Source organism: Macrotis lagotis, chromosome 1 (assembly GCF_037893015.1).
Source record: "Macrotis lagotis isolate mMagLag1 chromosome 1, bilby.v1.9.chrom.fasta, whole genome shotgun sequence".
In the NCBI taxonomy this organism is placed as follows: domain Eukaryota; kingdom Metazoa; phylum Chordata; class Mammalia; order Peramelemorphia; family Peramelidae; genus Macrotis; species Macrotis lagotis.
In genome coordinates, this window is record NC_133658.1 from 277,266,313 (window position 1) to 277,337,386 (window position 71,074).

Genomic DNA, 71,074 nt, shown 5'->3' on the forward strand with positions numbered 1-71,074 from the left:
TCATAAGAAACATATCCGGATAAAGTGAATTTCTTTTTTTTTAATTAAAGATTTTTATTTTGAGTTTTACAATTTTTCCCCCAATCTCACTCCCGCCCCCTACAGAAAGCAATTTGTCAGTCTTTACATTGTTTCCATGGTGTACATTGATCCAAATTGAGTGTGATGAGAGAGAAATCATATCTTTCTTTTTTTTTTTTGCAAGGTAAATGGGGTTAAGTGGCTTGCCCAAGGCCACACAGCTAGGTAATTATTAAGTGTCTGAGACCAGATTTGAACCCAGGTAGTCCTGACTCCAGGGCCAGTGCTTTATCCATTACGCCACCTAGCTGCCCCGAGAAATCATATCCTTAAAAAAGAAACATAAAGTATAAGAGATACAAGATCAGACAATAAGATGGCAGTTTTTTTTCCTAAATTAAAGGGAATAGTCCTTAAACTTTGTTCAAACTCCACAGTTCTTTATCTGGATACAGACGGTATCGCAGAGAGCCCCAAATTGTCCCTGATTATTGCACTGATGAAATAAGCTTGTTCAAGGTTAGTCATCACCCCCATGTTGCTGTTAGGGTATACAGTGTTTTTCTGGTTCTGCTCATCTCACTCTGCATCAGTTCATGCAAATCCCTCCAGGCTTCCCTGAATTCCCATCCCTCCTGGTTTCTAATAGAACAATAGTTTTTTTTTTTTGTTTTTGTTTTTGTTTTTTTTTGCAAAGCAATAAGATTAAGTGACTTGCCCAAGGCCACACAGCTAGGTAATTATTAAGTGTCCAGATTTGAAATCAGGTACTCCCTGACTCCAGGGCCAGTGCTCTATCCACTGCGCCACCTAGCAGCCCCCTAGAACAGTAGTTTTCCATGACATACATATACCACAGTTTTGCTAAGCCATTCCCCAATTGAAGGACATTTACTTTATTTCCAATTCTTTGTCAGCACAAACAGGGCTGCTATGAATATTTTTGTACAAATGATGTTTTCACCCTTTTTCATCATCTCTTCATATAGACCCAGTAGTGGTATTGCTGGATCAAAGGGTATGCACATTTTTGTTGCCCTTTGGGCATAGTTCCAAATTGCTCTCCAGAAAGGTTGGATGAATTCACAGCTCCACCATGTAATAGTGTCACAGATTTCCCACAACTCTTCCAACAATGATCATTAATCCTTTCTGGTCATATTGGCCAGTCTGAGAGGTGTGAGGTGGTACCTCACAGAGAAGCTTTAATTTGCATTTCTCTAATAAGTAATGATTTAGAGCAATTTTTCATATGACCATGGATTGCTTTGATCTCATCTGTAAATTGCCTTTGCATATCCTTTGACCATTTGTCAATTGGGGAACTGCTTTTTTTAAAATATGACTCAGTTCTCTGTATATTTTAGAAATGAGTCCTTTATCAGAAACATTAGTTGTAAAGATTGTTTCCTAGTTTACTACATTTCTTTTGATCTTGGCTACAGTGGTTTTATCTGTGCAAAAGCTTTTTTAATTTATTGTAATTGAAATCATCTAGTTTGTTTTAGTGATGTTCTCCATCTCTTCCTTAGTCATAAACTGCTCCCCTTTCCATAGATGTCACAGGTAAACTAGTCCTTGATCTTCTAATTTACTTATAGTATTTTTTTGGTCTAAATCCTGTATCCTGGGGTGGCTAGGTGGTGTAGTGGATAGAGCACTGGCCTTGGAGTCAGGAGTACCTGGGTTCAAATCCGGTCTCAGACACTTAATAATTACCTAGCTGTGTGGCCTTGGGCAAGCCACTTAATCCTGTTTGCCTTGCAAAAAAAACCTAAAAAAATTATAAAAAAATAAAAAATAAATAAATCCTGTATCCATTTGAATCTTATCTTGGAATAGGGTGTGAGGTGTTGGTCTAATCTGAGTTCCTTCCATACTAACTTCCAATTTTCCCAGCAGTTTTCATCAGAGAGAGTTTTTATTCTAATAGTTGGACTCTTTGGGTTTATCAAACAGCAGATTACTAAAATCATTTCCTGCTAATGTACCTAGTCTATTCCACTGGTCCACCACTCTATTTCTTAGCCAATACCAGACAGTTTTGATGACTGATGCTTTATAATATAATTTTAGATCTTAGCGCTAAGCCATCTTCTTTTGCACTTTTTTTTCATTAAATCCCTGGAAATTCTTGACTTTTTATTTCTCCATATGAATTTACTTACAACTTTTTCTAACTCATTAATTTTTTGGAATTTTGATTGGTAGGGCACTAAACAGGTAGTTTAGTTTTGTAGAATTGTCATTTTTATTATATTAGCTCTACCTATCCATGAGCAGTTGATATTTGCCCAGTTATTTAAATCTGATTTAATTTGTGTGAGAAGTGTTTTATAATTGTTTTCAAAAAGTTTCTGAGTCTGCCTTGGCAAATAGACTTCCAGGTATTTTATATTATCTGAGGGTACTTTGAATGGGATTTCTCTTTCTAGCTCTTCCTGCTGTACTTGCTAGTCATATATTGAAAAATTGAGGATTTATGAGGGTTTTATTTTATAACCTGCAACTTTACTAAAATTGCTAATTGTTTCTAGTAGTTTTTTTGGATGATTTCATGGGATTCTCTAGGAATACCATTATGTCATCTGCAAAGAGTAAGAGTTTTGTCTCTTCCTTCCCAATTCTAATTCCTTCAATTTCTTTTTCTTCTCTAATTGCTGAAGCTACTATTTCTAATACAATATTGAGTGGATAAAATGAATTTAAAACAAAGAGATGTTACTCTGTGATGATAATGAAGTGAGGGCCTGGTTGTGAGGAGCAAGAAGCATGTCTTCTTCTCTTTGGCCTAGTGTGTCATGACACACACAAGAGAAGGACCATCAGTGAGAAAAAGTATACCCAAGATGGTAGAAATACAATGCTTTCTGGGGAGAAAAGGCAAAGGAAGGGAAGTAGCTTTTAGTTTTGGCATTGTGTTAAATCTGAGAGAACCGTACTTCTATGATTGTGAAGAGACAGTGTGAGAGGAGGGGAGCCTGGGTGGGATAGTGCCAACCTAGGAGGATATGAGGGAGAAAGGAGTGGTCAGGGAAGGGAGCTTCCCTAGATTTCCTTTCATTTTGAATCCCAGAGATTCTGAATAGTGCATCAATGGTGATTAATGGTTATTTCTTAGCCCTCTTTTCTTACTATAATTTCTTCCTTATTTTTTTATTACAATTTCTTCCCACCACTCCACCCCAGTTACAACTACCCCATATTACAGATGACTCAACTTGCAGATCTTTATCATCCATCTTGACCTCTCTTCTGAGCTCCAGAATTTCTACACCACCTACAGGAAATGAAATCATCTTTGTAAAGTGCTGGGTAGATAGTAGGTATGTAATAAATGCTTGCATGAAGATTATCCTGTTAAACAATTCCATCCATATCCAGAGAAGGAACTGAGGAGTCCAAATACAAATTAAAGCCTACTTCTTTCACTTTTAAAAACTTATTTTATGTTTTTTTTCCTTTTTTCTCATTTTTCCCCCCTTTGGTTCTGGTTTTTTCTTTCACAACATGAACAATATAGAAATATGTCAAACATGATTGTGCATAACCTATATCAGATTACTCACTATTGGGGGAGGGGAGAGGGAAGAGAGAGCAGTAGAAAAATGTGGAACTTCAAACCTTACAAAAAGATGAATGTTGAAAACTGTGTTTGCTTGTAATTGAAAAAATAAAATAACACTGAAAATATTTTTTAAAAGGAAAAAAGAAATGTTTACTTATTTCCTCTTTCCACCTCAAATTCAACATTCTCAAGACAGAATTTATTTTTTTTATGATATAAATATTTTATTTGTTTTCTAATTATATACAATAGTAGTTCTACCTATCTTTTTTTGTAAGGTTTTGAATTTTAGAAATTTTTCCCCTACCCTCCTTTCCCTCCCCCCCCCCAACAAAAGACAATCTGATAATCTCTACATTGTTTCCATGCTATGCATTGGTCAAAATTGAATGTGTTGAGAGAAAAAACATAACCTTGAGGAAGAAATAAAATATTAGAGATAGCAAAATTATATAATACATAAGACAACTTTTTTAAAAAAACTTGTCGTAATCATTAGTCTTTGTTTAAACTCCACAGTTCTTTGGATACAGATACCCTAAAATTGACCTTGATATTGCATTGATGGAATGAGCAAGTCCATTAAAGTTGATCACCTCCCCCATGTTGCTCTGAGGGTGTACAGTGTTCTTGTGGTTCTGCTCATCTCCCTCAACATCAGTTCATGCAATTCTTTCCAGGCTTCTCTGAAATCCCATCCCTCCTGGTTTCTAATAGAACAATAGTGTTCCATAACATACATATATCACAATTTTTTCAGCCATTCTCCAATAGATGGACATCCCCTTGATTTCTAATTCTTTGTCACCACAGAGCTGCCATGAATATTTTTGTACAAGTAATGTTTTCACCGTTTTTCATGATCTCTTCAGGATACAAACCCAGTAGTGGCTAGATCAAAGGGTATGCATATTTTTATTGCCCTTTGGGCATAGTTCCAGATTACTCTCCAGAAAGGTTGGATTAGTTCACAGCTCACCAGCAATGTACTAGTGTCCCAAATTTCCCACATCCCTTCCAATGTTGATCATTTTCCTTTCTTATAATATTGGCCAATCTCAGAGGTGTGAGGTGGTACCTTAGAGATGTTTTAAAGTGAATTTCTCTAATTAGTAATGATTTAGAGCAACTTTTCATATGACGGTAGATAGCTTTGATTTCCTCATCCACAAATTGCCTATGCATATCGTTTGACCATTTGTCAATTGGGGAATGTCTTTTTTTTTTAATTTGACTCGATTCTTTAAATATTTTAGAAATGAGTCCTATTTCAGAAAAAAAATCTAGTTGCAAAAATCGTTTCCCAATTTACTACATTTCTTTTCATCTTGGTTTCAGTGGTTTTGTTTGTACAAAAGCTTTTTAGGGGCAGCTAGATGGTGCAGTGAATAGAGCACTGGCCCTGGAGTCAGGAGGAAATAAATTAAAATCCAGCCTCAGACACTTAATAATTACCTAGCTGTGTGACCTTGGGCAAGTCACTTAACCCCATTGCCTTGCAAAAAAAACTAAAAAAACAGACAAAAAGCTTTTGAATTTAATGTAATCAAATTATCCATTTTTTTATGATTTCTCTATCTCTTCCTTGGTCATAAGCTGCTCCCCTTTCTATATGTCTGACAGGTAAACTATTCCTTATTCTCCTAGTTTGCTTATAATAGTCAAACCAGAATTTATTATCTTTTCCTTTAAATTTAATTTTTTTTAGGTTTTTTTTTTTGCAAGGCAATGGGGTTAAGTGGCTTGCCCAAGGCCACACAGCTAGGTAATTATTAAGTGTTTGAGGCCAGATTTGAACTCAGATACTCCTGACTCCAGGGCTGGTGTTCTATCCATTTTACCACCTAGCTGCCCTTATCTTTTTCTTTAAACCTTCTGCATCTTATTTCACTTTTCTCTGATTGACACCATTCATATGAGCTTGGAATTCTTGTCAGATCCGATTTGGTACCAACTTCTGTCAACCCCACTTCTACAATATCTCTCATATACATACATTGTAAGCTGGTGAATATTAAACATTTGGCTCTCTTGAGACAAAAAAAGATAAAGGTGGAATAACTTTTAGGTTTAATTTCATTTTTAACATTTTCTCAAATTTATATGATCAACAAAACAATAAATCAAGCCCCAATTTGTAGCATTTACCAAGTTCTGAGCTGTAAATGCTCACACTGAAATTTAACAATTGGATCCCCGATCCTGTACAAACTGGCAATAACACACCCCAGTGTCATTCTCTCCTCCCTATTCTGCCAAGTTTTACCTCTTATTACCACTAACCTAGAATACTGAAATAGTTTCCTATCAGATCTTCTGACCTCTCTCCACTACAAAGCATTCTTTATACAAAAGAAAGTGACAGGAAAAAAAAATCTTTCTTACTCAGAGTTCTGGTGATGTTACTTTCCTCTGCTCAAAAATCTTCAGTGAGTCCCTGCTGCCTAACACCTCTGCTTCACAATTAAGGTCCTAATGCCATCTTACCTTTCTAGCCTGAGATATTTCCCCTCAAACCCCATACAACACATACTTCTGTAAATTTTCTATGCACCTTGCAACATAGTTTACTATAGTTGTGTTAGTATTTTCCTCCCATATAAACTCCCTGAGGGCAGGGTATTGTGTCATCTAAACTGTTTTTCGCCAGCTCCCTGGCCTAGTGTACAGTATTTAGTAGATGCTTAACAAATGTTTGTTGTTGTTGTTTTATTCCCTAATCCTAGAGCCTAGAGGCAAGACAGGACAGTCCAGACTCAGATTCTGTTTTATTGGGGTTAGATATGCTGAGTGCTTACAGACAGATGGGTGTATATGGGTTTGGAGACTGGCAGTCAGCCTCTTTAACTATCTAGCCATCAGCAAGTTTTAATCTCACATTGTCTGAGTCTGTTTTTCCCCTCATTCAATGAGAGCTAATGCTCGCCCTATATATCCTGCCCTCTTTTTCAGCTGACAGGAGATGCTGTAATGGGAAGAAACAGAGACAACCCTGAAGGACTCCCTTAAAGTCATTCCTTGAAGAGGTCTAAACTCTTCAAGTTCTTGATTGACTCACAATCTTTTCTTACTGGTATCAGTGACAAAATCTGGAGCCTTTTTATCTGCTTGGCTGTGCACTGAAAAAGACAGGATAAGATTAAGTTTTGTCCCTCGGAGAACTCATATCCTTGATGCTATAGGTGATAATTCTTGCAGGTGTTCAGGCAAGGAGAAAACCTAATGTAGTAGAAGGAGCACTGGAGGCTTGTATTTGAAGTTGGAGTTCTGACAGTCATATGACTGCAGACACATTTGGAGACATGAGGACCCCTTTGTTCCAGCTCTAACACTCAGTTTGTGTCATTCTATACCTCAGATTCATCACATTATCTATTTCACAGGTTGTTTTTTTTTAATCTTAGATATGGAAATGTGGGCCATCAGTATTCACAAACCTTGCAGGACAGAATCTAAATAGGCAGAGAGGAGAGGAAAAGACATTCTAGGTTAGGAGGACACAAATGAGAAACAAAGAAAAAAGGTTAAGTGATTTGCCAAAGGTTATAAATGTGAACCTTAGGCTGGGTTAAGATTTAAACTCAGATCATCTGATCTCAAATCTAAAGCTGTTTACACTTTGACCTCTCATTTCTGCCCTACTCCTATAATAGGGCTGCTCTGAGGACCAGTCTGTCTATAAGTGTTGTGTCTCCTATCAGCCAAATCATGTGATAAACTCTGGGAATATAAAAAGAGGCAAAAGGCAGTACCTGTCCTCAAAGATTTCACAGTCCAGTAGGGAAGACAATGAGCAAATATGTACAAACAAGTTATCTTCAGAAAAAAAATAAATAACTAAAAGAGGGAAATATGAGAATTTAAAAGGAGTTGGAAAAGGTTTTCTGCAGAAAATGGGATTTTAGATAAGACTTGAAGGTATGCAGGGAAGCCAGTAATCAGAGACATGGTGGGTGGGGGGAGCCAGAGAGTATACCTTGAGTCACGAGATGGAGTGTCCCCTTTGTGGAATTATTAGGAGACTTAATATCATGAGATTAAATGTCCTCAGAGAGTAAAGTACAAGAAGAACAGAAGGGGAGGTGGGTAAGTTATGAAGGACTCTGAATGCCAACAGATTTTTGGATTTGTTCTGTGAGGCAATAGTGAGCCACTGGAATTTGCTGAATAGGGAGGTGACATTTTCAGACCTATGCTTAAAGAAAAACACTTGGTGACTGGAAATGAATTAGAGCTTGACCAGTAGGGTATTTTAATAGACCAATCATGGTATGATTAGAATTTGTACTATGAAGCATCAGAGAGGAGAAGGGGACTTGCTGCTGTTGACTCGTGTCTGATTCTTTGTGACCCCTTTTGGAATTTTCTTGGCAAAGATACTGGAATGGTTTGGTTTGCCATTTCTTTCTCCAGTTCATTTTTTTTTTTAGGTTTTTGCAAGGCAGTGCAAGGCAGATCCTCCTGACTCCAGGGCCAGTGCTCTAACCACTGCGCACCTAGCCACCCTCCAGTTCATTTTAAAGATGAGGAAAACAAGCAAATATCATTAAGGGACTTGCCCAGGGTAAGTGTCTGAGGGTTGATGTGAATTTAGGTCCTTCTGACTCTGGGCTCTATCCACTGCCCCACCTAGCAGCAGAAGGGGGCTTATTAGAGAGATACTGCCATGGTGACCTTGGCAAACAGATTAGCTATAGGGTAGAGATGGGGTTGAGAGATAGGAGTCAAAGATGACAAAATGAGATAATGGCTGCAAAGACCTCGGTAAAGTATACTATAGAAATATCCTTTTTTCCCATTATTGACTGGCTGGTTGTCCTGGTCAGGAGGTAGGCCTCAGGCAAGGCTGGAAGTTCAGTCCTAGAATAGAGAGGCGCAAGACATACTCGCTGGCACCTTCTTCCTTGGCTATTGTTGTCTCTCTTAGGGATCCCCCCTCCCTCCGGTCTCCAGGGCACAATGCAGCACCTGGCACCCAAAGGAGCTTCAAAATAGATGCCTTTTAATTCATTCATTCCAAGGCGGCTAGTAAGGCTTCCACTGTCCAAAACGTGTTTAGAGAGAACAAGCCAAGCAAAGGAGGATCCCTGCGGGCGCGGGTTCCCCGGTCCGCACAATGCAGAGGCCACACCTCCAGGACAACCTCCGGGGGTCCCCTCTTCCTGCCCCTCCCCCGCACCCCACTGGTCCTGGCCTCCGAGAAACCCCAACCCCACCCACAGTGACCCCGCCCTGGCCTGGCTAGAGGGCTCCCCGACCTGGGGCCCGAGGATTGGCTCGGCCATCCTGCCCCTCCACCTGTCCCGTAGGCCCCGACCCCAGCAGGCTCCCAGCTGTCCTCCCTCGGGCTGGGGAAGCGCCGGGGAGGGCGGGGGCCAAGGGGAAGCAGGTCCTTGACAGAGTGGCTTCTGGGAAAGCGAGTCTGCCTGCGCGGGGGCTTCTGGGGAGTGAAGTCTCCGAGCGGCTCTCGCGCTGCGCAGGCGCAGCGCGGGACGGAGGGGAACTGCGGAGGGGATGCAGGACTGGTGTTTGCCCCTTGGGGGCGGGGTGAGGCTGGGAAATGGTCGGACGTGCCCCCGCCGCCGGAGGACCGTCCTCCCGAGCCCGGTCTGAAGTGACCAGCTCACACGGACATATGCTCCGGGGATCTTCCAGTCCTACCCTGGCCGGGCCCCAACACAGCCCTGAGCCCCAGGGCAAGCTTTGTGCTTATTGCCCCCTTATCCTGAAACAGTCGCCCTCTCATCCTAGGGTTGCCCCTCTACCCCGATCCTCAACCCTAGCAGTCTTCCCCCATTACCTTCTCCCCCATCTCCTGAGACAGAATTTTGAGTTTATTAATCTCTAATCCTAAAGTTGACCCTGGGGCTGACCCCCCCCCCCCCCCCCCCCCCCGCCGCCCTTGCCCGACCCTTCTCCCCCTTCCCTTTGGATCTGATCTCTTGGGGCCAACCCTGGGATTGATTCCCCGCCCCACCCCCCAGATCCTGGAAATGACTCCCCTCAAAGGGAACTAGTCTTCTTAAAAATATCGGGTCTGGGGGTGGCTAGGTGGCGTAGTGGATAAAGCACCAGCCCTGGAGTCAGGGAGTACCTGGGTTCAAATCCGGTCTCAGACACTTAATAATTACCTAGCTGTGTGGCCTTGGGCAAGCCACTTAACCCCATTTGCCCTGCAAAAAAAAAAAAAAACTAAAAAAAAATATCGAGTCTGTGGGATCCTCCTAATTTTAACTGAGAGAATTTTCTAGTGGTTTCTCCCCGCACTCCAGACCAAGAATGAAGACCCCTGGGGAGGTCTAGGTGGTCCTGAGGGTTCCAGCAGTCTGTGCCTAGTTACGGAGTCTTTGGTAATTCCTTCTTCCTTGCATCTGACTCCTCCTGTTCTCCCCCTCCATTCTTCTTTCTCCCGAGTCCTCCTCCCTAGACAGCCGCTCCCATCCTTGTCTAGCTGGCTAAGCCTCATTCAATTGTCTCCTCCACCTAGAGGAGTTAACTGGGTGGGCTCGAGGGTCATCATGGACAGACCGAATGGCATGTTAGGGAGAGGCTGTGGATGCCTTAGAAGTGAGCCAGCTCTGTGGGTCACCAGAGACCGGAAAGGCAGGAAACCCCTTCTGACGTTGAACCGACTCTATCAGGCCCTGATATAGCGAAGACACCTCTGATCCCCGTAAAGAACAGTTGGAAGCAAGGGACGGCAGAACCGAAGAGGAAAAAGATCTCTCTAGAGGTGGTATGCTGCTGAACCCACCTCTGAGCCCCCCCTGCTCTCTAATCCTAAAATTCCTACACCCACTTTTCTGAGCCCCACTGGGATTCCTCTGCTCCGCCCTGGTCCAACCCCTCCCAGGACCTCCCCCGCCCTCCCCCAAAGGGAAAAGGAGGAGGCCCCACAGAGTTCAGCAGACACCTATCCTGAGCCCAGAGTGTCACACAGGACAGGACCCACACAGAACACTTGCCAGTTTCAGCAGAAGGTAAGTTCGTGAGCTTGGCTCTTTTTGCCCTCCCTGTGACACAGGCCAGGTGCTTGGGGCATCCCTGGGGTTGCTAAGAAGAGGGTGGCTGAGTTTTCTCTCTAGGACATTTCTGCCCCAGGTGGGTGACTGAGGACTTGAGGACACAGGGACTGGGAACTGGGGGAAGTTGCAGGTCAGGAAAGAACCTTATCTTGGGAGCTGGAGACTCCTCTCTGTGTAGACCCCACAGACTGGGGGAGTGGTGAGGGGAGGGAAGAAGGAAAGTGATATTCTTTATTGAGAAATCAGATGCTCAGTTCAACCACTGTCTAGTGCAGGATTTTACCTCATTTCTGGGTTAACCCATTCCCCAGATTCCTAGCTCTCATTTCCAACTTCCCTGTAGAACATTATCCCATGGAGGTAGAGTAAAGCTCAGAGTTTTGGGAAGTTTTGCTCATAAATTGCACATTGTCATACCTTCATCTGTATAATGTCCTATATATCCTATTCTATCACACAAGCTGTTACACTGTTACGTACTCTTGTGTTGTCCAAAATTCACACACATATTATCACATATATATATATATCCACACATACACATGGTCACACGCATACACTTTTATGCTCAGATACTTACGTGATCTGTCTTACAAAGCTGAGTGATTCTATTGGAGATCTAAGGCTCTGGTGGGAAATGGAAACCCTTGGTGAACAGCTTGGGTCCTGGCTAGGAATTAAGTTTATTTCCATGTCTGAGAAGCTCTGGTCTAGCTACCCTTCCCCCCCCTCTGTACTGGGTAAATATTTGTGTCCTTCCCTCAGCAGGGCCAGATCAAACTGCACCTCCCTTCCTCCCTCTCTCCTTCTCAGCAGCTCCATGGAACCCCTTGAATGTGTGGTGAAGAACCCATACACCAGCATTAATATCCCCCGAGCCCACCTTCGCCCAGACCTAGAACTGCAGCTGGAACAAAGCCAGGAGACTCCACACCCTGGGGCCAAAACTAGCCCTGCACCTGCTTGCTCCCTGCCAACAGTGGGTGGTTGGACCCAGGAGGAAGCCAAAGGAGGGTCTCATATTCAGAGTCAGGCATCTTGGCAACAGCCAGGGAATCCTTACGCTGGCCTGCAGCATACATCAGGGTCCAAAGAGCCACCTTATACGACTGTCCCACCTGCAAGGTCTGGAGACGACATCGCCCATCACTGCTGCTGCTGTCCCTGTTGCCGTTGCTGCCACTGCCCTCGTTGTTGCCGCTGCCACCGCTGTTGCTGTGTGGTATCTTAGCTCCTCTGAAAATCTAGCCCAGAGGAACCCAGACTGAAGGAGACTATGCCATGATGCAGCTGAGGTTCTTGTCATTCGGGGTAAGGAGGCACATAACACTCTGGGTGGCTTCCCCCTTGGATGGTGTTAATTCACCTCTGGCCAAAGGAACTGGAGCTAAGAGCAGAGACTGAAGTCATTAAGATTTGGTGCATTTGAAAACTTCCTATCTGCTTCCCCAAGTCATCCATCATGACAAGACAGAGATCTGGACATATTCACAAAATTTCCGAACTCAAATGGGCAAAAAAGAGATCCTAAAATCTAACCTGTACCTGAATAGGATTCTATGATATCCTTGATAAATGGGTATCTAACTGCTGCTCAGTGGCTTGGAGCTCACTCCCTACAGGAGTGAGCCCATTCTGCCTCTGACCAACTCTGATTACTAGAAAGTTTTTCCTTACATCAAATGGAAATATCTTTCAACAAAATTCCATACATCGATTTTAAATCTACCCTTCAGGACCGTGTAAAACAAATCTGATTCCTCTTCTCCATTACACTTCTTCAGATATTTGAAGACAGCTGTCACGTCCCTTCAGGATTATTCTTTTCTTCTCCAAAGTAAACATACCTCATTTCTTCAACTGATCATACTATGTCATAGTTTCCAGGCCAGTCTGCCTTCTCCAACTTGTTAATATTCTGTCTAAAATGTGATATTCAGACTTAAATATACTGTTATAGGATTTGGGGATGAGTCCTAAAGTGGGGGTCTATCATGAGAAACTTGTTGAGGGTAATGTCAGGGAAATCAGAAACCAAGGTTGGGAGATGGAAGATCTCTACTTAAGATGAAGGAAGGTATTCAAATCTCCCTTTAGAAATGTAGCACCTAACCCTGTGCCTACTGAAAGCCTCACAGGCCTAAGGCAAGCCACCAGCACTAGTGATACCTATTACTGTCCACTATCTCTACTCACTAGAATCCTGAGCCAATGATGAGACCTGTGAGGATTCTTATCCTTATACAGCTCAACTCGAGCCCTATCAACCCACTGATACTTCACCTCACCTTTGACTAAGGCAACTACATCAATGACCAGCCCTAGAGGACTCCTCACTTTGTTCCCTTGACAATAAACCTAAATAATTTGTTCAGCTTTGTCTTCACCACTGCTTTGCTGTGATTATATGAAGTTTGGAAGGACTAAGGATCTAGGGTTTGGAAAGGTTCTCTTGGGGCTTGGAGATTTGTAAGAATTGGAACTATGGTCAGAGAGAAGAGAATCTTACTTTGAGAAATATAGCTCACATTTAAAAACTTGCAATGGGCTTTCCTCATAACAACGCTGTAAGATATAGACCAAAAATTATTATTCCCATTTTAAAGATAAAGAGATTGAGACTGAGGCATTGTGACTTTCCCATGTAGTCTGAGTTGAGAATCAAACCTCTCTCTCCTGATTCTAAATCCCATATTCTCCACCACATAGTCACATTCTCCTATCCCTACCCTTCAACCTTGCTTCTCCTTTGTCTAGGGCTAGACCAATCCCAATCTAGAGGGAAATTGAGGGGAATAGCTAAAACTCTGGTAGTAACTCAGATGCCACAACTCTCAGCCACCACTTTTCTTCCTCCAGGTGGCTTGGCAGTAGAAGTTCTTAAGGAAGGACCCTGTTCATCTCCATATCCTCTTCCTTATCCTCAGGTCATTTATTTTTGTCTGCCCTGACCCTGTCTTTAACATAACCTTGTACTATGTCTCTCAGTCTTGGTCCCAGAAGTTAGGAGAGAATTGGAGGTTAGATGAAATTGAACCCCTTACTACTCATCTGATTGAGGAAGTAGTGGGACCAGGGTCCAACCAGGTCGATATCTAAAATCTGGCACACAAATATGGATGAAGAACATGGGAATGGAGCATCAGAATTACAAGGGACAACCCTGGACCTCTGTATAGAGCAGAGGTCCAGGGTCCAAGGTCCAGGAGTCCCAGAACATAAAAGTGAGTAGAACTGGGTGATATCAGTCTTAGAAGGCTTTCTAAGGGAGGTGAGTTTTGTGCTCCAGCTTTGGAAAGAAACCTTCATATTGCTGTCATTAAGGACATGAGGGAAAGATGTTTCCTGGTGATGAGAAAGAACAGGAATTAGCAAGCAAGGGTTCAAGGTGAAGAAGCCAGAATAGAATCCGGCTAGCTAGGCCAGTGACTCATCTTCTAAATCCTAAACCTGGGTGGAGAATGATTTCCTAGTTTCCATCGAAACCTTGGTTTCCTCTGACCCTACAGTCAAGTGATCCCACCTACTCCCCAACATGTCCTTGCCCCACCCACTACCAGCCTCTACTTAGTGTACTCTTCAGTTCCCACCCTCATTCCTTCCATTCCTACAAATATGGACCTAAGACCTACTTTGAAAGGTTGAAAGAAACCTTAGAGATCATCTAATTGAACCCACATTTTAAAGAGAACTAGGAGGCCTTAGAAAAGTGAAATGATTTGTCCAAGGTCACACAGATAGTGTTGGCACTAAAACCCAGATTTGTTTTATTTCAAATTCAGTATTCTCTTCCTAGAGAAGACAATCCTAGGGCATCTAAGCCCCCCCCCCCCCAGTAGGTGAGTTTACCAAACCACCCCTGTTGGGTTTTTACAGACATCACGTAAGCAGCCCTGCATGCCAATCTTCATACTAGTCACTTCTCAAGAAGCTTGGAGAAGCATTGAAAGATGTAGTTTTTCTGAGAAGTCATTCATGTGAAGCATCAACTGAGATAATATGGGATTGAATTTTGAATGGAGCAGATCAAACCTGTGCATATTGAGAACCAGAGGAGGTAAGGGGTCATGAAATCTCAGACTCCTTCATGATGGTAGGACTTGAACTACAGCTTAAAGGGGAGGGAATTTCAGGGGGGGATAATAATAGCTACTATACTCATCTTCTTAAAAATAGTTAACATTGGGGTGGCTAGGTGGCGAAGTGGATAGAGCACCAGCCCTGGAGTCAGGAGTACCTGAGTTCAAATCTGGCCTCAGACACTTAATGATTACCTAGCTGTGTGGTCTTGGGCAAGCCACTTAATCCCATTTGCCTTGAAAAAAAAAATCTAAAAAAAAAATAGTTAACATTTATAAAGATCTAACTATGGGACCAGAGGCAGTTAGATGGCTCAGGAGACAGATCATTGGACCTGAAGTCAGGAAGATCTGAGCAAGTCATCTAATCTACTGGAGAAGGAAATGGCACTTCAGCATTCTTGCCAAGACAATCTATGGTCATTGTTGGTACTCTGGTCCATGGTCATGAAATTGGACATGACTGAACAATGTGCCCCAGCACTATTGAAGGGCATTATAATTATTGTTTCATTTGATCCTGGGAAGTAAATATTATTCCCATTTTACAGATGAGGTAAACAGGTTAAGTGACTTGCCCAGGGTCTCACAGCTAATAAATTGACTAAGATTGGATTTGAACTCAGGTCTTCTTGACTCCTGGTCCAGCATTTTAGGCAATGTTTTAGGAATGCAGAGTTCATGAGGGGAACACCTAGAGATGGAGCTAAATTGGAGTCAGATCAACAGAAGGCCTTGAATGCCAGACTTAGAGTATAGACTTTGTCCTTGAGTAGTAGGAGGCTGCTTACATTTCTTGAGTGGTAGAGGAACACTATGGAAGTAAGATTTGAGAACAATTAGTCTGACCGGACACACAGGATGAACTGGTCTCCCCACATCTAACTGTCATCAGGAAGCAACCATTGCCCAGAGGAGCCTGGTATGTGTGAGGCATTCACTGTGTATGGACCAGGTGACAGGAATCTGAATGTGTCAGGGCCCAGCTCTGCCAATATTGTTGAGAAAGTACTATCCATTTCTCCCCCTACATACACATGCACCATCTTCTCTCACCATGATCCTAGGTGCCCCTTTTTTGCTTGCCTTGCCCCTATGGCCCACTCAGCTGCCATTCTGGGCAGGAACACCCTTCTCACCCTCCACCCCTCAAGCCCAACCTGGGAGAGAAGCAACCCCACCCAGACTGGGCCACAAGAACTAGTCCTACCAGTTTGGGGAGTTTTGGGAGCAGACTAAGGGAAGGGAAATGGTGGTGGTGGGGAGACAAGGAAGGGAAAGCTGTCCTCTCCCTTCACTCTCTGCCAGTTTCAGAGCAAAGTTGGCTCAAGCTCTTCAGTTCCCACTAAAAGAAACTGTTTGAGTTGAAACTCTGACTTAGAATCTGACCCCAACCCTATGACCATCGGCTTTTGGACCAAGAGCACTGCAGATGATCTGAGGAAGGGATGACAAAGATCAGGGACTAGAGCCCACCCAAAGCTGACCTTTGTTCAGAAGTCAAGCAGTAGTTATGGAGATTCTATCTCCAATGTTATTTAATGTGAGCATTAAACATGAGCAGGAGCAAGTGACTTTAACTTTCCTGAGCCTCAGTTTCGTCATCTGTATAATGGGTATAATAATGTCTGTCTTAGTTATCTCATGTAGCTATTGTGAAAAAAGTGCTGTATAACTGTTGGCTATTATTATTTTTATTATTCACTACCTGACCACAAGCTCATATTAAGAAGATTAGACCCCTGTCTAATTCAGTCTTTTGCACAGTCATCCATGACCCCTCCTCATTCTTCACATCTAACTAATGCCTCTTCAGGTATCTTCCCCATTACAACTTTACCATTCACAAGTTCGCCCATCCCTGCTGCATGGAGTGATAAATGGAAGGTTCTGTTGATTGTGTTTTCTCCTTATTCAGGGGAACAAGCAGAGGTGGGCAAGCAGAGGGCCCTAAGACTCCTTATCTCTCACAGGGCCATGTGTCTGGAAGCTGTGGTGGGAGATCTCATTGCAGGGCTTTTGTGACTGAAAGCGGAGCTGGCTCATCCTGAGCTCCTGGGTAGTAATGTGAGCCCCCACTGGGGGAGGGGGAGCTGTGGCACCTTGAGCACCCATCAGACTCCCTGGGATCTGGTCCTGGGGCGGACACAAGCAGAAGCACAAGATCCAGACCAGTGGTCAGGGAGCAGGTAAGAGTCGGGAGTGGAACTGGGGCTGAGGGGCAGGAGGAAAAGACTTGTGAATCAGGGTCTAGGAGAGATGGAAATGGGAGAGATGAAGATGCAGAGACTCAGAGGTTGGGCCTACATACAGGATTCATCTGGTATACAGTAGAACTATAGAGTTGGGTCCTGGGGTAGGGGGTTGGGGAAAGATTGATATAGAATGAGTTATAGACCAATTCCCTGGTCCCTGATCAACTTTGTAAATACCTTGGGCTAGAGAACTGGACTGCAGTAATTCTAGTGAATAAGTCAAAGTAATAGTTGATCTTGCAACCCATGGGTGAGTTGCTGGATAGGTAAATCTCCTCTGCCCCCAGCTCCCTTCCAGACAAACCCCAATTCAGAGAAACGTGTTCAGGGATGGGAGATTCAATGGAGTAGCTGAAGGTGAAGCTACTACAGCCAAGGAGACCCACAGACACTACTCCTGGGCAAAATTCATCGACCTGAGGCTCTAGGGCTGAAGAGTAGAGAGAAGACTAAGGAGAAAAGTACTGAACTGAAGGCTTGAGGCCTTGAGATATTGGATGAAGGAGAGCAATAAAGTCCCAGAACCCTAAGGAGAACCAAATAGTTTAAGAGCCACTATGAATGGTCAAAAGGTCAGCAGGTGAGGAGTGAGTCAGAAGGAGATAAGCCTTTGGTATTGAACTCTAAGATCCAGGAAGCATAAGGAGGAAATAGATTCTTCAATTTGGACCTAGGAGAAGCTTGCTGGATTAAGATGTAACCAGCAATCCTGACACCTGGAGCAAAGCCAATAGGAAAAACCTAAGGGAGTAGGTTCGGGGACAAGGACCCAGAGAATGGAGACAGGCTCAGTTAAGTCTCACTGACCCTCATTGTTCCATAGAACATGGGGGTGAGGGGGAGGGTAAAGAAAAGTGCAGTCATAGTTATCTTCCTTGACTATGCTGTGGCTTAGGCACAGACCTCTGGGAGAAGAGTGGAATAGGACTACTGGGGGTCCCATTGTCTAGTGGTTTTTGTCTAGTGCCTTCATATTAACAAAGGCACATTGCATCTGTTTTGCCATTACAAAATGACTATTTTGCATCTGACTAGCCATGTGTGCTGTCTCCTATTATTAGAATGTGAGTTCTGTGATAACAGGGACTGACTTGCTTCTCTCTTTGTATGCTCAGTAATATTTAATTGATGCCTTTCATTCATTCATCCATCCATTCATTCATTCATTCATTCATTCATAGTAGTCAGAGCATTGGACTTGGGAATCAGGAACATCTGGCTTCATATTCTACCTCAGGCTAGCTAAATGTACAATCATGGACAAATAAAATATTTAACCTCTATCAGTCCTAATTTTCTCATCTATAAAACAGGGATGATATTTGTAGTGCTTCCTGTGTAGGTTCGATGCTAGAATCAAATGTTTGTAAAATGCTTGGCAAATCAAGAAATGCTATATAAAATGACCAATGATGGTGTTTCTTTTATATAAGTATCTCTGACTCCATGTCCCCGAGACCATTTTCTGTAGTTTTTGTGTCCCCTGAGAACAAAATCAGAACAAAAGAGACTACTTGAGTTTTTGAAGGTAAAGATTGTAGGAAAGGTATGTTCCAGACAGGAGGGGTCTGATGAACTTAAGACCTGTACCACATCTTGTTACTAGCTATTTATTGGCCCAGAGATCCGAGGTAATGGCTGAATGAGTGTGGGGTCCCCAGCCTTGGCCTTTCTTTCTCTCTACAGAATGTACCATTTAGAGGGAGCCATTGAAAGTGAGGCCATTCCTGTTAAGGAGAAGCCTTCTGAAGGGGGGGTCCGCCGAAATGACTGCATCATCTGCTATTCCTCTTATGACCTGGCTGGTCGCCTTCCACGCCGTCTCTACTGTGGCCACACCTTCTGCCAGGCTTGTGTCCGGCGACTGGACACACCAGCTCATGAACAGCGATGGATCCCCTGCCCGCAGTGTCGCCAGAGCACCCCCACACCACGAGGTGGTGTAGCCATGCTGGACCTTGATTTGGCAGCCTTCTTGGCTGTGAAGGCAGAGCGGGAGCTCCCTCGAGGAGAGCCCTGGTCCCCCATCCCCCACAAAGGCAGCCCTCCCAAGACCAGCTCTATAATCACCCAGCAACCAGTCAGCCACTGTCCATCCCTGGGCCCTCAACCCAGCTTCCCCCGACAAGGTTGCTGTTGGGGTTGCTGTCTATGCTGTGAACCTGAGGGCACTCCTGAAGTCTAAACCCTGCCCACAGATGTGCCCAGCCACCAAACATGCCTTCCATGAAACATTTCCCTAGTCACAAGATCCAGTCATCTTCCTGGAAAGTCAAGGCTCCTCTCCTCTGTCTGTACCCTTGAACTGGCCCATGCAAGGGGTTGAAAATGGGGGTTAGAGCTATATCCTGTGACATGTTTCATCACAGATCTCTTGTTCTCACTAAGCCCCAACTTCCTCACCACTTGTTATTAACCTTATCTCAGTGTTGATTCACCTTCTTTAGTTCCCTATCAGGACCCTGAGTTGGGGTTTGGAGAGTTCTAGTTCCTCAAGGTGACAAAGGGCCTCTGACTGCTCAAACCCATTATGGTTCCCTAGAAAATTTTCCCTAGAAAATTCAGACCTAGAACTGAAATCCTTGAAAAAGATAAGGCTTTGGACCTGGACCCCTGAACTCGAACCCCATAATTAGTACCTAGATTAAAGGCTATTGCAATTTGTGCCCTAGGAAAGGCCACTACCCAGATTATAAAGGTAGGGGTACCTAGGACCATGACTGATATTTCTGCAGTTTTGTATAGGGCACAAAGGCTGTGTTTACAACCATTTGTGCTGATGGGTTATTTATTTACTTATTTATTTTTGGTTTTGGTTTTGAACTAAAGTGTGACTATCTACTCTGGTCTCTGTCCCCCAACAACATGTTTGTCTGAAGTCAGAGTTTGGCTCTGACTACCTGAGAATTCTTTTGGCCCCAGCGTGTGTGTGACCTAATCAGGACTCTTTCCCTCCATATAGGGAGCAAGACAGGCAAAAGCAGTGAAACCATAAATGTTCCCTTCTGACCAGAAGCTGCTCTCCCCTCCCCGATTCCTCTAGGAAAAGTTTACTGGTAGACTGGCCTGGTATATAACCTTGAACTCAAGACACTGACCCCTTGCCTTGACCCCTGAATGACTCCTAACATTGACACTCCAACACAGTGACTCCTCAGAATGTGACCCAGAATGCTGATTCCAAGGAGGATAATTTATCAAATCCTGTGTTGTCCAGAAGGGGGTAGTGCATCTCCCACACTGGCAAGAATTTCTTTGAATCTACATCCCAGGAGTATGTCCTAGGCTGTCTGGTTGTGGAAAGGAGGGGAAGGCGTCCAAGGGAATGTGCTGACCCAGGAGGGACACAGAACTGCCTCACCCACCAAGTCCAAAGTCTCATATGCCCACAGGGAACATGCAGTGAGTGGGGACTCCCCACAGGCTGGCCCCCTGGAGAGTACATCCAAATCTGACCCTGGCATGGTTGGGGGGGGTGGTGCCTGGCCATTGAGCTTGCTGCCCCAGAGAGGGGACTGAGAAGAGAGGGGCTGACCCCTAGAAAAGGAAGCCCCACTAGAGAGGGTGTCCCAAGGGCAAAGGTGAGGTCTATGGTAAGACCAATAGTTAGTCTTTTTTGTTTTGTCTTGAATTATTTTTGCAAGGCAATGGGGTTAAGTGACTTGCTTAAGGTCATACAGCTAGGTATTTATTAAGTGTCTGAGGCCTGATTTGAACTCAGGTCCTCCTGATTTCAGGGCCAGTGCTCTATTCATTGCACCACCTAACTGCCTCCAATACTCAGTCTTAAACAGGGGAAGAGCACAGTATCCAGTCAGATCCCAAATCAGTCAGTAGTTGATGTCAAGGCTCAGTTTGGGATCAGGGCTCAGAACCATAAAATATCAGCAATGTAAGGAACCTTAGAGACCATTCTATTCTAATCTTTCTTTCTCCAGAGGTAGAGTGAGTCTGATTTCATTCTAATGGCCCCAGCAACACCCAGCTGAGACCCCATGATGACTCTAAACCCAGTCCTGACCCCACTCCAGTCACAGTTAGATATTTCCTTTCCTTTAACTTTTCCTCCTCCAAATCTTGACCCATTCTTGACTCAAAATGATCTTGCACTCACTCTCTGATATCCGTGGCCCTCCCTTGTCCCAACCTGGGCTCTGGAAACATGAGCTGCCTCTGATTTGCCTATCCTACTCCCATTCTCCTTCCAGGAAAGTTGGTGATGCCCTTGGGAAGGTGAACAGTGGACAGAGAGATAGCAAGAAGGAAGGGCACATAAACTGCTCTCCAGATTAGGCATCTACTTATCAGTAGAATGCCCTGCAACAGATAAGATGTGCAGCATCTGTCAGCTAGGACACAGGCACTTTAGAGCTAGTTGGCATGTTTTCCTCTTCATCCAGATGTGCCAGGGTTGTGTAGAGAAAGCCAGAATCAAGGGAAGACCTGAGATTGACACCTGTGAGTCCAGAATATGAACCTTGGATCTTTTGTCCTACACCTTAATATTGGAGTAGGGATTGGTAAAAATGTGTTTCAGTGTGGTAAATATGTTGGGTTTGTATGCAGTCATGCACATATGTTCCACTGGATTCTCCAGGTTGGGGAAAGGGATAACATGAGGCAGAGATTATCTGTCAGGGATGGTCCAGGATATCCTAGTTTCCCAATAAGGGGGAGGCATCCAACCCAAGGGAAAGTAATCCTCCTCCTGGGAAGGGTTTGGGGTGCAAGTTTGGGACTTTAGAGGTGTCAGTGGCTGGAGGACCAGAATGTGGTGTCTTCACCCAGGGAGTAGGGGCAGATTAGCTCCCAGGTAAACATTAATGGGGCGGTGCTTATGGTGGGTCATGTGTGAGCAAAGCTGGATCTTTGACCTGAAGCTGCTCCAGTGAATCCAAGGCACTATCATTCTCTTCTACAGCCTCCTATTCACTTCTCAGAGGGTGCCTTGGGACCAAAAGGCTGCTCAGGTAGGAGTCTTAGGGGCCAGGGCCTGGGACTTGGCAAGGTCAGGAGATTGTGTGCATGAGAGAGAATGGATTGACTTTTTCCACCCAGGATACCAGAGTTTATCCTCTCATTCTCAGCTACCCCAGTAGATGATAGCAGGAAAGAACCACATGGGAAGGAAGGGGTGGCTAAGAAGGAGAGGGGTGACAGAAGAAGGATCAGGACTGATGTACCTCCATCTCTCCTCTTCTTTCAGCATCTGAGAATGAGGGTGGTAGTGACAGAGGAGATGCATCTCCCTCCTGCTTTATAAAATCTCAGAATCAGGCAGGAGGGAACTGCTAACTGTGGTATGATATGACATGTGTATGTGCTTGTGTGTGAATTGGGGAGGAAGAACTGGGCTATGAGCAGGGTTGGGTACCTAGGGGAGGGAGCTGAAGACATCTAGAGGCAACATGGTCTACTGGAAAAGAACATTGGTTGTGAGGTCAGAAGACCTGGAATTGACTCCCACTTTTGATACTTCTGACCTATGTGACTGGACAAGTCACTAAAGCTCCTTGGGCCTCAGTTTCTTTGTAAAATGAGGAAGTTGAACTGGGAGGCCTCTGAGTTCCCTTCCAACTTCAGATCTCTGATCTTAAAAATCTTGTGAAGTATGGAGGGGACCAAATAGAAGATAGAAATCAGGGTTAAAGTTAAAGAAAAAAAGGTTTTTTGGGGGGGGAGGGCACTGAGTATTGGGAGATTAGGATCTTGGCTTTCTGACAAATGAGTAGGTGCTCTGGCCTCTAGGTTCCTTGGGGTCCCCTCCGTATCTTTCTCTAGTCCTAACCAGTGCTTCTTATTAAGCACATAATCCAAGAACTGTAATGATAAATTGTCACCATCATCATCTCAATTCCAAAGTCTAATCTGGAACCATCTTTGGTGTCCTTAATAACACAAGATAGGATGGGTCACTGGGTTCTTCTACTCAGGGCCAAGTCCTGATTCACTTCCCACTTTGCCCTCCAAGTCCTCTTCTCCACCCTAACCCTTGTCCTAACCTGAAGATAGCTTGATTTGATTATGTACAGCCTGAAAGAATTGAATGGAGAAGTTTAAGGGGACATGGGCCCAGTCCTAGTAACACAGAGAAATGAATGAATGGATAGATGAGCCTCTTGAAATGTAGAATCATCATTTTTTTTTAACCATGTTGGAATTCAGGTTTATTTTTAGAACAAATATAAAAAGTGAAATTTAACACTTTTAAAAAAATTTTATTTATTTTGAATTTTACAATTTTCCCCCTAATCTTGCTTCTCTCCCCCCACCCCCCATAGAAGGCAGCCTGTTAGTCTTTACATTGTTTCCATGGTATACATTGACCTAAGTTCAATGTGATGAGAGAAAAATCATATCCTTAAGGAAAAAAAATAAAGTATAAGAGATAGCAAAATTATATAATAAGATAATTTTTTTCAAATTAAAGGTAATAGTCTTTGGTCTCTGCTCAAACTCCACAATTCTTTCTTTGGATACAGATGGTATTCTCTATCACAGATATCCCAAAACTGTGCCTGATTGTTGCACTGATGGAATGAGCAAGTCCATTAAGGTTGAGAATCATCACTCCTAATGTGGGTGTGGGTTCTGATTTGGAAGGATGTAATTTTAATGGACAGGAGGTAGAAATGTGCAGACCTGAAGCCAATGTAGACAACTCAGGATTTCTTTCCACTTTAAATTTATTTATTTATTTTGAATTTTAGAATTTTTCCCCTAATCTTGCTTTCCTACCCCTACCCCCACCCCCAACTCAGGATTTTTGACTCCTATATGTTCCCTGCTAAGGAAAGAAAGGAATCCCTCTGATCTTCTCCCATTCTTTTCATTTTTCACAGCCAGCCTGGGACTTGGTTCTGCACTCCCTCCTGCCCCATGTCTCACTCTCAGGCTGGCCACAGGACCCCTACCACAGTCAGTATCAGTCTTGAGGGCCAGAGAACTGGAGATGCAGGTACAAGAATAGTCTTCTTCCACATCTTCCCCTCTTCCATTTCATTCTTCTCTGTTTTTGTCTTTTGAGTCTCTCCTTATCTCCCAACTCCTGTATCCTGTATCACATCCTTGTACCCTGACTCCATCTCAGTTTCTGCTCTGTTTGTCTCCTTCCTTGGATCATCCTGGAAGGTTTGGAATTTGGGGTAGCCCTTGTCCTGGGTCCACCTCAGTCACCCATCCTGGCATGACTCAGAACCTCCACAGGGATGGAAGAATTCAGAACTCGTGTCCCCAGCTGGGGTCCAGACCTGGAGGAAGAGGGAGAAACAGATCCTTGGGCCCTCCCACAGCTGAAAGCATCTGACAGGTCATGGAAAGGTGAATTCTGCTCTTATGTAGTCTGTGGTGAAGAAGAACAGAATCAGCCATAAAAGGGGACAGGGAAACATTTGACATTGGAGAAAACATCTTGCAATCAAGGAAAAGAATTGCTAATTAATTCTTTGAGTTTTGGTTCTGAAAGAGCCCTTGTGATCCCATCTCCATTTTACCAATAGGGAAACTGAGGGCTTGGGGATAGAGTAAAATTATGAAATTGGGGTATGGAATAGACATATAGACATTCAGGTTAACAGATAAGAACAGGAGACAGGGGTTTAAGGTTTTGAGGTCAAAATAGAGGATATGAATAGAATAAAGGGATTAAAGTTGGTAAAGAAGGGTATGGCATAGGGATGCAAGGATTGGTATAGGAATGGGGCTGTCAGGAAGAGGGAAATGGGATTGAGATGTAGAAAGTCAGATTATCAAATAAAGATGGGAGCTCAACAAAGGAAAAATGTCTACTCTGTTCCCTCAGAACTAAGCTGCACAGATCGACTACTTCATGTAATCATTGGTGTCCTGAAGGGTGTTGCACTCCTTGGCCTCCTCTACCTCTTCATTTGTTCCCTGGATATTCTCAGCTCTGCCTTCCAGCTGCTGAGCAGTGAGTGATAATGGGTATAATCAGGGGAGATTCAGGACTTGCTCATTTTTTAAAAATTACATTTTTTTCCTATTTAGAAATTGATTTCTTTTCTTTCTCCCCTCCCACCTTACCAGTGAAAATCAAAGAAAAAATAAACCCTTGTGATTTGAAGACTGATAGTCAAGCAACACAAATTACTATATTAGTCATATCTCAAAAATTGTCTCATTTTGCACCCTGAGTCCATTTCTCTCTGCAAGGTGATGGTTAGTATGCTTCATTATGGGTCTTCTGCAATCATGGTTGGTCATTGGGTGGAACAGAGTTCTTTCAGAAATCTTACAAAATTGTTGCTATTGTATAAACTGTGCTTGTTCCCATTTCACAACTCATACAAGTCTTCCCAGGTTCCACTGGAATCATCTTAGGGATTACTTCTTTAACACTCTCAGACCCTTCTCTCCTTCATCCCTCCCTTATCTCAGGCAAAGTGACTGGGGACATCTTTAAAGACAATGTAGTCCTGTCTAACCCTGTGGCTGGGTTGGTCATTGGTGTTCTGGTCACTGTACTGGTACAGAGTTCCAGTACTTCCTCTTCCATTGTGGTCAGCATGGTGGCCTCAAAATGTGAGTGATTCTGATTTTCCACTATGCTTTCAGGTGACTGGGTCTCTGGTTTCACAAAAAAAAAAAAAATGGATAGATGGGGAGAGGGTTTTGTGTGTTGGGGGGGGAGATGGGGGGGCAGGAGGAGGTAAGGGGTGAACAAAGGCCCCATACCTACCCCAGTCTCAGGGTTGAGGGTTCAAGAAGTTGAGCTGGGTTTTCTCTTCAGTACTGACAGTTCAAGCCTCAGTATTTATCATCATGGGAGTCAATGTGGGCACATCTATCACCAGCACCTTAGTATCCATGGCCCAATCGGGTGCCAGAGATGAATTCCGGAGGTGACTGGGGAGAGAGGTTGGAGAAGGGGAAGGTGGGTGGTCCAAGGGCTAAGGAAGGAGAGACTGGGGAGGGTCCTAAAGTTGGGATTTCTCAGGGCCTGGGAGGGATGGCTATGGTGGAGACTATTACATAGCGTAAACTTGGTATTGCAGAGCCTTTGGTGGTTCTGCTGTCCATGGCATTTTTAACTGGATGACAGTGTTGGTGCTGCTGCCCCTGGAAGTTGTAGCCAGAGCTCTGGAGAAACTCAGTGGTCTGGTGGTGGGAGCCTTTACTTTCAATCCTGGGCAAAAGGCACCTGACATCCTGAAGGTGCTAACACAGCCCCTCACCCACCTCATTGTGCAGGTACCTTCCAGGGAAGAGGGATCAGAATCTGGGAGTTCCTGGGTTCCCCTTTGAGGTTTAAATATTTTATTAATGAAATAGCTTCCACTTTATTTTTCTTTGCCCACCTAAGAAAATTTTTAATGAAAGCCACTTAATTTAATATCTGGGTCATAGAAGCAGGGAGCTTCTTGCATTAACCCTGACTTCTATAATATTGCTTTGCACTGGTTATCTTCCTGTTCATCTGAATTCAGCCTTCAAGCCTTATCTTTGTTTTTCTGTCTGCTTACTGTGGGGAACCCCAAAGATTCTATTCTTGATCCTTTTCTTTCTACAATATATTTCTTGATGATTTCATCTCTTCCCATGGCTTCAATTTTCAACTCTATGCACATGACTCCCAAATTACATAATCTGTATTATATTCATGAGAGTGAGAGCTAGGTCTTACTTCATGTCTGTATCACTATCATCCAGCAAAGCGACTTGGACATAATAAAGCCTTTAATAAATATTTCTGGAGATGAATTGTTTATCTAGCTCTGATTTCTTCCCTTGAACTCTAATTCTTTCCAGTTTATCTCTGGACAGAATGTCTCTGTCTTGAAGTACCACCAACAACTCAAACTAAACATATCCTAAATTGAACTTATCAACTTCCTCTTAAAGCCATCATTTCCTCTAGTGTCTGTCTCTGCTTCTACTAATAGTACCACTATGCCCCCAGTTAGCCAGACTTTAAACCTCAGAGTTGACTATATCTCTTTCCTCTCATATCCAACCTATTCTCAAGTCCCTTTGATTGCAGCACAATATCTTTACCATTCATTTCCTTCACTTCTCTCTATTCCCCCTACTGCCACTCTTTTTTTAATCACCCCATTACCCCTATCTTGGGTTACTGTCATAGCCTTTTGACTGGTCACTCTCTGTTTCCAGGTTCTCTTCATTCTCTTCATCACATAACTAACTAAGGCATCTTCCTAATGTCCTGAAAATAATCTTATTTCTCCTCTGTGACTTTTCCTGTTGCCTAGAGGATCAAATACAATCTCCTTAGCCTTGGCATTCATAATTTTTTTTTTTAGTTTTTTGCAAGGTAAATGGGGTTAAGTGGCTTGCCCAAGATCACACAGCTAGGCAATTATTAAGTGTTTAAGACAGGATTTGAACCCAGGTACTCCTGACTCCAGGGCTGGTGCTCTATCCACTGTTCAACCTAGCCACCCCAGCATTTATAATTCTTCACAAAATGATTCCACCCTGCCTTTCCAGTCTTATTTCTTTAATCAGAAGTCTAGAAACCCACAAACTCTAGGATTACATAGTCCAGGTTCAGGCTTAGATAAATCCCTAAAAAGGTTATGTTTTCCTTTCCCAGAATTTAATCTGGGAAAGACTCCAAATATTGCTTCTTTCTAGGTTACTTGGGGCAGCTAAGTGGCACAGTGAAAAGAGTACTGAATTTGGAATTAGGAAAGCATCTTCTAGAGTTCACATCTGGTCTCAGACATTTTGCTGGCTATATGACCTTGTACAAATCATTTAATTTTGTTTGTCACAGTTCATCATCTGTAAAATGAGGTGGAGAAGGAGATGGCAAATACTAATATCTAATATCTAGAATATCTAGAAAACCCCCAAAGGGTGACTAGGTGGTGCAGTGGATAGAGCACCCTGGAGTCAGGAGTACCTGAATTCAAATGGGACCTCAGACACTTAATAATTACTCAGTTGTGTGGCCTTGGGCAAGTCACTTAACTCCACCTGCCTTGCAAAAACCTAACAAAAAACCTCAAAATGAAATCACAAAGAGTTGGTCTTGGCTGAAACAAACTAACAACAACAACAACAACAAAAAGGTTTGTTTGATTTTTATTTGGAGGTAGACTACTATTCCTACCATGATGTGAGTTAAGGCTGATTGTACAAGACAGAGCAATATAAGTACATCTTGAAGGCTGTCTCCAGCTTCATGCTAATTAGTAGATTTTCTTCAACCCATCTCAACTGAGAGATGCACTGGTTGTGACTTTTATGTCATTTCCATCTTCTGAAACTACTGTACAAGTCCATAGACAGATGTGGCTCTCATCCAAATGTTGACAGGTCAATGAGTTCACTTTTATAGGCCAAAACAAAGGTTATTTCCGTTCAAGAGAGTGCATACTCTGGAGTATAAGCCAACCAAATCTTGAGTGACAGCATGATGGATAGGGTTCTGAATTTGGAATCAAGAAGACTTGGGTTCATTTCTTGTCTCTGATATTTACTAGTCATATGAACATGAAGAATGTACTTGGCCTCTTTAAGCCTCAGTTTCCTCATATGAAATTGTTGGACTTAACTCATTTGTAAGGTCCCTTTCAGTTCTAAGTTTATTATGGTATGATGCTGAGGGTTGCCCCATACACTGAACCTTATCTCTTAGAGGCCACCCCAAAATCACTAAGACTGAACCAGAAATTATCTTTCTTTTCTTTTGAAGTGCCATACTTCTAGAGAGAGAGGGGTGGCTGTTTGTTCCTGCTGCTGCTGCTGCTGCTGTTCAGTTGTTTCAGTAACAAACATTCTTAACATTCTTAACAAAGATACCGGAGGGGTTTGCCATTTCCTTCTCCAACTTATTTTACAGATGAGGAAACTGACACATAGACAATTAAAAGTTTGAAACAAATCTCCTCCAGTTGATTAATGAACCCTCCTTAATCTCATACGTTTTATACATTCACATATTCTACTAACTTAATATTCCTTAACCTCTTCCTGGATTCTACCTCTATGAATTTACTATGGGTTCCCCCTCTTTCAACTCTCCCTGAAATGAGCTATTTTCTCAACTTCATCTGTTATTTCTTTGAAGGTGCATCTTAAATGTTTCCTTTCCCATGAAAGTTTTTTCTGACTCAAAAAAATTTTAGAGTACTTTATCTGAATCTCTTCCTTGAATGTACCACATTTTTGCTTGTCTTATATTTATATGTTTACTTATCTCTTCCACAAATGGATTGTAAATTCTTTGAGGGCAGGAAGTATCATTTTTTTTATCTTTGCATTCCTACTGCAGAACACAAGACCTTGCACATAGTAGTTTAGTTGAATGAATTGGCCCTGAAGTCTCATTTCACTTATCCATTGATTTATGGTCTTAACTATGAAAACTTTCCTCTTTCTCCCCCCTCCCCCATTTGAAATCTTTAAACAAAATGGGATACCTGGCCAACTATGCTGCTAATCTTTTGCAAGGTTTCTGGTGACTAGCAGGGGCCAATTCTGGGGAATCAAGGGGGATGTGTGTGTGTGTGTGTGTTTGTGTGTGTGTGTGTGTGTGTGTGTGTGTGTGAAGGAGGGGAAGGGGAAGGGAGCAAGGGGCTAATGCCAGCATAAGGACTAAGGCTGACTCTGGCCTATCATTAAGCTCTCTCTCCTTCCTCCTGGCCTGGTCCTTCATAGCTGGACTCTAAAGCTATCTCAGACAGTGCGGCAGGCAATGCCACAGGAAGCCTCATCAAGCGATTGTGCACCAAGGAATATACGGTGAGGACACACCCTAAATCACAAACAGACCCCTATCTCCTAGGCATCATATGTCAAAGAGAATCCACTTCCTCAAGGTTCCTCTGTCTGAGATCCATGAGCGCCTAGATTTCAGGAGGTCCATAAACTTGGATGGGAAAAAAATTGCATATTTATTTTCTTTAATCTCCAACCGAAAATTTAGCAGCATTTCCTTCTATTTAAAACTACCATTCTGAGAAGGTTTAACTACATTGCCACCATTCCTGGTGTTGTGACCCTGGACCCCTTCCCAATATAGCTCTGATCCGTGACCCTTACTAATCTGGCCAGAACTTTCCCCAAACCTAGCCTTATGTACTCTGACTCTCCCAGTATATTGTCCTCTGACTCATTCTGAATCCAACCCTATGCCCTCCAATGCAGATTGTAGAGACTGTGCCAGTGAAGAACTCTAGTGAATGCAGTGTACAGTTCTGCTTCCCTTGTGGGGCCCTGCTTTGCCAAGAGAAGAATATCACAAGCACAAAAATGGAACTTTGTGAGAAACATCCCTTCTTGAACATCTTCTTGATCTCCTTCCTCATCCCCACAGACCCCCTTTTCAGCCCTAGCCCAGCCCTTGCTGATCCATATGTTGACAGGGATGGGATCTGCCTCTTTTAGGTCACCACCTTTTTGTGGGGTCATCCCTTAATGACCTGGCCATTGGCTTCATCCTCCTGGCTGGCTCTTTACTCGCTCTCTGCTCTGGCTTAGTCCTTATTGTCCGCTTGCTCAACTCCGTCCTTCGTGGCCAGATCGCCCAGGTCATACGCAAAGTCATCAATGCTGGTGAGGGAGAACTGGGATTGAAGGAAAGGGGGCACTTGAAGAGGGCAAGATGGAGGCAGGGGCAGGGGGCAGGGTTACTATCCGAAAGGGCAACATAGGAAGGAGAGATGGGGATTGGAGAAGTTAGTTTAGGGACAGGGAAAAGGAATAGAAAAATAAAGACTGTATGGTGTTTTGGTAAGAATATAGGACTTTTTGAATTAGGAGAGATGGGCTAAACTCTCTGCCTTAAATCCACTCTGTGAGGCTAGGAAAATTACTTGACCTCTCTGAGGTACATCTATAAAATGGGGATGATAGTGAGTTATCTTTCTTGAAGCATTTTAGTGAGAACCAAGAACAATAATGTAAAAAAAAGCATAAACCCCAAGATGCAATATCATTAATTTTTTTAATTATTAATAATAGTGGTAACATACTGTTACTAGTTTTGTGTGTGGTCATTCACTAAGTCTCAATTTCCTCATTTACAAAATGGGGGAAATAATATTAATCTAATTATCTTATGGGGTTACTCTTAGGAAAGTGCTTTATACACTGTAAAATATCATATAAATTGCAACTTCTGTTATTAATATTCTTATTATAACTTTGGTCTTTCCTTCCTTTTGATCCCTGCAGAATTCCCTTTCCCCTTTGGATGGCTCAGTGGCTACTTGGCCATTGTGGTTGGTGCTGTCATGACCTTTGTGGTCCAGAGCAGCAGTGTCTTCACTGCCGCTATCGTTCCCCTGATGGGTAAGAGGAAAAGCCTCACTGTGCCAGTGATGATGCTTGGGATGGGCTGGGAGAGGCTTGTGAGATTATGGTTCAATTCAATTTTGTTCAGCTCAATAAACACTTACTAAGTACCTATTATTTATAAGATCCTCTACAAAGTACTGAGGCTAGGTAGGGGGAAAAAATCAGTTTCTGCCCTCAAGGATTACTGAATGACTGTAGATAAGTATTTCCAAGAAATTTGGAGGAGCATTGACAATGGAAGTGGGTGGGTACAAAGACAGGTAAGTCAAGAACCAGAACAGGTTTTCTCTGGGAGTTGAGTAGAGCTTTGAAGGGAGTTAGGGATTCTAGAGTCCAGTAGAGAATGCATAAAGACAGGAGACAGATGGATATTCATATGCCAAGACACAGAGACAGGGAGCAGAAAGTTGAATTCAGGGAACAATTAGTAGACCGATTGGGATGGAATAAATCCAGGAAAGGAAGAGACTAGAAATAAGGTCTATTAGAAGACTTTTCAATAGTTCACTTGATTGATGATGAGAGTCAGAACCAGAGTGTCCATGTGAGTGGGGCAGCCTAAAAAGATACTGGGGGGGGTAGAATTAATAAAACAACAACTGACTGGAGAAGAAGGAAGAAGAGATGGTAAACATGGACAACAGGAAGAATGATGACATCTCAAGAGGATCAGGAAAACTTGGAAAAAAGAGGACTTAGTCCTTATTGGACATGCTAATTTTAAAATAGTGTTGAATATATAAGTACAGGTTTCTAGTAGGTAGTTGATGATCAGCAATTAGAGTTCAGGCAAGAGATTAGGGGCAAATGTAGATGCATTTATTCATTCATCAAGCACCTATTTAGCACTTAGGAGATACAAAGACAAAAATTAAACAGCTTCATTCCTTTAGGATAGATAAAGATGGGGCAAATAGGTGGCACACCAACCCTGGAGTCAGGAGACCTGAGTTCAAATCAGACCTCAGACACTTAATAATTATTTAGCTGTGTGACCTTGGGCAAGTCTTCTAACTCCCACTGGGTTGCAAAAAAAAAAGATAGATAAAGATATTAATAAATATAGATTTATGAGTCATGTTTGTTGTAAAAATACTAAATGAGTATGTGAGAAGTGATGCAATCATCAAGAACAGGTGTAGAGAGAGAAGTAAAGAGGGTTCAGAGCCAGCCTTGAAGAGACTTCCATACAGTGAACTGGGAGATGGATGAGGATCCAATAAAGGAGACTGAGAAGAAATGTTCAGATAGATAGGAGGAGAAATAAAGTACAGAGTTAAAAGATATAGAGAGGTCAAGCAAGATAAAGCTGGAGAGGTACAATTGAATACGGAAGTTATTGCTGATAATATTGAAGAGGGCAATGAGCAGTGATATGGTTGTGATTCAGATCGCAAAGAATTAAAATTCAAGTGTCAGTCCAGGAAATGGAGATACTGAATATAGATGTGTTGGTTTTTTCCCCTAAAAGTTTGACTATGAAAAAAGAAAAGAAGTATAAGATAATATATTGAGGGAATAAGATAGAGTCAACAAAAGTCTTTTAAGGAGGAGGAAAACCTGGTCATGTTTGTACTCAGTAAGGAAAGTGTGAGTAAACGAAGAAAAAATTAAAAATGAGAGAATGATAAAAGGGACAAACTCCCAAAGAAGCAGAAGTAAGGTAGGAGATGGTCTTGGCAAATAAAAAAGTGCCATCTTTCTCAGAGAATGGAATAAAAGAAAATAGAACTCAGGATAATTATGAACATCCACATTTTTAAAAAAGGAGAAAAAGTCTTTTGCTGAAGGGGTGAGGAAAGAATAAGAATAAATAACTGGACAGGCTAACAGAGAATTATTCAGTGAAGAATAAAACAGGTTGCCATACTATAGTGAAGGCCCAAATGTGATTAGATAATATAAATTTATAGTGGACTCAGTACAGTTATATGTATTCCAGCATAGTGTGGGTAGGATGGGGAAAGAAAATGATAGAGATAACTCAGATTTGGAGTTTGCCAATGTGTAAATGTCAACAAAACAAGTATTAGGAATTCAAAGGTAGAAAATAAGTACATAGTTAAACTAATGCAACAATAGATCCAAGACAGTGAAAGGAGGAAAGAGAAACCAGTCCAAGGGCTTTGATTAACAAACAGTAGGAAATAAAAAGACTAAAAATTGTAGTGAGAATGAAAAATGGATTTAGAAAGAGCCAAAGAGGAATAGGAAGACTGAACCAGGTACTGAATTCTTTGAGGAAGCAAGGAGAATGACCCAGAAGTTGATAGGTGACTGTGACCAGGTCCTAAACAGGGTGATTATAGACAAGCCTGGTGAACATCAAAAGGAGATATTGAGTGATGATGTGAAAGGAATGATGACATCTGGAAGAAACAATGATGGATAATAAATTTGGGTTTTTTCTTTTGAGACCAGGATTCTATATCTTGCTAGTCTGGGAATACAGTGGCCACTTGATTTCCAATACTGATCAGTCCAGATCTTTAACTTGCTCAGCTTTTCCCACTGAGCTCCCTTCCCCACCATTAGTCTAACGGCCCTCTATTTCTGAGCTTCAAATATATATATATATATACACATATATATATATATATATATATATATATATTTTTTTTTTTTTTTACATTAAGTGGCACTTTATTGGAACACAAAACAATTACAGAGTGAGACAAGATCTCTTTTTGGAAGGGGGAGAGTGCCTAGTATGTTTCTACCCCACACCCCTCCCTGGCTTCCCGTTTCAATGGGAAAGCATTCAATGGGTTCATACATCCCCCTTTTTTACACATTAACTTCAATGAAAGCATTTAAAAACATACCCTCCTGTTCCCCCAAAACTATCACTGTAGTGGGGACAGTGCAGGAAGAAATCAAAGCCAACAAACATTCATGTAGTACAGTTTCCAATGTATGGATCGACACCAGAGAGTGTAACAGATCATTCAATTTCATGTGCAATTGCTTAATGCTTTACTTGCGTCTACATCTGCTTTCTGAAGGGGTCTTTCACAACCTCCTTCTCCTTCCCGGACACACTGGGCACAGTCTGAATCACAAGGATTCACAAGATCAAACGGCGATGAGAAGGAGAGCTTCAAATATTGGCAGACTTAATCCCTTATGGCACTTTCATCCTATTGCAGCTCAGAATTCCCAGTCAAGAGAATCATATTCCTCAGTAACAGGAGCTATAGGCATATATACCACCATACTCAGTTCCAAGATTGTTCTCATTTCTTTTGACAGAGAATTTGGGGGCATGACAAAAGGAATATCTAATATTGGAGTGGGTGCTAGGTTATTTGGCGGGTGCTAGTTTTCCCTGACTGCAAGAATTTGGAAAGAATATAAGAGTGAGATGTATAGGTGAAAGAACAGGTATTCTAGATGGCATAGTGGAAGAAGAGAGCTGCAAAAATATGGTATGGTCTTGTGAAACTAACTTCATTAGGGGCAGCTAGGTGGCATAATGGATAAAGTATCGGCCCTGGAGTCAGGAGTACCTGGGTTCAAATCTGGTCTGAGACACTTAATAATTACCTAGCTGTGTGGCCTTGGGCAAGCCATTTAACCCCGTTTGCTTTGCTTTGCAAAAACCTAAAAAAACAAACAAACAAAAAAACTAACTTCATTAGTTCTAAAGCTTTGGGCATGTGTATATGTGTGTGCATGTTCATGTGTTTTGATGTGTGTTTTGCTACAGGAAAAAAAAAGACCAAACAAGGAATAGATCTGTTATTTGGTTGAATGGGATGCTAATCAATGACAAAGAAAACATAAAACTGCTCAATTCTTATTGTTTCTTTATTCTCTATCAAGAAACATTATCTTTGATCAGAAAAAAATGATGAGTAGCTGATGCCCCTGATAAACAGAAGGTAACAAATTTGTCTAACTGCCCTTGGTGAGTTTAGGATCCTGGTCTTGACAAGAGATAATCTGTGAGGACCAATATGAGTCACTTTGAATGATGTGGAGAGAGTGAAAGCTATCATTGAACCAGAGGAGGTCAAAGGTTATCCTAATTTTCAAAGAAAGGAAGAGAATGGATTCTACAAACTACTGGTAACTGGTTTGATTTCAATTCCAGGAAAAATTATAAAATTAATTTTTTAAAAGGGACACCTAGAAAAAAGAAGCAACAATCAAAGAAAGCATAGTTTCATTATGAATAGGATTTGATAGTAATGAAACTAGTAGCTCAGAGAATTACTTAGATTTTAGTAAAGCATTTGAAAAAGTATCCCATGATATATTTTGTGGTTAAGATTGAGATTCATAGACTCAATTAGGGTTAACCTTTTTGTGTCATAGACCCTTCTGGTATTCTGATAAAACCTGTGAACTCCTCAGAATAATATTTTTAAATTTAAAAAATTTCATAGGATTAAAGAAGAAAGCAATTATTCTGATATAAAATTATTTTAGATTTTGCAAGGCAGTGGGGTTAAGTGGCTTGCCCAAGGCCACACAGCTAGGTAATTATTAAGTGTCTCAGACCAAATTTGAACCCAGGTACTCCTGACTCCAGGGCCGGTGCTTTATCCACTGCGCCACCTAGCCTCCCTGATCTACAATTATTTAAAAAAAAACTCTTAAGCAAATTTACAGATTCCAGATTAAGAATCCCTGGAGTTGAGAGTACAGTCAGTTGGACACAAATTTGATTGAATGCTTGGACCGAAAGAGGCAAATAGCTTAATGTCATTGTGGAAGGAGATGTCTGATGGAGGGCCCTCAGTGCTTAAATCTTTACTGCTAAATGTCCCCCTTTTTAATTTGGTGACAAGCCTTGGATTTGTAGGTTTTGCCATTTGGAGTTACAATTTTAATTCCTTTGCTTTTTGAATGTGCCCAATGGCATCAAATTCAAATAGCAACAGATTCCCTTGGGCTGCATATTGACTTAGAAAACCACAAATGAATATTATTATATTGTGTGGTATTTTTATTTTGTTAAATATTTTCCAATTACATTTTAATTTGGTTGGGCTGCACTCAGGAATTTTGCTGGCCTACAGACTGATAGTTTGATACCTCTATGATAAAAAAAACCCATTCTGTTCTCCTATTTCTAGTGGATGTGTAATAATTTTGTATTATTCTAATTTACTGTCCTTTATATCTGAAGGTCTTTATCTTATAGAATTTATTTGTCATTAGAATTGTTCCATTTAACCACTATATGTCTTTTTTTTTTGCTTTTGCAAGACAGTGGTATTAAGTGACTTGTCCAAGGTCACACAACTAGGTAATTATTAAGTGTCTGAGATTTAATTTGAACTCAGGACCTCCGGATTCTAAGACCAGTGTTCTATCCTCTGTGCCACCTAGGTGCCTCCAACTATATGTCTTATAGTTTGAAAAGTATGGTTTGGTTTGGTTTGGTTTTGTGAAGAGAATTTGTCAACTCTCAAATGGCACTTTGTTTTCTGTCTTCAGAGATTTGGAGGAGTTTTCTTGTAAATTTTCTTCATTATAATGGTTCAACCTTTTTTATTTGTCATATTCTTCTGGGAGACCTATGATCCTAAAGTTGTTTCTACGTATCCTACCTCCAAGGTCATAACTTTGGCTTGTGTAGAAATCATGTGTCCTTTTAATGTGGCTGTCTTTTACTTCTCTTCTGCCAAATTACTCTCCATTTCAATGTTCCTTCATTCCAAATCTGTTAAATCTATTTTATTTCCTTGAGGAAACTTTCCATTGTGAATTCAACCTTTTCCAATCTGCTAATTGTATATTTTATTATTTACAACGAGAGCTCTAACTTCTGGCAAAAATACAATACCTAATTTCTTCTCAAATGGATTTCATTTCTCTTTTGAACCATTTCTGGAATTTCGGTTGTTTTTTTTTTTTGGTTGCACAGAATTCGGTATTTTCTCAAGTATACCTGAGGCAACTAGGTTATGCAAGAGTACTGAACCTGGACTCAGGAAGATCTGAGTTCAAATTTGACCTTAGACCTGTATGACCCTGCGCAGGTCACTTACCCTCTTTTTTTTTTAAGGTTTTTGCAAGGCAAACGGGGTAAATGGCTTGCACAAGGCCACACAGCTAGGTAATTATTAAGTGTCTGAGACCAGATTTGAAGCCAGGTATTCCTGACTCCAGGGCCAGTGTTTTACCCACTACGCCACCTAGCTGCCCCTAGCCACCCCGTACTTAACCTCTTTTTCCTCAGGTATTCTCATCTCTTAAATTGAGATAATAATAGCTCTTGTGTCCTAGAGTTGCTGTAAGATAAAATGATTCAATAATTTTAAGGGATTTTGCTAACTTTAAAATACTATATAAATGATAGCTGGTATTAATTGTCATTTGTCTTACAATATTTATTAAGAGAGTTCTGAAAAAAAAAGAGAACTCTGTAATCTCTTTGAGCATTTAGTGTTCCTATTTCTTTCTAGTTTTAGGGTTCTGTCTAATAAGTTTTCTACTTCTTGAATTCATTGGTATTTCAGCCTTTTTCCTTATCTACTCTCTGCTTCCATTCCCTTCCTTGGGAGTCACATTGCTGGGGTTGGACTACAAAGTTGTCTTGGTCTCCTTCCACATTGGGAGATGTAGGTTTCACTGGCCTAGGTCCTTGCCTTAATTAGCCATCTAGGGAACAGGACTGGCCCAGCTTGGTTTCAGTTCCCTTTTCTTCAGGTCAGGGACAATCAGTGATAATGGCCCTGAACCCTAGTTCCTTCCTTGACTCTTCTCTTTTCTGGATGAACTGAAACAACACCTTCTACCTTTTTGCAGAGTAGAGAGAGTGTGTACAGGCTGTCCCTGACAGTCCCTTGCATCCTCCTCACATAGATAGGAGAGAATAGATATTTGAGGTGGGAAGAGATGGACAGTGGGTTGAGGTGTGCTGGAAATGTCTCCATAGCAAGAAGGGAATCTAATATGGGTTCCAGATCCCAAGTCTAGGGGTCTGATCAATTTGTGGGTCACTGCTGGGAGGGTGGAGGTTTGTGAGCACTTTTCCCCCCCTTCTTATTTTATTTTTCAATTATATGCAAAGGTAGTTTCAACATTCAGCCATTTGCAAGTTTATGAGTTCCACATTTTTCTATCTTCCCTTCCTTCCCCCCTCCCAAGGCAACAAACTGTCTGGTAAAAGTTGTACATGTATGTTCATGTTTAATATATTTCCACATTAGTCATGTTGTGAAAGAGGAATTCGAACTAAGGGGAAAAAATCATGAGGAAAAAAGAAAAGACATAAGGGAAATTTACAAAATGAACATAGTATGCTTTGCGCTGCATTCAGACTTTGCAGTTTTTTGTTTGTCTGCTTGTTTTCTGGATGTAGATGTCATTTTCCATAACAGATCACTCATGGATGTCTTTGATGAGTGAGTACTTTAAAGATTAACTTTCTCCAGTATTAATTCATAGGGATTTTTATCATGTTCAGATTCTTTCTTTTTTGTAATATGGGATCCAGCTGTAATTTTATACTTGCTGTATAATTCCTCTTTTTTTTTTAATTGGTGGGGACTGAGGAAGATGTTTCTCAGATTTACTATCTTGTTGGTCTCATGACTAGAAAGTTGTTCCTTTGCTTTTTAACATCTTTCCAATTATTTGGATAAAGGAATAGATGATGGACTTAGCAAATTTGTAGAGGGGTCTTCAAGCTGGGAAGAATGGCTAACACATTGGATGACAACTTCAGGGTTCAAAAAAATTCTGACAGACCAGAATTTGGGCTAAATCCAAAAAAGTGAAATTCAAGAGGGATATATGTAAAATATGCAGACAGCTTGGTGGCACAGTGGATAGAGCACTGGGCTTAAAATCAGGAAAACTCTCGTCTTCTAGAATTCAAATTTGACCTTAGTAGCTGGGTGGCCCAGTTCAAGTCATTAACCTTGTTAGTTTTAGTTTCTCTATCTGTAAAAGGAACTGGAGGAAATAAATGGCAAACCACTTTTCTTTGCTAGGAAAACACCAAATGAGGCACAAAGTGTCAGATATAACTGATATGGCTGAACAACAAGAAGTGTAAAATATTAAATTGGGGTTAACAAATCAATATCAAAAGTATAGAACTGAGGGGCAACTAGATGGTACAGTGGATAGCGCACTGACCCTGAAGTCAGGAGAACCTGAGTTCAAATCCAGCCTCAGACACTTAATTATTAGTTGTGTAACCTTGGGAAAGTCACTTAATTCCATTGTCTTGTGAAAAAACAAAAACCAAAAAAAAGTATAAGACTGAATTAAGGAACAGTTCATCTGACAAATTCTGGGGAGTTTTAATGAACTATAAATTCAATGATTTCATAATGTAATTTGGCAACCCCTCAAAAAGTTAAAGCAACATCAGCCTGAAATAAGCAAGCATAGAATCCAAGACTGGGGTAGCATTAGGTCCTCTGTATTCTATCCTCATTTTAAGTAGGGCGTTCATAAACTAGAAAGCGTCCAAAGAAAGACACCAGGATGATAAGGTGCCTTGAGTTCATGCCATATGAGGATTGGCTGAAAAAAACTGGGGATGTTTACCCTGCAGAAAATAAACTGAGAGTAGAGGTGGGCATGATGGTTATATTCCAGTATTTGGGCTGTCATGTGGAAAAAGGATTATTAGACTTGTTCTGCTTGAGTGCAAGCCCCAGAGTTCAGAGCTAGGAGCAACGAGTGGACTCTGCAGAGGAAAAATTAGGCCTGATGTAAGAGGAAACTTCCCTAAAGTTATAACTAGTCAGAAAATGACTTAGGGGTGCAGCTAGGTGGCACAGTGGATAGAGCACTGACCATGGAGTCAGGAGAACCTGAGTTCAAATTTGACCTCAGACACTTAATAATTACCTAGCTGTGTGACCTTGGGCAAGTCACTGCCTTGTAAAAACAAAAACAAAACATTAAAAAAAATGACTTAGGGCAGCTAAGTGGTGGAATGGGTAGAGTCAAAATAGCCCTGGAGTCAGGAGGATCTGAGTTCAAATGTGACTTCAGACACTTATTAGCTATCTCACCCTGGGCAACTCACTTAACCCCAATTGCCTCCAAATTTTTAAAAAAGTGACTTCCCCCTTAATGAAAGCTTCAAAAGCAAGAATTGGATGATCTCTTGTTGAGTATATTGTAGAAGACATTTTGTTTACATATGGGTTGAATTAGATGGCCTCTGAGGTCTTGTTCAACTCTAAGATTCTGCAACAGTAACTGTACTATAGGAATTAGAGGAATTTGCTAGCCATAGAGGAAAATATTAAATATTAAATGACACCCACCCTTAGTTTTATGATCAGGAAGGTGGCAATAAAGAGATTTGGTCCAGAATTTGATCAGTAAATACTTATTATAAGACCTTGAGGGTCCCTCTGAACTCATACTTTCTTTGCCTCATCCCAAGGTAATAGGTGATGATGTACACAAAGAAAATTCAAAATTATATGACTGCAGAATTTGAGAGTCAGAAGGATCTAGTCATGCACAAAGAAAGGTAACCTCCTTCTCAAAATAGTTGATTTTATTTTTGAATAGTTCTGAGTGTTTAAAAACTTTTCTTAACTTTTCAATTCTAAATTTACTTTTATATAACTTTCATCTGTGACTTCAGGTTCTGCCTTCTGGGGCCAAACAGAACAAACCTAATAATCCCCTTTCCACATGATAGCCCTTCAAATATTCAAAGATAGCTATTATGTCCTCTGCCTGAGTCTTCTTTTTTCTAGGTTAAATATTTCCAGTTCTTTTCAACAATGACCATATGACCCAACCTAAACCCCACTTTATCATAGTTCTTTACCATACTAGTTTTCTTCCTCTGGACATTCTCATTTATCAATAGATTTAAGTTGTGACAGGTAGAACTTAACACAGTGCTGTTCCATATGAAAACTGACCAAGGCAAAGAACAGTGGGTCTACCAACTTCTATTTTTTTAAGGTGATTGGAGCTGTGACTTGCCCAAGATCACACAACTAGTAAGTGTCTGAGGTCACATTTGAACTAAGGCCCTTCTGACTCCAGGGCTAGTCACTATTGGCTGTGCAACCAAGCTGCCCCACCAAGTTCCTAATGCAACACAAAATTGATATATCATATCACTGAACTACATTTTGAACTTGAAGTCATTAAGACTCCCAAATATTTTTTAGGCAAACTGTCATCTAATCAAATACTTTCCTTAGCTTTTACTTATAGTATATAGGCTCTGAGAAAATTTACCAAACAACAGTTGTTCTAGTGGGTCAGGTCCCCAGAGTGAGCCTTCTACTTTTCTTGGGGTTCTAAGGGTAACTTCAAAAGGTTAAAGAAATCTAATATTATTGCTATTGAACCCCCATCAAATGTGTTCCTAGTATCAATGTTCACCAATTAATATCAACTGACCAGTTGATCTCCATCCCAATTAGCCAATGAATACCAATTAGCTTTCACAGAATGACATTTACTGAAAAGGCATAACAAAGACTGAACAAGGGGCGACTAGGTGGCACAGTGGATAGAGCACTGGCCATGGAGTCAGGGGTACCTGAGTTCAAATCCTGCCTCAGACACTTAATAATTACCTAATTGTGTGACCTTGGGCAAGCCACTTAACCCCATTTTCCTTGCAAAAAGTTAAAAAAAAAAACCCGAAGACTGAACAGTATCTTCTCTCTCCCCAACCATTCATTCCCCTGAGAGAGTGAACTTCAACTCAAAGTGATAACTATTGAACAATTGCTCAACCAATTCACTTCTGGGAGTGATGATAGACAAACCCTTCCTTGAAGGATGTGATATTGAGGTGTAAGCCTTTCTATTTATTCTTATTGAATTTCATTTTATTAGATTCAGTTCAATCCTCTAACCTGTAAAGATCTTATTAGATTCTCATTGATTGTGTTGGTTATCACACCTAGTTTCCATCACATACATTTATTAGGTATAATATTTTTGCTATTCAAATCTGTACCAAGTACAGACTCCTGGGCTAATGAACTGGAGACCTCCTGTCACATTGATGTTGAACCATTAACAACTTCTCTTTTAGTTTGATTCTCTAGTTCTGAGTCATCCAATTGCAGTATTGTCTAGTTCTCATCTCTGCTACTTCCTCATGAGAAAAGTATGAGTGAGGGACTTTATTAAAAACTTAAAAAAAAAACTTTAAGTAAACTTTATCTGAAAATTCCCTTCATCTACCAAGTTGGTAACATTGTCATAAATGAAAATTAGATTAATACTTCATAATCTGTTTTTTAAAAGATTTTATTTATTTTGAGTTTTACAATTTTTCCCCTATTCTTGCTTCCCTCCCCCACCCCCCACAGAAGGTAGTCTGTTAGTTTTTTCTTTATTTCTATGGTATACATTGATCTAAGTTGAATGTGATGAGAAAGAAATCATAAGGAAGAAAAATAAAGTATAAGAGACAGCAAAATTACATAATAAGGTAACAATTTTCCCCCCAAAATTGAAGGTAATAAATAGTGTTTGGTCTTTGTTCAAACTCCACAATTCTTTCTCTGGATACAGATGATATTCTACATCACAGATACCCCAAAATTGTCTCTTATTGTTGCACTGATGTAATGAGTAGGTCCATCAATGCATAACCTGGTTTTTTGTTTGTTTGTTTTTGCGTTTGTTTGTTTGTTTGTTTGCAAGGCAATGGGGTTAAGTGGCTTGCCCAAGGCCACACAGCTGGGTAATTATCAAGTGTCTGAGTCTGGATTTGAACTCAGGTACTCCTGACTCCAGGGCCAGTGCTCTATTCACTGCACCAACTAGCCACCCCCCCATAACCTGTTTTTGAAGAAAACATTCTGACTCTCTATATTCAGTAGCTGCTTCCTTCTCTAGATATTTATTCATTATCTAATAGACTTCTTTAGAATGTTCCCCAGAATCAATGTCAATCTCACTTTACTATTGTTTAAAGAGCATTCCCTTCTCTTTTTTGAAAATTAGAAAAACATTTACCTTTCTTCAATCCTATCGTTCCTCTCCTATTTTCCATGAACTTTCAAGTATTATTGAACTTGGTTCAGCAATCACACTTGTCACACCAGATATTAAATCTTCTTACTTATCTTAAGCTTAACTGTTAGCTATTCTGTTCTATAACTTTCAATGCAAAGGTCATTTGCCTTGGCAAAGAAATAAGAATTGAGCAATTCTGTTGTCTTTAGTTTATTATCCTCCCATTCATTTTTTGATGATCCTTTTTCTCTCAGTATTGGGTTTTTTTTCCCCCAGCTTTCCTTGCCTTAACTCTTTGTGAGGTTTAGCAATTCTTGGCATTTTTTCAAAACCATGTCATGTTCTTCAATTCATCTTCTGTTACCTGGCTTTGTTTCCATCTTCCGTATATATTTCTTTTTAAAATCTAAATTGGTTGGTGAGTTCCCTGTATATTCATATCATTCTCTTCAGATAAATCTCATTTTTTTCTTTCTCATTGGAATTGTTTCCTTTTGTAAAATCAGAATTTTTTGTTATGCAGTTTCTCTTCCTTCTAGGCTGTCTTGTCCTGTAGGTTTTTAGTAGAGATCTGCTTCCCCAATGTCAAGGGATCATATTATATTATGCCCAGATTTCCTTTCCTCTTTCAAAAACTCTAGAAGAGGGGGCGGCTAGGTGGCGCAGTGGATAGAGCACCGGCCCTGAAGTCAGGATTACCTGGGTTCAAATATGACCTCAGACACTTAATAATTACCTAGCTGTTGTGGCCTTGGGCAAGCCACTTAACCCCAAGGCCTTGCAAAAACAAAAACAAAAAAAAAACCTCTAGAAGAGAGAAGTCAAGTCATTTTTCTCCAGTCTCCCTATTGTTCCCAATCCAATAACTAAGGAGCACCCCGTTAGAGAGAATCAGATCCAGAATAGAGTTCTCCTTGGTTGGTTTCTCCACATTTTGAAGGATGGAATTATCACAAAGGCAACAAGATACTAGCTTCTCTGGACTCATCAGGCTAGAGAGTCCCTTGTCACTATTATATTATATTTCTGTGCCAAGGTTGTAATTTATTCCCCAAACTCCTCATCTATTTACTCTTCTTTTCTTGGTGGCCTGTTGTGGAAGTGACCAAATCCCTTATGGTTTTCTCTTTATCGAGGGAAATCACCTAAAGCTCATTACTGTGCTTCCTCCCTTTGCTGCTGGATTTCTTCACATATTTTTTTTTTTTGTAAGGCAAACAGGGTTAAGTGGCTTGCCCAAGGCCACACAGCTAGGTAATTATTAAGTGTTTGAGACCGGATTTGAACCCAGGTACTTCTGACTCCAGGGCCAGTGTTTTATCCACTACGCCACCTAGCCGCCCCCCTTCACATATTTTCTTACTGTTTAATACTAGTCTCCACCCTACCTTTTATCTCTGCTCTTTTTTTTTTTTTCTGGATAGCTATACCTTTCTAGAAACTTAAACCACACATTGGTTTCATCATACCAAGTCCTAGTTCTACATATGAGGGCAAATTTGCTTCCTAGCAATAAGACTTCTAGTCTCTCTTTTTCCCCCACCTAAAATTTAAGCATTTGCACATAGACACTAGATGCCATAGGTTAAATTCTTGGCTCCTTGTTTTGGATTTTGAGTCTTAGAGGCATTTGGGCAACTTTATTCTTTATTATAACTTCTCACAATGATGTCTAGCTTGTGGTACATACATATAAGTAAGGTTTTCTCTCCCCCATTTCTTTTTGGCTTAAAGACCTTTTGATTAGATTTGCAGGATACCCAGTAAATGTATTCTTTCCAGTCTGAGTGGTATTCCACTACTACCTAGGAATCTGTCATTCTGATAGTTTAAATAATGGTCCTGAAATCCAAATCCCTTTCTCAGATATCATCTTCTTGTCCAGTTATTCACTTCCCAAATTAACCTTTCTCTTCTGCATCCCTTACCATCATTGGCAACAATGAGGAAAATACAACCTGCACCTCTGTGGAATTCAATTTCTTGCCCAATACTTCATAATGATTGGTAATACTTTTTAGATTCCCTTTGGCAGTATCATTTTGTGTCTGTGTGAATCACCATCAGTGGGGAATAGTCATCTTAAACCTTGGGAGGTTCTCTATTAGGCCTTGGATATATGTCCTAGGAAGACAACAGATTTGTCTGTGGTTGCCCTTGGGTCCTCAAATGGAGGCCTCAGGACCTCTGTCAGAGCAATCACCAAATACTGCCACACTTCTCTTTTTTTCTCTGACCCTCAATGAGAGATTCCCTCACCTGATGACTTCTGAGATTCTATGACATCATCCTTGAAAGGACATGCAGCTGTTTCTTCCCCAGAGCATCCAGCTCCTTCCTCTTCTGGAAGAGCCTCAAATCTATTTTGAAATTCTAAGTGTACAGTTGTCCTTTCCCCTTTTCCTTTGTGCAACATTTCTCTATTCTAATTATCCTAACAGACTTCAAGTCTTCTTTCTTCTATCTCTGAGTCTCTACTGTCCCGCATTTCTTTTCCCACTGAAAACATTTCTGTTTTCTTTAGAAATATTTCATTTTCCCTAATAGCTTGAAGTGAAGGGACAAATTCTTCAAGTTGTTTTATCTTTTCTAATACAGATTACAGTCATTCATCTTGGGAAAAAATAAAAATATTATTCAATTGATTTAAATAATTACACTTTTCACCTACTCTCCATTCTGGTTGAGATTTTTAGTTATTTTTATTTTAAAAACTACCTGTGGATATTTACACCTTACCTGATTAAAACTTTTTAAAATGATAATCTCATTTTAATAATTTAACAATCTATTAAACTTCCTTTCCTTGTTGTCTCAACCAGAACCTCAGAGTGAGCCTCACCTCCCCTTGTGTCTTGAATCAATCTGTTTCACCCATTTTCCCCATCTACTAATCCACTCTGTCAATTTACTTTACACATTGATTGCTCAGATTTATTCTACTTACTTCTTTTTACTTGTCTTATACTGTCAACTATTTTTTTCCTTGGTTTTCATCTTAAAGTCCTACTCCCCAAACAATGGGGTTAAGTGACTTGCCCAAGGTCACACAACTAGGCAATTGTTAAGTAATTGAGTTTGGATTTGAATTCAAGTCCTCCTGATTCCAGGATCAGTGCTTGATCCACTCTAGCTGCCATCACCCTTATTTCTATAAATTTGACTTAGTTCTATAAAGTATATAAGTTTTTCAGAGAAATTCACTTCAAAAAATTTGGTTTTTCACAGCAATGATTACCAAGTATGTATTTCTATCCATCCCATTTTCCTTTTTTATCCTACTCTCTCTCCTTTCACCCAGTCCATTCTCAAAAGTATTTTGTTTCTCATTTTTATCTTGCCCAAACTGACCTCCCTTCTGTCAGTTGTCCCCCCCCTTTTCTATTATCCCCTTCCCTTCCTACTTTCCTTATGGTAAGAAAAAATTCTGCCCTCAACTGTGTGTTTATATTATTCCCTCTTTGAGCTAATTCTGATGAGAATAAGGTTCATGTGCTCCCCTCTCTACTTCCCCTATTTTCCCTTCCACTGTAAAATCTTTCAAGCCTCTTTTATTTCAGATTATTTACTCCATTCTACCTCTCTCTTTCCCCTTCTCCCAGGGCATTATTCTTTCTCATTCCTTAATTTTATTTTTTAAGATAATTATACTAAACACATTCAACTCACATCACTGTATTTGGTCTACATAAACAACTCCCAACTGCCCTAATAATGAGAAGGTTTTTAGATGTTGTAAATATCATTTTCCCATGTATGAATACAAAGTTTAACCTTATCAAATCCCTTATGACTTCTCTTTTTTGTTTATCTCTCTTTTGCACCTTGTATTTAAAAGTCAGAATTTCTATCTAATTCTGCTCCTTTCATCAGAAAGCTTGAAAGTTTTCTTATTTCATTGAATGTCCATTTTGCTGGACAATTTTGATTCTTGTTTATAATTCTGTTCTTATGCCCTTTGGAATATCATATTACAAACCCTCTGATGTAGAAGCTTCTAAATCTTGTGCTATCCTGACTATGGCTCCACAATATTTGAATTGTTTGTTTGACTGCTTACAAAATTTTCTCCTGGATCTGGGAGGTCTGGACTTTAACTGTAATATTCCTGGGAGATTTCATTTTGGCATCTCTTTGAGGAGATGATTGGTGAATTCTTTCAATTTCTATCTTATCCTATGATTTTAGAATATCAGGGCAGTTTTCCCTGATAATTTCTGAAAGAATTATATCTAAGCTCTTTTTCAAAAAAATTATAACTTTCAAGTAGTCCAATAATTCTTAAATTATCTCTTCTAGATCTGTTTTCCAGATCAGTTTTGCTTATGAGATATTTCACATTTTCTTCTATTTTTTCCATTCTTTTAATTGATTGATTGTTTCTTGATATCTCATAAAGTCATTAGTTTCTACTTGGCCAATTCTAACTTTTTAGGAATTATTTTCTTTTGTGAGTTTTTGTACCTCCTTTTCCATTTGACTAATTATACTTTTTAAGAAGTTCTCTTCAGTAAATTTTTGAATATATTTTTTTGTTGACCAATTCTGCTTTTTAAAATTTTTTTATTTATTTAAGGCAATGGGGTTAAGTGACTGACCCAAGGTCACACAGCTAGACAATTAAGTGTCTGAGGTCAAATTTGAACTCCTGTCCTCCTGACTCCAGGGCCAGTACTCTGTCCACTGCATCACCCAGCTGTCCCCCAATTCTGCTTTTCAAGGAATTCTCTTCATTGGATTTTTGTGCCTCTTTTACCATTTGGCCTATTCTATTTTTTAAGGTGTTATTTTCTTCAGTATTTTTTTTATGCCTCCTTTACTATGCTATTGACTCTTTTTTTCATGATTTTCTTGAATCACTCATTTCTCTTCCCAGTTTTTTCCCTATTCCTCTTACTTGATTTTTTTATTTTATTTTTTTCTTTTAGTTTTTTGCAAGGCAAATGAGGTTAAGTGGTTTGCCCAAGGCTACACAGCTAGGTAATGATGAAGGGGTTCAAACCAGATTTTTTTTTTTTTTTTAGTTTTTGCAAGGCAATAGGGTTAAGTGGCTTGCCCAAGGCCACACAGCTAGGTAATTATTAAGTGTTTGAGGTTGGATTTGAACTCAGGTACTCCTGACTCCAGGGCGGGTGCTCTATCTACTGTGCCACCTATCCACCCCTTACTTGATTTTTAAAATCAAGTTTCATATTTTTTCCCCTCCTTCCCTTCCCTACTCCTGATACCTGACAGAAAGTTAGATTATATAGAATAACTATGCTAAACATAAATCCATATTAATCATGTGAAAAAAGAATCAAATTGAAACAGAAAAAAAAGAACATTAGAGAGAAAAAATATAATACATTAGACAACTTTAAAAAATTGAAGATATCAGCTTTGGTCTGCATTTAAACTCAACAGTTACTTCTCTGAATATGGATGGAATTTTCCATCACAAGTCCTTTAGAATTGTCTTTGATTATTGTGCTGCTGAAATGAACAAGTCCATTTATAGTTGATCATCGTCTAATGTTGTGGTTAGTTCTTCTGGTTCTGCTCCCTTCACTTACCATCAGTGCATGCAAATTTTTCCAAGCTATTCTGATGTCCTGTCTCTCATGATTTGCTAGTGATTCCCCAGTTGTTGGCATCCCCTCAATTTCCAATTCTTTGCTACTACTAAAAGAGCTACTCTAGATAGTTTTGAATGTGTGAATTTTTTACCTTTTTTAGTGTTCTCTTTAAGTTACAGACTTAGGAGTGGTATTGCTAGTTCAAAGGGCATGTAGTTTTACTGCCCTTTGGCATAATTCCAAATTGCTCTCCAAAAGGTTAACTGGGTTCATAACTTTACCAACAATGCATTAGTGTCCCAGTTTTCCCGTAATTCCTCCAACATGGATCATTTTCCTTTTTTTGTCATATTGGTCAAGCTAATAGTTGTGCGGTGTGATATCTCAGAGTTGTTTAAATTTACATTTCTCTAATTAATAATGATTTAGAGCATTTTTTCATATTATTATAGAGAGCTTTAATTTTGTCATCTGAGAATTGCCTGTTTATATTGTATATTATAAATTTGACTCACTTTTCTATATATTTTATTTTTATTTTATTTTATTTTTTTTTAGATTTTTCATGGGAATGGGGTTGAGTGACTTGCCTAAGGCCACACAGCTAGGTAATTATTACGTGTCTGAGGCTGGATTTGAATTCAGGTACTCCTAACTCCAAGGCCAGTGCTCTATCCACTGTGCCACCTAACTGCCCCATTCTCTATATATTTTAGAAATGAGTCCTTTGTCAGAAACACTAGTTGTAAAAATTGTTTTCCAACTTACTGCCTTCCTTTTAATCTTGGTTGCACTGGGTTGGGTTTTTTTTGGTGCAAAACCTTTTCACTTTAATGAAATCAGAATTATCCATTTTACATTTTATAATGTTCTCTATCTCTTCTTTGGTCATAAACTCCTCCCCTTTTCATAGGTCTGACAGGTAAAATATTCCTTTTCTCCTAATTGATATCATCTTTTATGTCTGAACTCTTTATCCATTTTGACGTTGTCTTGATATAGGGTGTGAGTTGTTGGTCTATGTCTAGTTTCTACCATACCATCTTCCAGTTTTCCCAACAGTTTTTATCAAAGAATGGGTTCTTATCCCAGAAACTGGAATCTTTGGGTTTATCAAACAGCAGATTACTGTAATCATTTACTACTGTTTCTTTTGCACTTAATCTATTCCACTGACCCACCATTTCATTTCTTAGTCAGTACCAAACAATTTTGATGACTGATGCTTTAGAATATAAAATGTAATTTTAGATCTGGTATGACTGGTCTTCCTTTGCATTTTTTTATTAATTCTCTTGAAATTTTTGATTTTTTCTTCTATATGAATTTAGTTACTATTTTTCTAGCTTAATAAAGTAATTTTTTTTGGTAATTTGATGGTATGACACTGAATAAATAATTCAATTTAGGTAGAATTATCATTTTTATTATTTTACCTCAGCCTACCCATGAGCAATTGACATTTATTTATTTAGATCTGATTTTGTGTGAAAGGTGTTTATGGTAGTATTCATATAGTACCTGAATATTTTGTGTTATGTACAGTTACTTTAAATGGATTTCTCTATCTCTTGCTGCTCTTGTTGGTAATATATAGGAATGCTGATGATTTTTTTTTTGTTTTGGTTCTTGCAAGGCAAATGGGGTTGAGTGACTTGTCCAAGGCCACACAGCTAGGTAATTATTAAGTGTTTGAGACTGGATTTGAACCCAGGTACTCCTGACTCCAGGGCCGGTGCTTTATCCACTGCACCACCTAGCCACCTGGAATGCTGATGATTTACGTGACTTTATTTTATATCCTGCAGCTTTGCCAAAGTTGCTAATTGTTTCAAGTAGTTTTTTAGATGTTTTTCTAGGATTCTCTAAGTATACCATCATATCATCTGTAAAGAGTATAAGTTTTGTTTCTGCACTACCTATTCTAATTCCTTCAATTCCTTTTTCTTCTCTTATTATTAAAGCTAACATTTCTAATATAATATTGAATTATGTGATGGTAACAGACATCCTTGTTTTGATCCTAATCCTATTGGGAATGCTTCTAGTTTATCCCCATTATATATAATGCTTATTGATGATTTTAGATAGATACTGCTTATCATTTTAACAAACATTCCATTTATTCCTATGCTCTCCAGTGTTTTATTTTGTTTTTTTAGGTTTTTTGCAAGGCAATGGGGTTAAGTGGCTTGCCCAAGGTCACACAGCTAGGTAATTATTAAGTGTCTGAGACCAGATTTGAACTCAGGTACTCCTGACTCCAGGGCTGGTGCTCTATCCACTGCGCACCTAGCCACACCCCTCTCCAGTGTTTTTAATAGAAATGGCTGCTATGTTTTGTAAAAAACTTTTCATCATCTATTGAAATAATCATATGATTTCTGTTAGGTTTGTTATTGATGGTCAATTGTGCTTGAACCAACCCTACATTTCTGGACTAAATCCTACTTGATCATAATGTATTATCCTAGTGATAACATGCTTTAAGCACTTTGCTAATATTTTATTTACAATTTTTGAATCAATGTTCATTAGAGGAAAATGGTCTATAATTTTCCTTCTCTGTTTTAACTCTTCCATTTTAGGCATCAGCATCATATTGATGTCCTAGAAGGAATTTGGCAGATGTCCTAGAAGGAATTTGGCAGAATTCCTTCTTCACCTAATTTTTCAAATAGTTTATATTGAATCAGTGTATGTGTTGTTTCCTTTGTCACCACAGTAACTTTCTATGGTCAGAATTTTTTTCTGCTATTTACTAATTTTCTATCCTATTTCTTGACTTTTAACTCTATGCTAAAGAGGAACTCTGCTTTCCGAGTGGAGGGAGCACTGTCCCAAAATTCAGGTTTTATGTGCAGCTATTTTCAGAGGTAATTCTGGGAATCTGTAACTTTTAGTTCTTCCAAGGTGGCATGCTTGAGGAGAGATGTGTTTGCTTCTCTTTTGAATTGTGCAATGGTTTATGAATCAAGCATTCGTTTCAACTCTGAAACTGTCATGAGGGTCCCTGCTCCCATGCAGCCCTGCTAATGCTCTACCTCACACTGGGACTGTGACCCAGATCCAAGGATAAACAATGCATTGGTCCTACCCCTAGTGCCAGCAAAGAGACCCCGTAAATCTCTTTCTGACCTGTTGTGTGATCCCCTTATTGTCTGTGGCCCAAGTGGCCTGGAGACCGCCACTGCTGCTGATGATTTAGTGGCCTGGAAGCCCAGTTGTCTGGGCCCTGCACTGTGCTAGCTATAGGGCTGAGGAATTGTTTGCTAATCGCAGCTGGTGAGTTGGAAGTCCTATACATGTGGCTCCAGATTCAGAAAGCCTCCAGATACAGTCTCTGGACATTCCATGGTAATGGAGAATGAAAAGGTTGTTTTTTTGGATGATTTGGTGCAGTCTCTAAATACAGTTGGTTCCCTCAGGAGCACAACTTCACTTTCCTATAGACTGCGGGGGGAAAAAAAAAAGGAGTAGGTGCTGGGTTGAGTGACCTCCCACTTGCTGTACACTTGTCTCTGAAGGAGGAGATGCTGGCTAGGGTCAGGCATGGGCTTCTCTTGTGGGATATGTGACAGTCATGGGAGACTGTAGAGAGGAGAGGAAGCTGGTTCCTCACAAGTTCTCTCCCAGAAGTGGCCATCCTTGGGTCTAGGCTCCTTGGGCCTAGCCTCCATGTGACTCCCTCCTTCTTCTCTAGGAGTTGGAGTGATCAGCATGGAGCGAGCCTACCCGCTCTTCCTGGGCTCCAACATTGGAACAACCACCACGGCTTTGCTAGCTGCTCTTGCCAGCCCTGCTGATACCCTGCTCACTGCCGTACAGGTATCTTAACTGGCTGAGTCTAGGATTCTAGAGGTTCTCTCAAAGCCCTTCCTCTAAAGGAAAACCTTTTGCTTTGGTTTCCATTCCTAACTTAGGAGTAGAGTCTGGAATGGGAGAAACACCAGTCTCAGGGTCAGCAGGATAGTACCATGCTCCTGGGTACTAGAGTTTTCCCTATTGTGTTCAAAGTTTGCCTGAGGAGCCTAGACATATGAAACCCTGCCTTCTCTCCCTAGTAGCACTCATCTCTTCTCCCTTCAGCATCTTCCATTTCTCCCTCTTCTCTGACTCATTTCACTCTTGCTTACAGCTAGTTCAATTCTCCCAGTCATAAGATAAACCTTTCCTTGATCCTACTACCACTTGTGTTTCCTCCCTCTCTTTCCCAAACAAACCTATCCATGGCACATGCCAGCCTACTGAGAGGCAGAGATGAGAACAAGGCCCCAGACTTTGCCCCAATCTGTCACTGAGTCACTCTTACCCAAAGTCAATCCTAATCTTATCAGACCTTATTTGTCCCTGCTTATCATGAATTGATTAAGGAATTATTAGAACTTCCTGTCTCATAATTTTCAGGGAAGATCCTGGGTGGGGTAGGGGTCCAAGAGAAATTCCCTTGATTTAGGTGGATTAAGAATAAATAGGTTTTTTTGTGCAAGCCAGTCACTAAGGCCCCCTCATCTAGGGGGTCTTTGAACTCTGCATCCTGAGACAAAGGTCCCTTGTTCTATTATGTAAATACATCTTTGCTCAGAAACTGATCCAGGGTCACAAATACTACTGGGGATTACTTTGAGAGGCCTCTTCCCACTTTGCACCTAACATAGATTTCTCCCTAGGTCTCACTCATCCACCTGTTCTTTAACATGGCTGGTATTTTGCTGTGGTACATCGTGCCTGCCTTCCGCCTGCCCATCCTCTTGGCCAAGAAGTTTGGAAACGTGACTGCTCGTTACCGCTGGGTGGCCGGGGTCTACCTACTTTTCAGCTTCTTCCTGATCCCCCTGGTAGTCTTTGGGCTATCAATCGCAGGTGGTGTTGTGCTTGCGGCCGTGGGAGGGCCCCTGCTTGCGCTCCTTGCTTTTATCATCCTCATCAACCTGATGCAGCGGCATCGCCCTACCTGGTTACCCCGTTGCCTCAGATCATGGGCTTTCCTTCCCCTTTGGCTCCACTCCCTTCAACCTTGGGACCGTGCCATCACCAGATGCTGTAAATGCTGCCCTCAGGCCCAGGACCCATCTGCAGACATCACAGTCAAGGAAGCCCACTGCTTTGAGAACCCTATTGTCCTGGTCTCCCAAAAACTGTGAAAATCCTGGTTCTTATTACTGCCATACTGGGTCACCAGGCCTGAGGCAAGGGTGGAGAGGACATGAAGAAGTGCCTGTCTTACCAGTGTGGGGTCCCCTCAGGATGGGCTACACATGTCATAAATTCATACAAAAAAAGACAGCTCTTTCTCACTTAGAGAGGAGAGCCCTGGAAAGACCCAGAGCAGGCTTCTAAATACTACAGCATTCCCTATCCCTCTCCTCAACAAACCTATCTTCAAATTTCCCTTTTATTCTTACAGAATAAATGGAGCTCTCCATCATACTCTCCTTTCCCCCTCCCCATGTTTCTGTTTACCTGACCCTACTGACTCCAGGGTTGGGAGGCTATTTAGGCCAGATTCACACCTCTAGACTGCCAGTAGCTAAACAAGAAAGGGACAAGCCTGGCTGATACTGCCCCTTGCTGGTCAATTTGGGACTTTTCCAGCTTGGTGTGAAACAAGTCAATAATGCTTCCTCCAGAAGCTGCTCAGTCAGCAGCCCAGAGACACAGTCCCATCCTCATGAATTCATTGGTCCAAGAGGTCCATTAGTGGGGAGTTAGAGATGGTTGGGCAGGAACCAGACTGGGACTAGTGATAAGGAGAGTAGAGAATCCAAGTACACTTGGCTAGGAGCAATTTCCTGGACAAGTCTATGTGGGTTCTGCACCTGACAGAGAAAAGAATGACAGAGAGCCTTTGAATCAGCAATAGTTTCATATCTAACAGTCAAAGGATAATCATCATCAATCAATTTATAATGTGCTTACTATGCACCAAGAAACTACTCTAAAAATTCAGGGAAAAAGCAAAAACAGTTTCTGAAGTCAAATAGTATGTATGGCTGACATTTATATATGACTTTAAGGTTTACAAAGTACTTACATCCTTTGATTCTTTCAACAACTCTTTGAATTAGGGGGCATAAATTATTATCACTATTTTATAGATGGGGAAATTGAGGCTTAGAGAGAGATTATGACAACTATCCTCAGAGACAAGACTAAAACCCAGATCTCTCTGGCTATCAAGTCCAGTCTTTGCAATACATACCCCTAGGATCTGGAGATGGAGGAGATTTTTAAAGACAAATCACTGACAAATACTAATATGGAGAGGAAAAGACTTGTCCAATTTTTTAGAGGTAATAAGTAGCAGAGCTGAGATTCAAACTTCGGTCTTGATTCCCAAATATTTGTAGTGCCACTTCAGCTTTTTTACTCTCAGTATACTGACTAAAACCACCCACCCTCCAAGACTTTATGTTAGTTAGCTCCACCCTGAGCTCAGTTCTCTATTCCCCAGTCAAGAATCTCCCCTTTCTTCTTCCTGTGGATTCATCTCCCCAGCTGCATTTCTGGTTTCTCTAGCCTTGCTTCTTCCTCCACTTTTACACCTATTGGGAGAATTTCTCTGGGTAATGTAATAATAATAATTAATAATAATAATAATAATAATAATATTTATTGTGTATTAGGCACTGTTTGCACTAAGTGCTTTTCAAATATTATCTTATTTGATCTTCACAATCACCCTGGGAGGGGTGGCTAGGTGGCATAGTGGATAAAGCACCGCCTTGGAGTCAGGAGTACCTGGGTTCAAATCCGGTCTCAGACACTTAATAATTGCCTAGCTGTGTGGCCTTGGGCAAGCCACTTAACCCCATCTGCCTTGCAAAAACCTAAAAAAACCCCAAAAAACACACAATCACCCTGGGAAGTAGGTAACTCCATTTTACAGATGGAGAAACTGAGGTTAAGTGACTTGCCCAAAGTGTCTTTAGCTGAATTTGAATTCAGGTTTTCCTGACTACAGAGCCAGCACTCTCTCTGCTGAGGCATTTAGCTATGGTTGTGGTTGAAGGGAAGCAGTATGCTTGGTTCAAGAGATCAATCAGTGGCTCCTTTTGAGTGATCAGGAGAATCCAGGAATCAAGGAGATAATCAAGGCATTCCTATGCCCTGCTGCAGCATTAATTCCATCCCTCTGGGTGGATCACTTGTTTCTTTATCTGTAAATAAGGAGTTCATATTCTCAGGTAATACCTTACAACTAAGATACCTTCCAATTCTAAATTTTTGAACACTGATTCTTTTTTTTAGGTTTTTTTTTTTTTGCAAGGCTAAGTGGCTTGCCCAAGGCCACACAGCTAGATAATTATTAAGTATCTGAGGCCGGATTTGAACCCAGGTAGTCCTGACTCCAGGGCCGGTGCTTTATCCACTGCACTACCTAGCCGCCCCATGAACACTGATTCTTTCCTCTACCTTCACTCTTTCCCTGAGCTGTCTTTCCTAGTGCCAGACCATGATCCTAAGAAGCCCATTCATTATTATGTGTGATATGGAATCATTGAGAAGAAAGAATGATGCATTTCCCCTGATCCTTTAACCCCACAGACACTAATTTTAATGGCTAACATTATTTCAAGTTCCTAAACTCCCACAAACACTAATTTGAGAGGCTATCATTCATTGCTCCAAGTTCCTGGCTTTCCCCAACACTAGAGGGCCCCATTCTACACAAGACAAGTATAGAACAAATTTAGCAAAATGTCTAGAAAACCAGGTTCTGAAATCAGGGCTGCCTTATTTTTAACCTTTCCTCTTCTGTCCTTTCACTACAGCACAATGCAGCCTATTCTGACCAACAAAGATTAGCCACTGACCACGTGTCTATATAAGACTGGGGTTTTGGAGGCTTGTTTTCTCTTTTCCCTGATCCATCTGGTTCTTTCAGCATTTCACTGCCATAAGTCTTAGCTAAGTGAGCCTGGGAATTCTAACTCCCTGGGTGTGTGGTCAGAGGAAGACCTTCTGTACCTGTGTTCTCATTTGTAACATGGAAGAAGAAAAAAAATTGCCCCTTTGTCTTTCAGGCTGGAATGTCACGAGAATAAAATGAGATCATAAAAGGGGGAGCCCCTACCAAAAATGTCGAAGGTGCTTTTAAAAAGTATGAGAGCTTGTTTCAAGTTCTTTAATTACTTACTTCTTTTCTCTACTGGACCTTCTTTCAATTTTCCACAGTTGAGTCCAACATTGGAAACTTGTACCCGGCATGGGGTATGTGAAGCTGAACAGCAAGATGATACTCAGACATGGGTGTGTTGACTTTACTATCAGTTTTGCCCCACCAAAAAAAAAAATTACATATATACATTCATATGCATGTGTACACATAGATACATATATTCACAATGCATTTTAAAGTTTAATCTGCTTTTTTAATATCCTCTCACTTAAATCTAGATAATCAACAAAATAATAAATCAAGCCCTAACTTGTAGTGTTTGCTGATTTCTAAAGTACAAATGCTCCCCTTGAAAATGTAACAATCAGCCCTCCTAAACTTTTACAAGCAGGCTCCCAGTACCCTCCCAAGTCAGGAAAGGGACCCTGAGATCATGAGCAGTCATAACAGGAATGGTTCCCCTTCTTCTCTGTTCAAGTAAAGGGCTAAGTAAGAGGCTGCCTCTCCAACCTCCCCACTGTAACAAGGAGTGTGTTCATCTAGCTAGGTTTCTTTCCTGTGGGGAAAAAAGTCAAGTCTGTCTTCAGTCACCCCCCCTCCACCCCCCACTTCCATGCCCAGGTACCTAAACTACAGAGCCTATCTTTGTCTTACCCAGAACATGTTCTTTGCTCTGGAATTTTGCCAACTCACCATCTCCACCATCAAAACTACCCAAAACTATTCAGCTATACCATATTGAGCACCTCCAGAGTACTCGGTTCCCGGTACAAAATAACTCACAGAGGAAAAGAAAATTGGAGAGTAAGACAAGTCTGTGATGGATCTGAAGCTGGATTGAGAACCTGGAAAGGGAGAGGCTCAGAGAGTCACTTATGAAAGTTCCACAGGGAGATAGAATTTGAACTCAAAGATTCTATTGCATTTGAAAAGGCAGAGAGATGGACAGGATGGGTTGGGAACAGCTTGAGCAAAGGAAGAGATGCAGTAGAGGGATCTGTCTGATTGAAACAGAGAATTATGTTCTGTTCAACACTCATTTCTCAATGGCCTCATTGGGGCAGTGTCTGGTCCAGAGTCGTTGCTTGCTCGCTTCCCTCTTGCCCCGCCCCCACCATTATAAGAGAACTCTGTTGGGTTCTGGGATAAAAGTGAAATAACTCTTGTCCCTCAGGAAGCTTCCATTCTATGGGGAGATGTAATTGTACACTGATAATGAAATACAAGTAATGAGGGAGGGGCGCACTAACTCCTGGGCAGATCCGGAAGGGCCTCTTGTAGCAGAATACACCTGAACTGGACCTTGAAGAAAACCAAGATTCCAAGAGATGGAAGTGAGGAAGGGAAGCATTTCAGAAATGGATGGATGGCCTCTGTAAAGACCTATGTTTTAGAAATAAGAATTTGGCAACTGTGTAGAGACCAAATTGCAGAGTAGAAGAGAATGGGAGAACAATTGAAAGGTTCTTGCAATAGTCCTGGCTAATAATACTATATGTTTTTCCAATTACAATTATCCCAATTAAATCTTCACAACAACCCTGAGAGGCAAATGCTATTATCCAAATTTTCAGATGAGGAAACTGAAGTTTAGTGACTTTCCCAGTTGTCACACAGCTAACAGGTAGCTGAGACTAGATTTGAACTCTGGTCTTCTTAACCCCTGGAGCTGCAAGGTGGCCAGAGGACAGAGTTTTGGACTTGGAGTCAGGAGAATGAATCTTCCTTACTGCTTACTAGATGTGACCCATACCAGGGCATTTAGACCTGTTTGCCTCAGTTTCCTCATCTGTAAAATGAACTAAAGGAAGTAGCAAAACACTAATAACTTTACTAAGAAATTATAAAATGAGATATACCTGAATCAACTAAAAATGTTCTTGACTCCAACCCCGCACTCTATCCACTGTTCCATCCAAACCCCATATTGTAGCCTTCTGAGTAGAGAGAAATGAACCTAGAATTGAGAAGACTTGACCTGGGGAGAGTGAAGAACTGAGGATAACCCTGTAGTTGTGGGGTCTTAGACAGAAAGAGGGAGGTTAAGAGCAGGGTGGATTTTAGGATAGAGATGTACAGCAGACAACCGGTAACAGGACTGAACCTTAGGAGAGAAATGGGAGCTTGATGACTGGACAAATTGGAGATGGGATTGACAGCTAAACAAAAGGATACCAGAAGGCAGAATGGAGAGAGCACAAATTAGGGCCTAGGATGGAGCTTCTGAGGAGGAGGTTGGAAACAAATGACAAGCTAGCAAAAGAGACCCGGAAGGAGTGGTCAGCAGAAAACTAAGAGTGAGCAGAGCCCAGAAGGAGAGGAAAGAGATTGTCTACAGCAGGGACCTTGGATGAGATGGATAAAACTAGACTGTGGTAGACTTGAACAAAGTCAGAGGAATTTCAACTTAATTTGGTTCTTGATCAGAAGAGTCAGAGAAGAAAGCTCAGTGACATTAAATTAAGATAAATTTGCAATCAATAATTGAAGTATTGATGAAGGTGTTAATGATTAACAGTGGTTTAATGGCTAGATACCTCAACCCAGGAAAAATCTGTATTTTTAATAGGGGGTCTTATTAATTCAAAGGGAGGGAGTTGTTGGGGAATTGAGAACTTCTTCTGCCCCTAAAAATCACTTTTTTTTTTCAGGACCATGCCCTCTACCTCTGACTAAGACTGGTCCTGGTTTGTGTATTTCTCTGTGTGTGTGTGTGTGTGTGTGTGTGTGTGTGTGTGTGTGTGTGGTTGTTGCTGTTATTGTATGTGAGAGAGAGGGAGAGAGGAGGAAGTGAGAGAGAGACAGAGAGAGAGAGAGAGAGAGAGAGAGAGAGAAGGGAAGAGAAAGAAAGGACAGAGTGAATGTGAGAGAGAGAGAGAAGGTGTTTATTATCAGGATAATCTCAAAGGCAGAAGGGAATGTGGTAAGAGGTGTCACAACATATTTAAGGGAAGCTAGAAAATAATCTGCTAGTAAGCAGAGCAACCAGAACAGAAGAGACATCCCCTAAAAGCAAATTACAGCCTACAGTCTATATGTGCTAAGGAGGAGTAGTAATCTCACCACTTAGGGCAATGTTGTACTGTGCATAAAGTGAGGTATTATGGGATTATGGACTGATTATGCATCATTTGCAAGTCTTAAATCTTTATGAACTCTAGTGCAGGAAGTTACCTCTACCTTGAGACACCATCATAGCAGGTGTGTGTGTGTGTGTGTGTGTGTGTGTGCGCACGCGTGCATGTGTGTGCATATGTGTATTTGTATACCTCGGTGTATCTGAATGCATACATGTTTGTGTGTTGGTTTGCTTGTGTGTGTGCATCCATGTGTGTACATATGTATGCCACTGTATGCGTGTGTGTTCATGTGTTTCTGTAGATATGTAGGTGTGTATGTCTTGTGTGTTTTGGTCCAGCTATCTTGGTCCAAGCTGCTACATAGAAGAAGAGCAGCAGAGGGCCCAGTGCCAAGCTGTGGGATTGGTAGCTTCTTCTTACCAAATTGGTACTTGGGTCATCGGCTGAAAATGTGTCATATGTCAGAGGGCTCAACCCTGGGAAATCAGCCTGCTGGAGCTGGAAGGCAAGGAGTGCTGGGGTGAAAGGGGGTGAGGCTGGCAGAGGGAAAGAGAAGCTCTATTCACAGGCCAGCCCTGAGGGCTCTTCATTCTGACTCCTGCTCTGAGCATCCAGCTTCCCCAAATGCAGTTATAGGGGAAGGATTATTGTTGTTCAGTTGTGTCCCACTGTTTGTGACCCCATTTCCAGTTTTTTTTTAGCATCGATATTGGACTGGGTTTGCTGTTTCCTTCTCTGGCTCATTTTACAAAATGAGGCACTGAATTAAACAGGATAAAGTGACTTATCCAGGGTCACACAACTAGGAGGTGTCTGAGGCCAGATTTGAACCCAGGAAGATGAGTCTTCCTGACTCTAGGCCCAGCACTCTACCCACTGTACCACCCTGCTGCTATGATGGGATGTGGGGTGGGTACAATTTTGAGGAAGAAGCTTTCATTTTCTTTTACTGTGAGAGGTGGGATCCAGGCAAAGGAAGGTCAACTGTCCCTACTTAGGCCAAGAGGCATTTCGTATCAGGATACTAGAGATTCTCAGTCATCGGGGCATGGGTGTTACCTCAGTCAAAACTGAGTCCTGGGGAAGACCTTAGCTTAAAAAAAGTCAAGGTCTCCCAGAGCATCAAGGCTATCTCCATCATCCTGACCCATGTCTGACCACTGGTCCCAGCTGTCTCTGAAGGAGAAAGTGAGACTGGCAACTTTGCACAGCACCCTCTCACTTGTAATCATGTCATCACCTCCCCTCTTCATGGGGTGGCTAGGTGACACAGTGGATAGAGAACTGGCCCTGGAGTCAGGAGTACCTGAGTTCAAATCCGGCCTCAGATACTTAATAATTACCTGTGTGATCTTGGGCAAGTGACTTAACCCCATTGCCTTTCAAAAAACCTAAAAAACAAACAAACAGATAATAGAATGAAGTTCAAACAATAACAACCATCAGAGTATTTTCTGTTCTAGTCATCTGTCTAGGCTTTATTTGTGGGAAAAAAATGAATGTTGAAAATTATCTTTACATATAATTGGAAACAAAAAATAATAAAATTAGGGAAAAGCTGAGTTGGAGAAGATGGCAAACCTCTCTAGTATTTTTGCCAAGAAAAACCCATATGGGGTCACAGAGAGTCAGATATGATTGAATAATAACAATAATAATTAAAAATGTGTTTGTACTACTAGTAATGTCCAAATCCTGAAAAATCACAAATTTGCTTATATTCATTTATGTTCATTAATATTAATAGTTTCATGGGTTGCCAGGACTGAAAACAAAATCAATACTTTATACCAAAGGTGTCAAACCCTTGCTTCCAAGAGTGGCCTGAACCAGTTTAAAACATAATAGGGAAATATTTAACAAAATAAATTTAAAATACAATAGAACATAGATAATCCTCATCATTTATCCATTTGCAAATTTATGAGTTCTGCATTTTTCTACTACCCTCCTTTCCCTCCCCTACTTTCCTTTCCCAAGGTCAAGGTAACAATTCATCTGGTAAAAGTTGTACATGTACAATCATGTTTAACATATTTCCTTATTAGTCATGTTGTGAAAAAGGAATTAGAATTAAGGGGGGAAAAACATGTGAAAGAAAAAACATAAAATAAATTTTTTAAAGTGAACATATGTGCTTTGCTCTGCATTCAGACTCCATAGTTTTTGGTTTTTCTGGTTTTTTTTTTTATTTCTTTCTAGATGTAGATGTCATTTTCCACAACTGGTCCCTCAGAGTTGTCTTTGCTCACTGAACTATTAAGAGGAGCTGTGTCCATTATAGTTGATCCATTTCACATTGTTTTTGTTAATGCATATACATTGTTCTCCTGGTTCTGCTCACTTCACTCAGAATCAATTCATGCAAGTCTTTCCAGGCTTTTCTAAAGTCTGATCACTCATTTCTTACAAAACAAATCATACTTCATAATATTCATATATCACAACTTGTTCAGCCGTTCCCTGACAGGTATTCCCTCAATTTCCAATTCTTTCCCACCACAAAAAGAGTTGCTATAAATATTCTTGTACAAATTGGTACTTATCCCTTTTTTATGATCTCTTTGGAATAAAGACCTAATAGTGGTATTACTAGATCAAAGGGTATATACAATTTTATTGCCCTTTGGGTATAATTCCAAATTGCTCTCCAGAATGTTGGATCAATTCACAACTTCACCAGTCATGCATTAGTGTCCCAGTTTTCCCACATCCTTTCCAACAGTGATCATTTTCCTCTTTTGTTGTCTTAGCCAATCTGATAGGTATCTCAGTTTTTTTCTTTGCATTTCTCTTATCAATAATGATTTAGAGCATTTTTATATGACTATACATATCTTTAATTTCATCAGAAAACTGCCTGTTTCATATCCTTTGACCATTTACAAAGATAATGTTAATATGTGAATTTCTAAGTTGCCTTGCAGAGATACATATACATATATGTGTGTGTGTGTGTGTGTGTGTGTGTGTATGTAGAGAGAGCAAGAGAGAGAGAGAGAGAGAGAGAGAGATTAGTGATCCCTGTTTCTTTTTGAGTTTTCTTAACATCATTGCATTACTTTCTTTTTTAAAAATAAAGTATGCTTACCTACTTCCATTCTCGGACAGACATATAACAATATTTTTAAAGATTAAAAAAATGTGATCAGTACATAAAAAAAAAGTCTGAAAATAAGTTCAATGGACAGAATGGAGAGCCCCATATCCTTTTTTTTACTTTAAGATTCTCACTGAGGAGAAGAGATGAGGTCTAGTCCATTGCCCTGGGGAAAATGGAGCAAATACTGAGGATAATTGATTTGTTTTCCGAGACCTAGATGTCTGACTTCTGATTGGAATTCTGTTCATTTCTGTATCATTTCCTCCTAACTGCTGAGAAAAGGAACCATAAGCTTAAGTACTTGCTTAGATGGAAGGAAAATAAAATAAAAAATTGAAATTACTGAAGGGTCCCTGATTCCCCTCTGCCTTTCTGGGAGCTAGGCAAAGCTTTTATCACAGGATTATTGGCCAGGTCTTTTGAGGCCAGGTGGTGTCAGGGCCTTGTCTGTCAGTCCCTACCCCTCCTCCCACCCTCCCCTGCAGGGATAGGAAGGTAACTCAGCCTCCCATAGGGACCTTCTTCCATTTAGTAAACAGAGCTACTGTTGTGGCTTCCATAGCACCAAATCAACAATTGACTGCTATGGTTACAAGAATGCTTCAGGCCCAGACCCAAACCCTTAGTGACAAGAAGCCCAATCCTACCTCTGGTGAAAGGGTTGTTTAAAAGTCCCTCTCTTCCCCACTTTATTATGGGGTTGTGGAACCTGGATTGAAATAAAGCATTGTTGTCCGGATCTGTCATTTAACCTATTCATTTTGGATTTTAATTTCTTAAGTCATATAGGTTGTATGTATCTCCTCTGGCTCCACAGTCCCAGATCCCAAGAGGCCTAGCAAAGAGCCTAACTGGGGCAATTGATAAGAAGTTACTGCCCCACCCTCAACCTAATATCACCCTGGGTCTTGCTTAGGAGATGAGCTAAAACAAAAACAACAAAATAACTCTCCAAAGGGATGGAAAATATAGGTAACTACTCTTAAAATCTCTTAATATAACTTGGATTCCTTCATACAGCATGGCTTAGTGCAAATGTAATGAATTTTAAGTCATTTGGGGATGAGAATTTTGGTTTTTCTACTTTGTACTTATAGAATTGGAGAATTATTTGAGTTCTCTGAGACTTAGTTTCCTCATCTATAAATAGTATATATATATATATATATATATATATATATATATAAAAATATATGATCTATATTAAATATATCTATATAAAGAGGCAGCTAAGTAGAATACAGTAGATAAAATATTAGACCTGGAGTCAGGAAGATCTAAGTTCAAATTCAGTCTCAGGGACTTTATTAGTCATGTGAGCTTCTCATTTAAACTTTGTTGTCTCTTTTAGTTTCCTCAAATGCAAAATAGATTTGATAATGGTGGCATAGTACCTCCCTCCTGGGGTAAATGAGATGAGATAATATTAGTAAAGTATTTAGCACAGTGCTTCACATAAGTGAGCACTTAGTACCCCCCTTCTTCCTTTCCTTTCCTTCCTTCCTCCCTTCCTTCCTTTCTTTCTCCTTCTTTCCTCCCTGCCTTCACTCCCCATTCCATCTCTCCCTCTTTTCCTCTTTCCCTTCCTTTCTGTCAAATAAAAAGATTGAGCCAGAAAATCCTTAAAATCCCTTTCAACTCTAAATTCTATGATTTCAGGTTAAAGAAAGTCAAGCAATTTCCTCAAGAGCCTTGCTTCCTTCATCAGTTCTCCTCCCATAGTAAGTTTCTAATATAGTAAACTAGATTGCTCATGAATTGTTCCAAGGCCAGAGTTGTAAAGGAAGGCAGGGGGAATATCTCACTATCACCTATTTGGAAGTACTTTCTCAGTCTGTGTCAGTCAAATCAAGGAAAGGACATATACTTACTCAGTCCCTACAGGAAGAAGCTAAGATTTCTAGTCTTGTCTTTACAAGTTGGAAAGTGCAAGAAGGTTGTGATGTCAATCTTAAGAATTTGAAAGGGAATTAAATAGCCAATCTGGTCTTCAGTCCTCCTGCTCTCCAATGGATCTGCATTAGCTATAGCTGCTTCTGAATAACCTATTAAAATTTAAGCTTGATCTTTTTTTCTCTTATTTGCATGGCCTTTCTTTCTTCAACTTTTCACTATTAAATAATTTCTTGCAACCCTCCTCACTTGTCCCCTGGTGATTTAATCTCTTTGCCTCAAGTCTCCCCCTATATCAATTCATTAACCACACTGCCTCTAAAGTGATTTTCCTAGCCCATATCTGATGGTCACCTCACCTTAACAAAACTCCAGTGGCTTCCTGTTACCTCTAGGATCAAATATAAATTCCTGTTTGACATTTAAAGTCCTGCACAGCCTAACCCCTTCCTCCCTTTCCACTCTAATTCTATATCACTCTCCTCCAAAGTCTTGAAGATACAGTAGTTATGACTTGTTCTTTATTCTCCTACCTCTGTGTTTGCCTCAGCTAACCACTATGCGTACTGTCTCCTGTTTTCTTCAGGATTAAGTGCCGAGCCCCACCTTTTGCAGAAGGTATTTTTTTTTTGTTCTATTAGCCACCTGTGCTTTCGCATTGTCTGCCTCCTGTGTATTGTGTAGATACTTATATGTTCCTTTCTTCCCTAATTAGAATGCAAGCTCCATAGTGATACTTTTGTATACTTTATGAACCCAATGATTATCAATATGCCTTGGTACATAGTGAAACTCTCATTTGAAATTCATCTGTCCCAATTTGCTTTACTTAATTCTAATTCATGCATTTTCTACAGTTTTTTTGAGGTACTGGCTTCCTTTTTTAAGACAAATGCTTGAGGCATGTATTTCAAATACTGAATAGTTTTGATCTCAGGACACAATTGGGTATCTAAGTGGATAAAGCTCTAGACTTGGAACCAAGAAGATTCATCTACCTGAGTTTAAATTCATCCATAGACTAGATGTGTGACCCTGGGTAGGTCACTTAACTTTGCTTCAATTTCTCATCAGTAAAACAAAGTGGAAAAGGAAATGGCAAATCATTCAAGCATTTTTGTCAAAAAATCTCCTAAGGTGGTCACCAAGAGTTAGACAGGATTGAAATGACTCAAGAACACTAGATCATAATAGGCTAACGGGGCACCCACTTGCTCCTGAAAACTTTTATTTTATTTTTTAAGGCTTTTTTGCAAGGCAAATGGGGTTAAGTGGCTTGCCCAAGGCCACACAGCTAGGTAATTATTAAGTGTTTGAGACTGGATTTAAACCCAGGTACTCCTGACTCCAAGGCTGGTGCTTTATCCACTGCTCCACCTAGCCGCCCCATCCTGAAAACCTTTAAATAGAATATCACCTACCCCAGTACAGCCTTGAGAGAAAACACTTTTTTGGGGGGGTGGGGTCTATGAGAGATCATTGAAAGAAACTTCAGTGGTCAGCTAAAACAATCCATAACTAAAAGAAATTCTCATATCAGTTCCTTAAAAGTTCATTTAATCTGTTTGAAGATCTTCAAGAATACAGAATCCATACCATTCCTGAGGCAGACTATTCCACTTAGCCTGTCCAATTAGATTAACTGTCAGAAAGCTTTTCTTTTTTTTTTGTCACTTTCAGCTTTATTGAAATGTTTTTTATTGAAAATTTTATCAAGTTTTGTTTTTACATTGTATTTATTTATTTTTTTAAATTTATTTTTATTAAAGATATTGTTTGAGTTTTATAATATTCCCCCATCTTGCTTCCCTCCCCCTACTCGCCCACGGAAAACACTCTGTCAGTCTTTACTTTGTTTCCATGTTGTACCTTGATCCAAATTGGGTGTGATGAGAGAGAAATCATATCCTTAAAGAAGAGACAAGAAGTCTAAGAGGTAACAAGATCAGACAATAAGATATCTTTTTTTTTCTAAATTAAAGGGAATAGTCCTTGCACTTTGTTCAAACTCCACAGTTCCTTATCTGGATACAGATGCCACTCTGCTTTGCAGACAGCCCAAAATTGTTCCCGATTGTTGCACTGATGGAATGAGCAAGTCCTTCAAGGTTGATCATCACTCCCATGTTGCTGTTAGGGTGTACGGTGTTTTTCTGGTTCTGCTCATCTCAAACAGCATCAGTTCATGCAAATCCCTCCAGGCTTCCCTGAAATCCCATCCCTCCTGGTTTCTAATAGAACAATAGTGTTCCATGACATACATATACCACAGTTAGCTAAGCCATTCCCCAAATGAAGGACATTTACTTGATTTCCAATTCTTTGCCACCACAAACAGGGCTGCTATAAATATTTTTGAAAAAGTATTGTTTTTACCCTTTTTCATCATCTCTTCAGGGTATAGACCCAGTAGTGGTATTGCTGGGTCAAAGGCAGAAAGCTTTTCTTAACATTAAACCTCAGTCTGCCCATTTTCAACCTCTATCCACTGACCATAGATTTTACATATATATATATATATGTTTTTGCAAGGCAATGGGGTTAAGTGTCTTGCCCAAGGCCACACAGCTAGGTAATTATTAAGTGTCTGAGACTGGATTTGAACCCAGGTACTCCTGACTCCAGGGCCGGTGCTTTATCCACTGTGCCACCTAGCAGCCCCTGATCATAGGTTTTAGAACTACAAAATAATTAGACCCAGGGTGGCTAGGTGGCGTAGTGGATAGAGCACTGGCCCTGGAGTCAGGAGGACCTAAGTTCAAATTTGGCCTCAGACACAAAATAATTACCTAGCTGTGTGGCCTTGGACAAGCCACTTAAGCCCATTTGTCTTGCAAAAACCTAAAAAAAAAGATAATTAGACCCTTCAGTCCAAACCCTGTCCCCACTCTTATTTACAGATGATGAAACTGAGGTCCATAAACATTAATGGAGTTGCCCGAGATTGCACAGGTCTGAAATAACTGAGCCATGGTTTGAATACAATTTTTCTAATACCCAAATCCAATCTTTTTCCAATATATTATACTGACTCCCCTCTCTCTCCTCTCCATCCCCCTCTTTAAAAAAATTACACATACAATTTATTCCAGACTGGGAGGTGGGGGAGGGAGGAAGGCAGGAAGGACAGAAGCCAGGGAGATGGAGGAAGAGAATTTAGAATCCTCTTGTATCCTTTTCAGATGCTCCCAAGATCTGCAGTCTCTTACTTAGAGAACATAATATTTCAGTGATTGTTTCAGGGCCTATGTCTTCTCATGCCTCTTCCGGGTCTTGGTGCAAGTCCTGGAATTTCTGTAAACAGTTATGGATCTGGTTCTGGTTGATGAAGCACAGGGTTTATGGTCTTTCTCACATTTCTTGCTCTTAACTAGCCCCCTATCTTGTCTCACTTTGACCATCTGACAGCCAGCATGCACAAAGGCAGAATCTCTTCCCTTTTTTTCATCCTTCAATTACTTCCCTTTTGCATTCATTCTAATTTGTATAATGGTTATTTGACTCCCTACTACATTAGAATATAAAAGAAATTATTTCTAAGACTGGTTCTGCCTACCCTTCTTATTGTTTTACAGCAGAGAGGGTGTGTTTGTGTGTGTGTGTGTGTGTGTGTGAAACTGAATTTCCATCACCTGAATGTGAATTATTTAGTCTATATGCTGAGTCACTCTCCAGAGGACAAATATTGTCCAAATAAATAATTTAGCTAGCTGCAGTTCATTCCCAAGGTTGCTGCTGAATCTGGAATACTAATCATATTTCTTGTCAATTGTTCTAGAATAATACTCTCCAAAGATATAACAGCCCTTTGTTCATGGCAGGTATACATATTTCATTTGTGTTTCAAACATTTTCATTTCCTCCAGGCAAAGAGAAGATGTATCTAAGAGATTATTTGTCCCTAAAAAACGCTGAGATGGGGGTGAAAGGAAAAACTCAGAATGAACCAGTTTCTCAACTGACAACAGCAGTATTCTGCAGTTAATAGTTTTTTTTTTTATTCTTTCTTCTTACCTCTGCTTCTCCTCTCCACCCACCCAGCTTTGTGTACTCCACAGAAGCCCTAAGGTACTAAGGTAACAGGAACCAGGCCAACAGGATGCACGGTATACAGACATAAGATAAAAAAAAAAAAAAGCTCCCTGGTCACCATGAACAGCCGGAGAGGAATCCCAACAAGACAGAAATTCCAAGTCTTAGACTGGAACTTTGGTGTGATTTGCAAGAGAGCTAACCAACCACTTTCTCCATTTCCTTTCCTGCAAAACACGCAGAATAATCCTAATTCTCTCAAGCAGCTCAGAGTGCAGGGTTTTCCTCAGATGGAGAGCACTGGAAAGCAAAGACCAGAGCAATCATCCTTCAGTAATGTAGAATTGGACTCATCAGGTGCATTGCTATGAAGCAGATGGGGGGTGGTGGAAGTGGGAGAGGAACAGCTCTAATTTCTCTGTGTCTCCTTGGACCTTCCATCGAGTTACCTCCCTTCTGCACTCGCTCTATTTTGTATGATAGTTATTTAGCTCCATAGCACGTACAAAGTCCTCGAGGCTCTGCCTTGTGTATCTCTGCATTTCTCTTAGCCTCTTGCATGGAGTGTGCAGTTGAATTTTAAGCGAGCATCAGCAACGCTGACTGCTCAGAAGGTGCTAAATAGACAAAGTTTCTCAGTGACATTGGAGGGGTAGGTGGGAGTTGCAATTTGTACCTCTTACAGAGAAGTGTTAAAAATAGCCTCCTGCAGAGGCTAGGCTAGGCTGCGGCAGGGTGTGCGGGGGTGGGGCCCACGCACCCAGCCTGGCCCCGGGGGTCGGGGCGCCCGGCCCCCGGAGCAGCGCGCTTCCAGTCCCACTTTATCTCGTGCGGCCGCTATGGGGGGCGGAGGTGCAGACCCTCCCTCCACCCGGGGGAGGGGGCGCGGGGCCCGGCTTCTGAGGGCCCCTCCCCCCAGGCTGCCCCCGGCCGGGCGCCTGTGCTGGGGGATGGGAGGGGGGGTTGGGCCGGTACGAAGGCGGAAAACCAAGAAACTTCCAGGGCTGGAAGAAGGGTTGGTTTGTTTTTGCGGGGAGGGTGAATGAGCGCAGGCTCGGGACCCCCTCGGCTAGCAAGGTGCATCAGGGACGCCGGCGCCCACGAAGCCCCCGCCGCCCCGGCCCCCTGGGCGCCTCCCCGGAGCGGGCCGGAAACGCTGGAGAACATTCCGGATCTTTCCGGGCTAAGTTCGATATTCCTCGGGACCCCCGACACCGCGGGCCGAGGCCAGCCCCCTCCTCCTGCCGCCGCCCCCGGTTGCCCTGGGCCACGCGACTCTACACAAACAGCGTCCAAGAGGGGCGCGGCCTCGGCCGCTCGGCTAGGAGGAAGCGGCGGGGCGCCGCAGCACAGCCCCCGCCCCCACACGAGCCTCTACCCGCCCGCTCCACCCTTTTGCGCGCCTTCCGCTGCAGTGCGGCGGTTACTAAGACGCCGGCCTCTATCAACCAATCGAGTGAGCCCCTCTGCGCCCTCCACGGAGTCGACCAATGAAAAGACAAATCAATCATTTGAAACAGCCAGTGGAAGATGCACTGCAGCGCGAGGGGGGGAGCCCTGATAGGCAAACGTGAGACCGTCACCCACCAATAACGAGGGGGCATTGCCGGGAAGGCGGGAGTTCAGGCCTTAGATTGACAAAGTTCGAGCCAATAGTCTATGAAAACATGTGGCCTCGTTCTGATTATCCAATAAATGGTGAGAGGAGGCGGGTGCTGGTGGCTATATAAGAGTTCGGCTAACGTCGGTTGCAGCAGTCTGCGCGCCCGATCCTTTTCCGCTTCTGCGTGTTCGTCTCCGCCGCTGCAGCCGTTACCATGAGGGAGATCGTGCACCTCCAAGCCGGGCAATGCGGCAACCAGATCGGCGCCAAGGTGAGGGCTTCGGTCCGAGCGGGGCGGGTTCTCGGGAGAGCGGAGCCGGCCCTGGAATTCACCGAGGGCGGCGGCACCGGGGAAGATGGCGCCGGGAGGGCCTGGGCCACCTCCGCAGTGCGGAGAAGGGAAGCGGCGTCTCTGGGGGCCGCTTTGAGGGAACGCGAGAAGGGGAGGGCGGGGCGGGGGGGGAGGCGGGGCGAGATTCCCGGGCTGCTCGGGCTTGTTGGGCGTCCCGGCCCGGCCT

The 71,074-nt window shown here is 41.3% G+C and overlaps 4 protein-coding genes across 8 annotated transcripts in view; all 4 read left to right on the top strand.

Moving 5' to 3' along the window:
* The first annotated feature begins 9,562 nt into the window (after positions 1-9,562).
* CYSRT1 (cysteine rich tail 1) lies at positions 9,563-12,992 on the top strand. Of its 4 annotated transcripts, none has more exons than XM_074210585.1 (2): positions 9,563-10,569; positions 11,431-12,992. In XM_074210585.1, the coding sequence occupies exon 2, from the start codon at positions 11,435-11,437 to the stop codon at positions 11,843-11,845; it is 411 nt and encodes a 136-aa protein (XP_074066686.1). In that variant the 5' UTR covers positions 9,563-10,569; positions 11,431-11,434; the 3' UTR covers positions 11,846-12,992. The 4 variants fall into 4 exon arrangements, with proteins under 4 accessions (XP_074066686.1, XP_074066684.1, XP_074066685.1 ...); XM_074210583.1 differs by having other exon boundaries at positions 9,565-10,569; positions 11,380-12,992; XM_074210584.1 differs by having other exon boundaries at positions 9,565-10,569; positions 11,383-12,992.
* A 4,671-nt stretch (positions 12,993-17,663) lies between these two features.
* RNF224 (ring finger protein 224) lies at positions 17,664-19,693 on the top strand. Its single transcript, XM_074210581.1, has one exon. It carries the CDS (start codon positions 18,591-18,593, stop codon positions 19,131-19,133), a length of 543 nt encoding a protein of 180 aa, XP_074066682.1. The 5' UTR covers positions 17,664-18,590; the 3' UTR covers positions 19,134-19,693.
* Positions 19,694-21,836: 2,143 nt separating this feature from the next.
* On the top strand, positions 21,837-57,103 carry SLC34A3 (solute carrier family 34 member 3). Of its 2 annotated transcripts, none has more exons than XM_074210586.1 (13): positions 21,837-21,918; positions 23,791-23,906; positions 24,155-24,268; positions 24,750-24,878; positions 25,346-25,489; positions 25,698-25,809; positions 25,963-26,158; positions 29,594-29,677; positions 30,083-30,197; positions 30,323-30,490; positions 31,112-31,228; positions 52,427-52,551; positions 53,394-57,103. In XM_074210586.1, exons 2-13 carry the CDS (start codon positions 23,828-23,830, stop codon positions 53,865-53,867), a joined length of 1,857 nt encoding a protein of 618 aa, XP_074066687.1. In that variant the 5' UTR covers positions 21,837-21,918; positions 23,791-23,827; the 3' UTR covers positions 53,868-57,103. The 2 variants fall into 2 exon arrangements, with proteins under 2 accessions (XP_074066687.1, XP_074066688.1); XM_074210587.1 differs by having other exon boundaries at positions 21,861-21,918; positions 23,795-23,906.
* A 13,354-nt stretch (positions 57,104-70,457) lies between these two features.
* TUBB4B (tubulin beta 4B class IVb) overlaps positions 70,458-71,074 on the top strand; it is a 3,325-nt gene continuing 2,708 nt past the window's right edge. The window contains exon 1 of the mRNA XM_074210588.1: positions 70,458-70,827. Coding sequence (XP_074066689.1) covers positions 70,771-70,827 — 57 coding nt within the window. The 5' untranslated portion in view covers positions 70,458-70,770. The remainder of the gene's footprint in view (positions 70,828-71,074) is intronic.

What these genes read in the sequence shown, in the direction of transcription:
- CYSRT1 (XM_074210585.1), top strand. Translation starts at nt 11,435, where the DNA reads ATGGAACCCCTTGAATGTGTGGTGAAGAACCCATACACCAGCATTAAT.
- RNF224 (XM_074210581.1), top strand. Translation starts at nt 18,591, where the DNA reads ATGAGTGTGGGGTCCCCAGCCTTGGCCTTTCTTTCTCTCTACAGAATG.
- SLC34A3 (XM_074210586.1), top strand. Translation starts at nt 23,828, where the DNA reads ATGTCTCACTCTCAGGCTGGCCACAGGACCCCTACCACAGTCAGTATC. An exon ending in ATCTGACAGGTCATGGAAAG is followed by an intron (nt 24,269 to 24,749) that starts GTGAATTCTGCT and finishes CTGTTCCCTCAG; the next exon opens with AACTAAGCTGCACAGATCGA. An exon ending in CCCTGCTCACTGCCGTACAG is followed by an intron (nt 52,552 to 53,393) that starts GTATCTTAACTG and finishes ATTTCTCCCTAG; the next exon opens with GTCTCACTCATCCACCTGTT.